Source organism: Lontra canadensis, unplaced genomic scaffold, assembly GCF_010015895.1.
Source record: "Lontra canadensis isolate GAN:19392208 unplaced genomic scaffold, GSC_riverotter_1.0 scaffold19, whole genome shotgun sequence".
Lineage (NCBI taxonomy): Eukaryota > Metazoa > Chordata > Mammalia > Carnivora > Mustelidae > Lontra > Lontra canadensis.
The window spans coordinates 3357125-3421424 of NW_022631013.1; the positions used below are offsets into that span (position 1 = coordinate 3357125).

Here is a 64300-nt window from a genome sequence, read left to right on the forward strand (position 1 = left end):
GGGGCGGCCCTGCCCGCGGCTGTCCCCACCGCCGTCCCCACCGCCGCAGCTCCCGCGCCTGGTGGCGCCACCACGCATGCGCCACATCCGTCCTGTCCCAACCGCGCCGCCAGCGCCGCGGGCCACTTCGCGGCCCGGCGCCAAGGCGCGGGCGACTTCGGGGCCCGGCGGGGCGGCCGGGGCCACCGCGGAGGAGGAGAAGGCGGGCGGCGGCTGCTGGCTTGGGGCCAGAGAGGGCCGGGAATTTGCCCGCTCTGAGGCGTGTCTTGTCTCCCGTGGTGGAGCTGCCCCCCTGGGCCTGCGATCTGCGGCCAGCTCACACACAGTGCCCCGGGGAGCGCTTTGCTGCTCAGCCCTCTGGCAGAGAGGGGGGGAAGAGCGTGTATCCTCCGCTGGGTTCTGCCGGGCGCTTCCGTGCAGGCCTGGGCACTGCAGGAACCAGCCGGCCTCGCCCTGCGATCCAGCGCAACACAGCTGGTTACCCTTCTGACAGGACAGTCTCAAAGCAAATAATAATGAAAAGATAGTAAGTTCTGAGACAGACATGCGGGCAAGTTGAAAAGCTGTTAACTGCTTCATTGAGAATCGTACGGTTTAAACCCCCCTCTAAGCTCAATAAAGCATTAGAATTAAGTGAGTACCTGCCATCAGGGCCGCAAGTGGGAACAGCCATCTCTCAAAACAACATCGGCGAGTCCCAGTTTGTGCATAACCAGTGTTCCACTCTGCAAACTTTGCAACTCTGTAGAAACTAGGTTATAATTAGTTGTTTTGCTCAAGCGGGTCCACAAACCTATGAACCTCAAAATGTGTTCAAGCATTCAAGAAACTGAATACTAAGTAGGCTCCAAAATTTCTGGTGACAGATGGATACAACTTACTGAATGAATCACATTCTTTATTTTTAAGGGATTCAGCGTATAAAATAACTGGAGTATTGCAAAGTAAATTAAGGAAAAGATGCTGATGCCAGGATCTCATGGGGTAGAATGGTGGTAACAAGAATATTTTTAACAAGGTCCCAGAAAAGAAGAGCGGAAAGGACAGAATAGGACAGGAAAGGGGGGGAAAACATATATATATATATGTATACATTGTACACATTTACATATATATAATTTACATGCATATGTAAATTATATATAATATATATAATATGCTATAACATATAAAATTTTATATATTTATATAATTATATATTATATAAATATTTATATATTATATAATATACAGTATATATATATATGTGTGTGTGTGTGTGTGTATGTGTGTGTATATATATATAAATAAAATATATCCAACCAAAAGCTATCAATAATGGCCATGGAAGTTATCTGTGCATAGCAATGAACATTCACCTTATGGTTAATGGAGATTCCACTAGTCTTTTGAATAGGAGGTAGAAACAACGGATGAAATTTCCAAGTTGAAAGAGGATTTGAAACAACAGAATTACTAAACTGATCACTGCCAAAATTATTGATTTGTATTCAAATGTATTTAAATATACTTATATTAACCATACTTTAAATATACCTAAATATACTTAAAATAATAATATGTCAAGAATTATATGCCATAAGATGAACATTACATTATTTCTAAATATAGCAGCACAAACTTAGTAAAACTGCTCCTATCCATTATTTTTGTCAGTAGTCTGCATATGAAAAGATTGCAAAAAATATAAACTCCAAAGGGACATTTGCACATTGTGTTTAGGAAACTCTAACCTTCACAAAGGTTAAGAAACTTAGAGTAAAAGAGTAGAAAAATGTAAATAAGTCATCTAGAGTACTTGATTTTGCTATTTCCCTATAACTACGACTACTTCTTTTTTCCCTTCTTTTTTAAAAAGGATTTTTCTTATATAGGTTTTTTGTTTCCCCTTCTGTACTTTCAATGCCTACTCTAATTACTGAACAACTTTAATTTTAAAAAAGTATTCTTCTCCTTCTTAGGTAAGAAAAAAGATGAACAGATGAGGTTATGATCACTGTGTTTCTTAATACAATGCTTTAAACCAACAATTTTGTAAATACCGTGGTAGAGAAAAGCTGGGTCAGCAAATTGGAGTGGCACTGCTTTTTGCCTTACAAGTTATGCATCTGTTTTAGTATTTCTCAAAACCAACTCTGATTGACAGCTGTTGATTAATTGCCTCCTTTCTCCCATCCTCCAAAATATTTTTCTTTTCATACATGGTTGCTCTTTTTCTTTTTTAATGCAGTTTTTTTTCTTTAAGATTTTATTTATTCATTTGACAGAGAGAGACCACAAGTAGGCAGAGAAGCAGGGAGAGAGAGAGAGAGAGGGAAGCAGGCTCCCTGCTGAGCAGAGAGCCCAATTCGGGGCTCGATCCCAGGACCCTGGGATCATGACCTGAGCCAAAGGCAGAGGCTTTAACCCACTGAGCCACCCAGGCGCCCCCATGGTTGCTTTTATACATTTCTACGTGCTTGCTTGAGAAAAAGGCCCTATGATATATACAGTTTATTTCCTGTATCCCTAGTTTTCTAAGATCTTTTATTGTCATACTGTACTCATTTGACTCTCATTTCTCCATTTTTAAATCGTGTTCCTTATAAAATGAGTCACATAGTAAGGTAATTTATGGCACATTTACATTGGACAAGTCATCCTATATCCAAAATCTCTCTGTTCCTTCTCTCCTTAGAACGTCCTATAAGATCGCACCACATGAATTTTGGTTAACAACTTTATCAAGTTCAATTATACAACAAAGTTGACCTCCTTAGTCGGGAAGTTATGGCTAATCTGGATGTGCTGCATGTTTCTCTACTTACCTTCCATTTTTACCCTGCTGGTCTGCACTCTCCTACCAAGAGTCACTGAGTATTTCTGCCTTGGAGTTTTGTTATAATGTACCTTCTACGGACTGAACTGTGTCCTCCCAAAATTCCTGTGCTGAAGCACTAATTACTAATGTGACAGTGTTTGGAATGAAACTTGAGGAGGTAATTTGGTTTAGAGGAGGTTATGAAGGTGAGGCTGTCCTGATGGGGTAAGTGTCCACAGAAGAAAAGACATCAGAAAACTTCATGTCTTCTCTCTCTCTCTCTCGTTCTCTCTTCCTGTCATATGAGTACACAGCCAGAAGGTAGCCATCTGCAAGCCAGGAAGAGATCCATCACCAGGGAACTGGATCAACCAGCACCTTGATCTTGGACTTCCTAGCCTCCAGAATTAAGGAAAATAAATTCCTGTTGTTTATACAGTAGGTTTTTTTGTTTTTCTCCTCACATATCTGGATTGTAAAGAATCCACCAAGACAGAGTTTATGCTCTACCATTTATACATGAGTTTATATGCATACCATTTGTCTTAGATCCCCTCAATTCCAAGTATTCCCCCCCCTTTTAAACATTGATAAAGTAATGCCTGTTCCAGTAATTTGATACTGAGGTCCTTCCCTGTGTTAGCATTTCTCGGGCAAGTGGATCTGCAAATAGGATCTGAGTCTGTAATTATATTTATAGAGAGAGAGACAGACAGACTGAGAGAAAAAGGGAGAATGGGAGAGAGAGAGAAAGTGTGAGTGAGTGATACAAATATTTCTTGAATGACTAGAATGTTGAACAAATGTGTGCCTTATTTTCTCATATAATCTGAAAGGAAGATTTTACCAAGTAAAACTGCTAACCATTTAATAGTCACTAAAGTTAACCTATATATCTATCAGGCTGAGCTAACAAACTCACAAAGAAAGCTTTGTAGCATGCTGGAATTATTCAGACTGAAACAACAAGAAGTCTGGCACTGCCTTGTTAATGACTTGTCTTAATAAATCGTGCATCTTGGGGTGCTTGGGTGGCTCAGGTGGTGGAGCAACCAACTCTTGGTTTCAGCTCAGATCATGATCTCAGGGTTGTGAGATCGAGCCCTCTGTTGGCTCCTCACTCAGCTCTGAGATTCTCTTCCTCGCCCTCTCCCTCTGCCCCTCCCTGTGCTCTTGCTCTCTGTCTCTCTCTCGAATAAATAAATCTTTTAAAAAATATATAAAAATATGCGGTGGTCTTTATACATAGATTTTAAAATATGTAATAAATAAGAGGCATGGGTTTTGAAGTAAGACCTACCTGGATTTGATAAATATTATACCTCTCCCACCCCAAATTATTGGCGTTGGACAACCTCCTAACAACACAGTCTCCTCAAAGCCACAGCTTCCTCATTTATACAATGAGAATAAAATAGTAGCTAACTCATAGGGTTCTTGTGCGGATCTCTGAATATCTTAAAAAGAGTCAGCCAGCAAGGAGTATTCATAACTGTTGATATTATCTTATAGTTGTTTTATTTTATGAGATAGCCATTTATAGAATGAGTTCTCCTGAATAGCCAGTGCTATTTAAAAATCCTCTTTTGGGTGATTTGCCAAAGGAGCCACCCTAAATATAATATGCAGCCCCTTTGCAGATATGATTCTTCTTTCTTGATAGTTCTCATTAAGTGTTTGGGTTTTAAAAATCCATATTTTGTAAGCCCCATGTGCTGAAGACTTTGGTTAATAACATTCTGAGCTTGGTATTTGCTAATATTCTCTCTAAAGCCCGAGTTGAACATGGTTTATTTTCTAGGAGCAGATTTATTAGGGCAATGAAGAGCATGTATTGATGCTTGGTAGCATGAATATCTCTTTATTGGAATAATTACTGCAGAGTTAGGAATTGGGGATATCGATTGCATTTATTTAGTCTTTTGATATGGACAAAAATATTAAAAGCCATCAAACACTAGCATTGCCCTTTGACAGAATCATTTAATTCTAGCTACAGGGAAAATTGTGACATAAACAAAAGCTGCATGACTTATCTATCTTAATTAGGATACTTTCTACAGTGGGGGAAACACCCTCCTTCCTTCAAATATTATAAAATATATATATTTTTAAAATATATATAAATATTTAAATATATATAAATATTTAAAATATATATAATATTTCAAAATATTATAAAAGTAATAGCCAGGTTAATAAAAGATGGCAAAAACATTTTAGGTTAACAGAAAGTAATGTAGATAAGAGCAAAAGGTATCAACACAGGATACTTGACCAAAATAAGAATCCAAAATACTTTTTTTTTTTTTTAATAGGTTCCACACCCAGTGTAGAGCCCAACGTGGGACTCAGACTTATGACCCTGAGATCAAGATCCGAGTTGAGATCAAGGGTCAGATGCTTAACTGACTGAGCCACCCTGGCACCCCCAACATAAGCTTTTTAAGGTGGAAAATGGCTGGGAACTGTCTTTGTCAATTCTAAAGTAGTGTCATTTCATGCTGTGTGTAGCTTAGTAGAAGCCCTTAAAGAGTCTGGACCCATGCTGTCCACTAGACACAGGTAGCTATTTAAGTTTAAATGACTTAAAATTAAATAAAATGTAAAAACCCCTCAGTTGTACACTAGTTACATTTCAAGTTCTCAGTGGTCATATGTACCTTAGTAGCTAGTATGACTAATGGAGCAGATATAAAGAACATTCTCAGGATCACAGAAAGGTCTATTGGGGCAATTAATATATCCCACTTCTTACTCTAATTACTGGTCTCAACCTTCAGAAAGCAATATAAACATTGATAACAGAAAAGAAAGCCAAGAGACCTCTTTGGGTATTTCCAGCATTTTCTATATGTTTGATGTCATGCCAATAAAAATAGTTTTCAATCTTGTACATACAGGGCCATCTTATTCTCAAGCATATGTAACCTAAGATAATGATTCTGTCTCAATCTAAGTTCTCCAGCTATGTACACATCATTGAAGGTAGTAATAGGAGTTTAGGAATAATTTTTAATTACAACTAAGTTATTCATGAGCTCTTTTCAGAAGGGTGCAAAAGATAAGCACTTTAGTTTTCTCCTATCACTGCCCTGCAAACCCATTCTGTCAGCTATTCCTTCCATCCCCTTAGATAATATTTCAAGAAGAACCATTAATTTGCAATGACTTCCAAGCATTAATGAGCAGTCCTCATTTTCAGGTATTAAAAGTCCACTGCAATATAACTTAGAACTTCCAATGCTCATCCAGTTCATAGCTCCTCATCTCCTCACAGAAGCATCTCTGCCCATGCCCCAGATCTGGGTTAACCAGTCTGCAATGGGAAAGGAGGGGGAAAACCATCCTTAGTTTCTTCCATGCTTCACCTACTCACCCTCTTCTAGCTGCTATTTCTAGCTCCTTCAGGGCAGGAATGGAGACAAGATGAAAGTGGAACTAGAGGAAAAGGAAGAAAAGTCATAGGTAGCTGGTGCTGCCATTTTCTGGCACTGGGTCTTCTGATGGCAGATGCCTGCATGCAAGCCTTTCCTCCTGTAGGGCCTCTTTATGGGTTCTTTGGCCATTCCACATTGATCCTCTGGCACAAATAATTCCCTTTTCTTCACTTCAACTTCAGGGACTCCCTATTCCTTGCTCTGGTGGTAACCCACAGATACTCCTTTTGAAGAAGTCCTTTGGAGAAGTCTAACACCAGTTATATTTCTTGCTTCCCATTAATCCAAACTCAGAAAGTGTCAGCCACTCCCCCTTGTCATTCTTCTCCACCATCAAAGTCATCCTCAGCTAGCCTTTAACCTTCAGAAATATTCAAGCAACAGTGTCCCACCAACACCAAGTCTCAAGGCGGTTTCATCACACTCCACCTTGTGGAAGCGGAAGAATATGAGTTTCTGAAGTTGAGAGTGCATTCTGCTTCAGGCTGAATGCCAGCTTCCATTCTGTGGATTACTCACACTATTTATCTGTGGTTCTTTTGAGGTACTTATACTTGGAATATGTAGAGAGCAAGGAATTTGGGAAAACACTGTCAGACTCTTCAAAGAAATTCATACTCCTCAGTCTCCTCTCTGAGGATGCTGTCCTCTTGCATGGTGGACAATGAACCAGTTTCGCAGCCTCAATCCCTTGACGAATAATCTGGATACAGTCTAGCCTCTTTTAGACAAAGAGGCGCCTATACTCTATGCTTTACTTTTGGCACTTAACGCTAAGATGAGGACATGTTCTACCACATTTCTAACAGAAAAAAAGTATTTGTCCTAGTGAAGGCTGCACATCTATTCAATCAAGTAGTATTTATTGAAAATTCTACAATGAACTAGTATTTAAAATACTTAAAATGTATAAAGTGTCTAGCACACTGTAGGAACTTGAACATATGTTGTCATTATAATTATAAACTCTAAAACCACAAACTCTCAGATTATGCTGGATTCCTTTATCCTTTCTTCTTCTCTATGTTTTCACTAAATATTTCATTCAGTCTAAGATCTTATTTTTTTTCTATGCTAGTGATTACCAAATTTATATCTTAGTCCAAAAACTGTACTCTGTTTTCCAGCTTCATAGGTCACTTCTCACCTGACATGTCTTGTTGACTATGTCAAAGGTATTTCAAACATTTTCGGAATAAAACTCTTAATATACTGCCGTCTCTTTTCACCTGTTTTTCTTCCATACTTCCCCATCTCAGTGATTAGTGCTACCATCCATCTGGTGGTTTAAGCCAGCTGTCTTCTCTGATTCCTCTTTCTTCCTTACCATTCCCACCCCTCATATTAGATCCATCTCAAGCTGTTCATTTCTTTCTCTAAAAATATCTTGATTTTCCTCAGCGTCTCCTCTGACATCAGATTAATTCAAAGTACGATCATCTATCATCTGGTCAATGACTCAGCTGCTTTATTGGTATCAATATTTATCCTCTCAGATCACTGTTGCACAGAGCTGCCAGTGTAACTCTTTGCAAAAATAAATAGGAACGTGTTGCTCTTCTACTTAACCCCCACTCCCAGTGGTTTCCTATTATACTTTGGGTAAAATCCCAAAATCCTCATCACGGCCTGCAAATTCCTGAATAATCTGTGGTTCCTACTTATTTCTTAAGACATCTATTTTTGAAAAAAAAAAAGACATCTATTTTTGTTGCCTCTATGTCTACTATACTCTAGCCATGCTGGGTTCCTTTAATTCTTAGAGCTTGTCAAATTGTTTCTTGCTTTGGAGATTTTGAACATTCATTTGCATTTAATTGGAACATACTCTTTCTCCACTTTGTGTGGCTTGCCTTAAAAAAAAAATCCTTTAGATCACGACTTAAATATTCTTTCCATCAAAGTTTTCCTAGATAACAATCAACTTTGCTGTTTATATCCCTATATGCCTATCTATATTTCTTCACTCTATTCATTTACTTCAGAAAGCTGAAAATTGGTTACAACTATATTTTACTTTTTAATCATCTGCTAATCTGTAAGTTCCATTTTAATGCTGTATTTTATTTATCTATTCCACTAATCTGTAAGATATAAAGAAACAGAGATCATATCTGATTTATTTATTCCTGTATACAATGTAAAATAACATATTTATCCCTTTATACAATCTAAGATAATAAAGCTAACATAGGTGCTCAATAAATATTTGTTGAATAATGAATGAATCCAGGGGTGAGAGTATTTTTTCAACTATTAATTTATAAAAATCCTTGATTATTAAAAATGAGGTTATCGCTGAATTAATTTTTGCTGATCTTGATTTTTCCATATGTTAGGAAAATAAAGACTTTGGAATTCAAATGTTGATAAACAATGGGTTAATTTAATCCTATCTGCAGGAAATATCCAAATTTAGAGAGAGATTACCAAGAAGAGATAATAATCCATAAATCAGTAGAATTTAGTTTAGAATAAAACAAGACTTGGGACACCTAGGTGGCTCAGTCAGCTGAATGAGTGGCTCTTGATTTCAGCTCAGGTCACTGATCTCACGGGTCAAGCTCTGTGCCAGACTCTGCAGTTAACACCAAGTCTACTTAAGATTCTATCCCTCTCCCTCTGCCCCTCCCCCTGCTCATGAATGTGCTCTCTAAAATAAATAAGTACATAAATAAAATCTTTAAAAAAACAAATAAGACTTGGAGAAATAGAGTTGAGTAAGCACTTTTAAAAACATTTGAGTTTAGGGAACTGATTCTACAGTGTTTTTCTAGTCCAAAAACAACTGTAGTCTTAAGACCAAGAAAACAAAAGAAAAAAAGAAACTCATAAGCAAACAAACATAACAACCTTGTGTGTGTGTGTGTGTGTGTGTGTGTGTATTAAAAGATTTTATTTTTTAAGTAATCTCTACCCTCAATGTGGGACTTGAAACTCAAAATCCCAAAATCAAGAATCGCATGCTCCACTGACTGAGCTCCCATCTTGTATAAATTTCTAAACATATCCTTTATAACTGGATTCTTCCCATGATGAAAATTGAGATAGCAGTTAAAAGGGAACTTTGGCCAACAAACAGTTGGTGATGAAGCAGCTACAGTATATTAAAAAAACAAACAAAAAACAAAACAAAACAAAACAAAAAAACAAAAAAACTACCGACTTAGAAATGGGCAAACAATGTGGCAAATGTAGCAGGTGGAGTTAATTACCTAATTGTCCCTGAGGACACTGGGCAGATGAAATAACCCAGTCACCACTTTACAGTTACATGGAAGCTGTATCAAAGGGTTCACCAGGAATTATTGACACCAAGAGAAAAGTATTTGCATGAGATTGTGTAGAAGTGAAGAGTAAGAAGTTATAAAGAGTGTGTTCCTCAGAAGAGAATAATGGCATGGAAAGAGGCTACCTAAAATGTGTGCATCTGAACTGGGACCACACAGGGAAGGAAGAAAAATAGAGGCTGGCACTATAACATTTTAGGTTGTAATTTCTCTTGAGGACATTATGGCTAGTGCGTAGATTCTGATTTCCTAGGATCCAGCCCAGAAGTTCACATGGGTGAAGTTCAATAGGCTATTTTAAGAGATGGATAGATGGCTGAATGAATAAAATGGATAAGCAAACGGTTGGCAAATATGTGGCACAAGGACTGCCACTCCCTCCCTCTCCAATACCTGCGCAAATATCACCAATCCTTTTCCCTACTCTTTCCTGCTAAGATTGGATTTGCACTCAGAATATAAAACTTTCTCAACACAATGCTCTAAGCTCCTCCTACTAATATGGGGGAGATCTAATTTTAATTTCTTTCACAAGCAATTGAGAAAGAAAAGAGTAGTGACTGGTCCTCACCTTTCAAGGGCAGCACTGTTTGCATATTTCCAAATTATGCGCTTGAGGGTTGTTACTAGGTATTTTTAGCTGTAGCTAGGTGAAAATGATAATAATACCTCTTTGTATGTGCTGGGAATTCCAACTAACTTGGGATAAATCATTGAATATATTCCCCCAGATCCATAACTTCAAAAACTATCTGAAGAGTCACATGAGACATCTGATTAAGTTTTAGGTCTCCTACTGTTTTCAAATAAATGAAATATCTAAATTCATATAGATGTACATGTGTGTGTGTGTGTGTATGTGTGTGTGTGTGTGAAATGCAAAGGCACTGATACATGCATTTTCCTTATGCAAGTGAAAATAATTATTTCCATATACTTTTATCTTTTCATGGCATGTGGTAGTAATAGAAAGACATTTATTTGTTCAAGGTCATTTGAGTTACTTATAACAAGCACAGGATAAATGGTTGGTCATTTGCTTCCCTTTAATTTACTTGCTACTGAGAGACACACCACAATTTGGCAAGCTCTGTGGTATGACATTAGTGATGATCCAATGAGTGGGATGAGATAGGAGCATCCTCACAGCCAGTCCTACTCTCAAAGCAAGTTCTGAAACCTTCCATTTGAAAGGCTAGAAATAACACTCTCCCCTTATTCCAGATATCAACAAACAACAAACAAAGCCAGATCTTTTCTAAAATCCTCTTAAATGTCTCCCATCAGGCCTGTCAGCTGAGCCTATTGTCGCTCAGAGACTTAGAGGCTTCAGGGGAGAGTCCAAAAGAAGGAACACTGTCTGCTTTAATAGCTCTGACTTGAAAAAAAAAATTTTTTTCTCAGCCACCTCACAAGCAAGAGGCATCTGTCTAGGGATGAGACAAAGGGGTGTCAGAACAGAGCTATCTATCAGAATATGACTTAAGGGAAAAGACTATTCATATTCAGAAAAATAAAGTAATTGAAGTCCATAGAAGGAACATCAGGGCAGACATTATATATGCTAACAGGGATAAGTGGGCTCAATGGGGAGTATCTGCAAGTGCGAATGTGCTTCTCATTCCATTCCCAGGGAATGTACTGTTGGATTGTTTGTTTGCTTATTTTTAAATTTAATTTATTTTGTGATAGCTCAGTAGTTATCATTTCACTCTGTTGGTTTTGTTTTGTTTTGTTTTCTATTTTTGTACATGGAGTTGCCCAAGAAGGTAGAAGGCATGTCCATGGCCTCTAGCAGGGCTGAGGACCCTGTAGCAACCACTTTGAGGCCTCCTGGGCTAGGCTGAGGCAGGGCCTGGGAACTGCCCACAAGCAGCGCTTGCTAGGCCACGTCAGAAAGCACTGGTCCCTGCTCACGCAGAATCTTGCACTTCCAAAAAACAGAACTCTAACTTCCTGCTCCAGGTACTGCTTTATATTTTAGGGAAATGGACAGTAGTTTTGCTGCTAAAATGGCTGGAGACTCCTCCTGGCTTAGACCCTTCTTGCCAGAGAAACTTTAGCTCCAATCCATGATGATGAACTGGGATTGACTATTTCCTTTAGAATCCATCTTGCAGAGGTTTGAGGGAACTGAGTTAAGTGAGATGATGGGAGTCCTGATAGATAAAGACATGATTAGAAAAATTACAGCCAAATTAAAATTCCCTGTTCTTGTTTCCCAAAAATGTGCCTCGGCTCATGTCTCATAGGAGCTGTCCTCGTTTTCCCATTTTTTTTTTTTTTAACATAATGAAATGTTTAATAGAATATTTAGAGTGTTAATCCTTATGATAGTTTCAGAAAATTCTTTATGTATGGCCTAATGGCAAATGATAAAAGCCAAATAAATATTTAATAATTTCCAATCAATTCCTCTGTTCAGGGTTCACCTATGCATAAACTTTTCAGAAGTTCATACATATTCAGAATAAGTGGAAAATTAGTTCTCCTTCTCTTTCTTTTAGCCTGTTTCACCATTTCTTAGTCCATTGCACAATTCCAATTCAAATCTATCTCTATCAAACTGAAACTTCTAGTTTAAGATTTTTTTATTTCTAAGTGAAAACTAAAAAAATCTAAGCTTACGTACACAAAAAAAGAAATATAATTTAAAGCAACTGAAGAGGCATTAAACATACAAGCATAGGTATGTTTCTTTTTAACAGAGAAAGAAAAAAAACTTATCTTCATACCAAAAAAATCTATTTGAGCTTTATTACTCTGTATTCAAAGAAAATTCTTACATGCATTGGGAGGCTTCTGATTTGCTCCCAGCGTAATCAGTATGACCTCTACTGGAACTTCTGCTGGTTTCAAATAAGACAATTGTGAAAATTCCAGCAGCTTCTGATAGCATTAATTTATGAAAATGTCACTCTCTGACCTTGGCAAGTTGCAGTTCAATTTTTCAATGAACATCTAGTTCTTAAAACTTCAAATTCCATGTTGTCACTGAAGGCCCATCGACTTGCCTTTTTGCCCTGTGTTCTGGATCTAACATATGACTGTATGTGTCAGGTTCAAGGAAGAGACATGGCAAAGAAGCCAAGTTTTTTTTCATCTAAATATATTCCTCTAGTCAATCCTTTAAAAAAAAAAAATCACTGCTTATTGAAAGAAAATAAGTAAGTCCAGTTGAAATCCAAGTTTTGTTTTGTTTTATTTTGTCCCATATCAGTTAAAATAAACTGATTTTGTCTTAAACAGAATTCACAGTCTTTAACATCAGGATGTTTACAGCAAATAATGGACACTGACATTTCAAATCTACTTGCAATATAGTTAGTTAACATAGTATTCAGTAGGATTCTGAACCGGTTGACTTTCTCTTATAACACTGTTGTTTGTGCTTCCTTTTGATTTTTGTTCCAGGTAGCAGTGCTAACTGGTCTTCCTGCCTGGTTATCTGAAAGTAGAAACTAACTAGGTGGGATGTACTTATAAATGAAACTATACAGAGTTTAATGAGTTCATGGTCATATCTCACTGGAGATCGAACTATATTTCTTTTTATATTTAGGTCTTATTTAATACCTCCAAACTGTTATTTAAATATAGTAGTAAGTCACACACATTATATAGTATGATCACTGTGAGAAATTCGTTTTATATAAAAATCTCAGATATATACAAAAATATGTATACAGATAGGAGTATATAACTGAAACAAAAGTTTCACAAAGTAACACTTAACTTACTGTATCCAATGCCTTGATATATGTGTGTGTTTGTGTTCAGAAGAAACATTTTTCTTTTATATTCCACTAATATGTTGCAACTTACAGCTTTAAAAACACTGCAATAGATAGCTAAGGAGTCATACTACATTATGTTACTAATGGCAAAAAATGGCTCTAAAATCTAAAGCATAAAATATGTTTTAATAGGAAATGTTATTTAAAATCATAATTTTTGCTGCTTGTTTTGGTCTCCTTTGATATAAGAATAGTTATTTTAATGAATACGTTTTGAGTGTAAAAATGTTAACTTCCACTGAGTTTTTTCCTTTAGATTAGTATTTCAATGGAAACCTTTCAGGAGATTTAAAAGGAAGGAGTTTGAAAATTTCTTGCATTATTTTCAGAAAGGTATGGTAACGTGGCCAGCACTTGAAGTAAGAAAGTAGGAATATGAAAAAAATGATATTTTATCAATTTCAAGGACTCTTTCGCAAATGACTTATAATTTGCATAGTGTTTTTGTTTCAATGTTGCCTGAAGTTATAGCACTTTAGTTGTTAATTTGATGTATATAGAAAAAGTTTTACACAGACCATATATAGAAATGTTAATGGTAGGAAAATTTTATTTGGAAGTATCTAAAGTAATCATTTTGTAGAAGAGGAAACTGAGGCCCAAGGAAGATTTAGTAATTGGATCATAAGCTGGATAGTAGAGAAATGGGCCTGTATTTCATATTTCCTCATCCACAGCATGTCATGTTTCTACTAACAACAGCAATTCCCATTCTTGGCTGATCTTAAAAATTATTTAGGACATTTATTAAAAATGAAAATTTCCAAACACTGTTCCAGAAAGTTGTGAGTCACTGAATCTGGAATGAGACTCTCAAGTTTGCATTTTAATTAGCATAGATAATTCTTACACTGAGGCGAGTTTGGGCATCATCACCTCTGATTATTTTAATGACTGAATTATTTGTTCTTGCTACAACACAGACCAGTTGTTGCTGAACGTAAAAATGACAGTTTCAGTTAAAGTGCAACAAACTGCCCACTATCTCATACATATGTGAAGAAACCTAAAAAACCTGCAATGTTTCGAATAAGCTGTTTTGCCCATTTAGAAATTAGTAAAGACGTACTAAGCATAGAGATTTGAATTTAGCGTAACAAAATATACTTCCCATATGTTAAAAAAAAACAAATATATATATACATATCTCCTAAGAGACCCTGCCTCATAGTCTAGCTTTCTATAATATATCTAACCTGGTCTCAAAGACTCTGAGGACAGTCCCTTTAACAGCCTTTTCTTAACATCCCTTGATCTCTTCTCTTTTGATAACTCCCACAACATCACCACTTGCTCTGTGGGTGCCCTAGGTCACACCTCGTACTCTGCAGTCATCCAGAGCTGTAATACATCTGAAAGCTTAAACGCTGTTCTTCCAATCTCTGACTGCAAATCTCCATCCTTCCAGATGCCATCTACTTTTGTCATACAGTTTAGTCACTGAGAACTCCAATTTCTAACTCCCATTTTGTTTTCTGCTTGTCATTCCCTGTACTATACTTGAGCTACACAGGTCTCTTTTCAGACTTTTGAACACTATAAGCTCTTTTCTCCATGTGGAACATTCTTCTGCTAGCTTTCATGACCTCTTCAGACTTGAGGTCCTAGCAATATGTTCACATCTGAGGCATTTTTTGTGACTATCTACTTGCAGAAATTGACCACTCCCCTACTATTTGTCTTCTTATCATCCTACTGCTACCTCTCACAGCTCTTTTAACATGTTAAAATGAATATTTTATATGCATATTTATTTACTTGGACTATAATAAGTTCTATAAGCATAAGTACCTTGATTTTTTACTATTATAATAGTTCCACTATCCAACATAATGTCTAGGTTTTAGCAGTCAATATGTTCACCTGGACATACATTTTTTTCTCACTAAAATTGCTTCTCCCATACTCTTCATCTTAACAAAAGGAACATTTAGAAAGAAGATAGGATATCTCAGAAACTACTTGGTAGAGTAAGTCAACATCTAATCTGTCTCAGATGAGGATTTCAAACAGTGAGAAGCACAGAGGAAAAAGACAGATGACCATGAACACCTTGTTCATCAACTAGGCAAAGCTAATGTTAAGATGTCTCAGGATGTTTAACCCCTGCAATTTATTTTGAAATCCTGTATTTATTTTAGTTGCTATCCCATTAGATGTTCAAATCATTTTCACCTATCCCAAACATATTGTGCAGTGACTCATCAGACATCTGTGACAAGTAAACATACACAGTGTATTTTTGGAGGAGCAAATATGGGTGTATGCATTTATAGTACAACCAAAATTAAACCTGATCTGGTGGGGGGGAGTGAATTGTTCAGCCCCGACCACCATTGTGTCATTTTCCTCTTTAGAACCGACATTTCCATGGTACAATTTTCAGATCACCTCTCACCTTTAAATGCCAGAATTAATGGAAAATTGTCCCTTTTTCTGTGTACTACTTTGCTAGAGAAGCCCTTCTGCAATGAATGTTGAACGCTGTTAAGCCCTATTTATGGCTTTAATAGCTCTGCATTAATGAAAAAATCAGATACCCTTTATGTACCCACCTCAGGGGTTCATCTAGATGATATTCTATTGATGTGAGAGAGAGTCAAATTGATTTCTGCCGAAGATGAGAAAGTAGTAAAAGGCTCAAACTGCATGTGGATAATGAAATGACTTGTTTTATCACAAATATTCACTGAACGTGTCTTCTGCTTATTTCTTCTAATGGCTTTCCCCTGCTTTTCATATAGCTCAAATTCTGATGTCTAAACTGTTATGTGTATCAACAGCAAGAGGAAATGAAGAGGATCTCATAACATTTCAGTGAGAAGAGAGTTAAACATAGAGCTGTCATTCCCGCATTTTGATTTGTGTGTTCAGGTTATTTGGATAATTGGAAAGCATGCTTTTTCAGATGAGGTAGACTTCCTGGAACAGTTAATCAGGGTCTTAATTGCTGCGTCTGTAAAAATGAGGTAAGATGTGGGAGGCTCAGAACTTTCTAGCAGAGAAGTGTATTTTTTTTCCCCCTCTCCCCTTTAAAGTATCAGGAATTTCCAAGCTATCAACATTTGCTGAATCTGGCCATGAACAGTTTTCAAAAATAGTCTATGTTTCATTTATTTTCAAAATACTTTCCATTTCAGTGGGTTTCCATGAGGTGAAAACATTTGCCATAATGGATGAATTTCATTAGGGAACTGCTTTCACAGTGTTCTAAATGAATAGAGTAAAATCATCGCAAAGATACAATCACAAGAAGTAAGCCTCTTTTAAGAAAAAAAATGTACCAAAATGTAAAGCTGAGCCATATTCTGCAAATTGGACAATATCCCAGGTATTTTGTTAAGAGTGACTGAGTGCTGCAGAGAAGTCAGAGACAGACAAATTGAATCCGGAGTAGAGTCAGCTGTACTAGACCCAGCGAGACTATGTCTAGTTGGAAAAACAGGACCACCCTGGTGTGGAAGCTTACAGTGAACCTGACACAAGCTAGGAGTCATGGTGTTGCCAAGGTCAACAGGTCTTGTCTGCGGCAAGACAGAGAATGGGAGAACCAGACACTAATGACTCCGATTCAAATATGAGATCACAAAATGAAGCCAAAGCCAACTCAAGCAAGAAGTAACAGGAAGGAGGGCAATGATAAGCCCCAGCCAGAGCCTGTGCAAAGAGACAGTATGTTTTCCTGATCATGAAGCCAAGGAGGAGATAAAAATTCAGGCAAGAAGGCATGCAGAGTTTTGATTCAAATGTAAGTAGTCCTCACAGTCAATGAATAAAATTAGTCATTCCCACCAGTTTACATGTACAGACTCTCAAGAATGTTGGATAGTCCAAATACATCTGGAAGAATGAATGAGAAAGATTTCTATGAACTGATGTGGAGTAATTTTCAGGATGTATTTTTTAAGTGCAAAAGAATACAGTACACAGCTTTTCATTAAAGAAAGAAAAGCAAATAAGAAAATATCAATATATTGCTCATTTGTACAAAACATAATTCAAGTAATAAAATTCAGAAACAAATAAAATGGGTTACCTGTAGGGGTGGTGCAAACAGAATGGCAAGAATGGTGAAGTTCTAAGAGAATTTCTCAGAAAAATTTATCTGAATTTACCTTAATGTATGTTTCTGTATCCCTAAATCATAGCAGTATTTCATAAAAAGTACCAACAAATAATTAAACTCCAACTGGATATGCGGGAAGGACTGAAGTGGAATATAAAAATAAATGAACCTAAGCCTATTACAAGTGACTAACAGCCTCACTGACGGGGTCAGAGAAAAATAGACTAAGTAACTTCATTAAAAAATATTTGGAGGGGTGGCACCTCAGTAGCTCAATCAGTTAAGTGTCCAACTCTTGATTTTGGCTCAGGTCATGATGTCAGAGTCTTGAGATCAAGCCCGACATTGAGGTCTGCTCTGAACAGAGTCTGCTTGAGTTTTTCTGTCTCCCTCTCACTCTGTCCCTCCTCCTACTCACACTTTCTCTCTCTCTCGCAAATAAATAAAATCTAAAATAAACAAACAAATATTTTGAAAGATACCATAAGGCAAAAGAAAAAAAAAAACAAAACAAAACACTGTACATAAATACTATGCTCCAGTTAGTAAGTCTGATTTTCACTGGGGTACGGATTAGTAATTCTTAAGCGGTTTTATGTAAACATCTCTTATAGAAATAGATTGTGGGTAATGAGACCCAGGTTTCTTGCAATCAAGGAAAGGAGCTACCAATAAAGAAAGGGAAAAGCTAGAATGAACACATACTATTGGACTGTAATTGGAAATATCAGTTGGAACTCATAGTTTTTGTTATAAATAATGTGAATAAATAAGAGGTAGATGTAGATGTGTAGATACATGGGTTACTATTCATACAAATAGTTTCTTGCTATAATCACTCAGAAGGCATAACAGCAATGACATCCCAATAGTACTGATAACACTATCTGCCTAGATCTTGGTTTCTATAATTCTCAAAAAGAACAAAAAGCACTTGAAAAAGTGGTTGACTCTAGGGCTGGGAAATCATTGAGAAAGTACAAGATGGGTCTGGAGTAGCTCTGAGTGCTGGAAAGTAAGGAAGTGTTAAAACACAATGGCTGGGGATCGGAGAAGCCAATTTGAAAAAGCTCTCAACAGCCAAAGCTGGGAACATTTGAGGAATACACTAAACAATAAGAAGTGGATATCAGCCCATCAAATAAAGTTCCATGAGTCTACATTAACATAAGTACATAACTGATGCATTAACAAATAAATGGGGTAAGAGCAACATCTCTTCCTTACATTAGAATTCCAATATGGGAGGAAAGATAGAAATTCGCTATTTGATAAGTATTTTTGTAGTATTACAGATAGGAGTCATCAATGAATACTGAAATTAGCAGGTAAATGTATGATGATAAACAAAATATTCACATAGTCTCAAAGTATGTCCGCACAAAATATTTATTACTTTCAAAAGGAAAAGTAGAAATTTTACAATGGAAAAGCCTGGCAAAAATCAATACTTAACCTCATCTGGAGTAAGAGAGATCATCAATTACTGAATGTTTTCCTCAACTCTGTAGCCATTTTATCCAAAAACTTTAATATAGAAATACCACTTTCCATTGGAGTGATTCTTCTCCCTCCTGACTTTTCAGGTACATTATTCCACAGAATGTATCCAGTGGAACTGAATAATGTTGTGGACTTGCTTGGAGTTTCAGTCTGATGACAATAAAACTGGTTTAATGTCTGCATTTATCGGGAGATTCTGGCATAGGAGCTGTTAGAGAGTTTTAACCAAGTGATCGTCTCCTTCTTTTAAGGAAAAAGACTGTGACAGAGATCATCTGATCAATTGAATGGACCCTGCCTATGAAGGTGACAGATGTTACACCTGTTTCTTAGAGCACTCACACCACAGCTTCAAGTCTAAGTGAGAAAACTTAACTCCCTACCTACATGGATTTGCTGTACATCTTCCAAGAAGTTCCTATCACCACAGCCATGAGCCAAACAGATACTGTGTCCCAGATGTAGTATCTACCTTCATTATACCCTTGGTAAAACCACTGGCTATAACATAGAAATGTACTTCCCCCAAATTATTCTATAGAATACTGGTTTCAAGGGATGCTAACTAGCATTCAATAAAGGGAGGCAGGGAGAGCTCTCATTTGGAAATATACTCAGATAAAAATTAAAATATCCAGGTATTTGACTGCCATTGTAAAAGCAAAGCCAAACCAAATTTAAATTGTTACCTCTAATACCGAATTCTTAATTCAGATACCTAAATTAAGATGTATTTCTTGAAGATTATATCTGATTGCATTAAACAAAGAATCAATTATGTTTAGGAAATACCAAGGTAAAAATTTACTTTTAACACATAATTTATCAAAGTCTTCATTGTCTTCAAATTGTATTATATATTTCCAAGAGGAAGGAAAGAGTGTTCAGCCTTTCACAATGTATTCTACTGTACCAACCACCTCCACTGGCCTTTTTTCCCAGAATCTCTTAAGGATTATGAAAAGAACCCAAATGTCTATCTATTGACTGATGAATGAATGAATAAGAGGTAGTACGCACGCACTCACGCACGCGCGCGCGCACACACACACACACACACACACACAGGAATATATACTCAACCATAAAAAAGAATAAAATCTTGCCATTTGCACTGATGTGGATGGAACTAGAGAGTATCAGGCTAAGTGAAATAAGTCAGAGAAAGACCAATACCATATTATTTCATTCATACGTGGAATTTATGAAACAAAACAGATGATCAGAGGGGAAAGAAAGAGAGCAGCAAACCAAGAAACAGGATCCTAACTACACACAAACTGAAGGTTAGCAGTGGGGAGAGGGATGGGGAGATGGGTTAGATAGGTGACAGGGATTAAGGAGCTCATGTGTTGTGATGAGCACTGGGTGTTATGTGAGTGTTGAGTCACTAAGTTATACATCTTAAATTAATATTACACCACATGGTAACTAACTAGAATTTAAATAAAAACTTAAAAAAAAACCCAGATACACAATTGATTAAAAATATCAGCATTCTCTGGAACACATTTTGTGAAACGGTATCTTCTACCACAATAATCACCAAGTAATCTTCAACTGTAATAAATAACCATAGAAAAATAAAGCTCTTATGCTTACAGTTACCCTGGGCAATTAAGGGTTACATTCAGATATCGATAAAGAATCATATGGCAAAATACTCAAATGGTTCAGATGATCATTTCCATAGAGAATAAAAAGATGGATGAGAATCCTTAGATGAGCAGAGACTGAAGCTGGGCTTGAGGTGTGAGGAGATTTTGCATGGGTAGAGAACAGAATCACACAAAATGCTCCACACACAGTAGGTGTTGATTAAGTGCTTGTTAATTAACCAACTAGCCTTAGCAGTATAGCTCTCAGAGGAAGCAGGGCCTGGCTCAAACTGGAGAGGAGGCTCTAGTAAGCTTCCCATCTGGCAGTGATGCAGGGGTGGTGCCTTTGCAGGAAAATCATTAGAGCCTATGCGCTGAGCACTTGCTCCCGCCACCTGCTGTGACACCACTGGGCTGTTATGCTTATCCTGGAATTCTTCCTTGAGAGATGAAAACTTGGCTGAAATGTTGAGGGCTTGAGGGGGCAGTATATCATCTCCATCTGTCTCAAAGAGTATATATGAATATCTCCCTCCCAAGGAAAAACTAGACCGTTAAGTTATGACTCTGTCATCACTCCTTACACTCGCTTTCCACTCAATCAAAAATACTGGCTAAGTAAGATCATTTAAGCAAGGCATCATGACAGATATTCTAATATGGCAGGTAGGAATACTTGTATCAATTTATCTGGAATGAAGAAGACTAATATATACTTTGTTAACGCCCCCGGAAGTGGATGATTCATACCTTGACCATCTCTGTATTCCACACCACACAGTGCACACAGTGTGTACACAGTAAATAGCTTCACCTTTAGTTCACTACGACATGGTTGAAGTAATATGTTCAGAACACGATAGCAACAAGTATACCCAATCATAATTGATTAAGTGGTTTGAAATAAAGTTTGGAAATTCTAGCACCATGACATATCAAATAAACACCAATGCGGACCTCTACTTCTGCAAACATTTACAGCAACAATAAAAACACAAATACTAGAAAACATCAGTAGAAAGATAATGATAAATTGAAGTGTAAAGTGTTTAAAGTGATTTTTATTTTGCAGGAGGAATTTAGAGACAAAGTAGTTTTAGACTCTATTAACTAATATATGTGGTAAAAATATAAAATAGAATTCACATACTCTATTGTTACACATTCCACAATTGTGAAGGAAGAAAAATTGTGTAATGTATACTCAAGTCAATTCCTTTAAAAAGATCAAATGAAGGAAAGAAAATCAAATATAATGAACACTAAATAGAAAACATCTTAAAAGAAGGTAGTGGATATTGGCCAGCATCTATCAGTAATCACAATATAGAGAAGTGGGTTACTTTGCCTGTTAGACAAAGATGCTGAAATGGGTTAGAAAAGATAATCCAGCTTACTTTTAAAACACATAATACATCTAAATGTTGACACAGAAAGGTGGAAAACAAAGGGATCATGTCGACATACATGCATATATACATACACTCACACACTGCAGAAAAATACTTAACCAAAGAATGCTATGGGGGTGCCTGGGTGGCTTAGTGGGTTAAGCCTCTGCCTTTGGCTCAGGTCATGATCCCAGGTTCCTGGGATGGAGCCCCACATGGGGCTCTCTGCTCAGCAGGGAGCCTGCTTCCCCCTCTGTCTCTGCCTGCTACTCTGCCTACTTGTTATCTCCTCTCTCTCTGTCAAATAAAATCATAAAAAAAAAAAAACTCTTAAAAAAAAAAGAATGCTATGGTAGCATTTTTATTATACAAAATACACATAAAAGAAAAACATGATCATTGATTTTAAGAGGGTTGTTACTTAATGATAAAGTAAAAAATTCACTAAGACATCATAACAATCCTGATTCTGTTTGCACCTGCCAGCAAGGCTTTTACAAGGTACATAGGAAAAAAGTATCAAAAACCAAGTTGATAAATTCCTAAATTTACAAAGGAATTTTAATATTTCCATTTGAGGACTGACAGGTCAAGCACTAAATGTGTTTCTTAGAAACCCACACTGTTGCTATTACTGTGGTCAAAAATGAAATCTGAGCTAGATACTGAAGGCAACAGACAGAGAAGAGAGAGGAATTCTGTACAGCAGACTCTTTACGGTTTAAAGATATCAAGGTCTAATGCCTAACACATAATCATGTCATGTAACTGATATTTAGAGTAGCTTTCTTTTTCTTAAAGAATCCTACCTTTCTGATAAGATATGAAAATACACTACATTAAAATTCAATATTGCCACACGTTGCCACCATACTTATGAAAAATTCTGATTTGATTCACAAGTGACTTGGAATTTCTTTGAAGATACTTTGATATACACATTATGCCAGATTTTATAATAGTCTTTTATTTTTAGATATAATAACATGAAAAGATAAAAATCTCCAGGTATTAGGTAGTCTTTACAAAAACATGAATTTAAAAAAGCACCCAAATTGTCTCCTTTAATCTTGAATTATAAATTCAGCTATCTATATACAGATACAAATTCCTAAATATTATACCTGATTACATTAAAGAAAAGATGGGTAATCTACAGATGATTTCCTTTGATCTTTTCTAAAACTGCATGTATTTACCGAACTCTAATTTTTGATGTACCTGGTTTGTCAATCAAAATATTATTGAATATTTGTGAATATGTTATTTTGGATATGCCCTTTCACAAAGATTAGATCTTCAGTAACCGATAAACAGATCTCTTGGAATACAAAGGACTTTTCTTTAAAAGTTAGAACTGAAAAAAAAAAAATTAGAACTGAGTGATATAAATTACTTATTTGTACATGGTCAAGATACTTCTATGAGAATGGGGACCTCATTTGTCTGTTCAGCACTGTATCCCATCATTTGGGGTACAAGTGAGGTAATTAATACTTCAATGTATAAGTGAATGAACAAACAAACAAACAAAAAACAAATAGCAAGTTGCTCCAGGAAAAGCTTTATATTAAAAAATAAATAGTTCATTTAAATTGAAAGGTACCGGAGATTTTCAAGGGTCCCTTGATTAGGTCCCTGATCATCTCTGGCAGACATGAACTATGAAGAAAAATCAGGACAACTTTTCAGAATCTCCTGTGTTCCTCTATCCCCAGAACAAGTGTGATTTCTAGAAGAACCAAATATAGTCAGGATCTTTAAAAGCTAGAAAGAAACTGTTCATACTATGTACGCCTGGACAGAGAGTCATGTGTATGTTTTAATTCTGTCATCCTCCAAAGTATTTGTTTAGGATGACATAACAATGGATTCTTTCTGGATGCTACAAGCATAGGGACAAGGGGACTTTATCTGCAGTGTTCATTCTTTGACTCCAGTGTTTGAAGTGTTCTTGGAAACTGTCTGGAATCTGCGCACAACCCCCAAGCCTCTCCCTCTTGCATTACTTTCTTGTTCAAAGCCTGATCTGTCAACACCAAATCAAGTTCTTGTATTCCTTATGTTTAATGATTTCAGCTTAGCCTTCACTAAGATCTTTCAACCTATTATCTGTACCTGGAGCCCACACAAAAGCCCAATGAGCTGTGGTGAAAGGAATGAAGGAAGGAAGGAAGGAAGGGGAAAAAGGGAGAAAGGAAGGAAAAAAGGAAAGAAGGAATGACATTAAAATTGTATTTCTTTGGGTTAAGCACCACGTTATCCAAGAAATTTTTGTTTAAAGACCAGTAACACAAGATATCTTGAAGATGAAAAAAAAAATCATTATGTCTTTCTTTATCTGAAACAACTGACCAATTATATAGTTTTCCTTGAAGGAAGAAAGGGACTGACATGGGAATAGATTACTAGCCATTCAGGAAGTAAGGGGCCCTAGAAAATAAATGAAAAGGGTACAGAAAGAGAGATAACAGGACTCCACAACCTAACTTGGCTTATTTCATGTTTTTCCAGGAGTTTGTAGATGTGCAGAATTTGAATGCTCCTGAAGCCTTTAGAAGAGTCTAGCATATCTTGTAAGCTCCAATTCTATTCCAAGCAAAATTTACTGACTTAAAAAGTACAATACTTAGTTTTATTTGGAACAGTGGAAGACAGACCTTTAACAGTTCTATTTGTGATAATAATCTGGAAAAGAAAAATAATATTTTGGCATATTTGTATATTTCTATCGAGTCTTACTAAGGGCTATGAGTCAAATAATATAAAAACTCTTATTTTCATCTATTTTTCTGTCTCCTGAACATATAAAACTCCATTTCACTAAAGACAACTAATTCATCTTTACTGCATAAAATGTGACTTTTCATAACTGCAAAAAAAAAGTATACACATCATTTAAAACTAAAATGAGAAAATCTTTATATGAGCAATAAATATAATAAACATGTTTAAATGTAAATGTAAAACACGAACCTCAGACAATGAGCCTACATAAACACTGCGATATTTAGACATTTGTCAGGCTGCTTTTTTCTGTTTTGACAGCCAACTGAATGTTATATATAGAGAACTCTCTTTGGAAGATAGACTTCCTTGCCTCATTTCCTTTACTCTGAATGCAACTGTATGACATTTCAATGTGTGGGAAGTATCTATGGTACAGAAAGTTGGAAAACATTCAGGCAGGAGGTACCAAAACAGTCAAATACTTGCAAAACCAATATGCTCGTCAGTAATGATTCATTCTCTATTTAAAACACATGTTCGAAGCCCAGGATAACCCAACTTTCACAGTTAACAAAACCCCTTTGCTTTTGACCTTCTCACAGACAAGATTAAAAAGAAGGAATAGAGATTCTACATTTTAACAGGGTTTAGTTCTGGAAGCTGCTTTTGTTCTAGTGCTCAGCGTGAGACAAAAATTAACTGCAATCATCGTATCTTTCCATCTTCTATAGTCTTTGTGTGTGTGTTTTAAATTCCTGCTTTATACTATAAGAAAAGAAACCAGCAATGCCACTTCCTACATAAAAGCAATGATTCCCCAAATCTTGGCTTTTATTTAATACTCTCAGCATGGGTTCCATTACATATAGTTGGAAATTATCTTTGAGATCCTTGGATATGGCAAATGTGTGTGAATTTTAAATTAGTGAAAACAAAATAAAAATATTGTTGATGACTCATCATTTATGGCAAAACCTTGACAATTTTTGCCTTTTGTATTTTTTCAGAGACCAGAACTGTAAATAAGTGTATCTTCTCCCACATTCTGCTCATGTACTGCTTTCAAAGAGAGCCTGTTTGAATTATTCTAACCTGAGAGAGAATGTTTAAAATACCTTCTTTCACTTTTCATAATGTCTAGTGACTTAATTGCTAGAGTGAATGTTTTTGAAGACTGTAGAGTAAGGATTCAGAAGAAAGAAGAAACAAAGCAAACCGGCAAACTTGAGGATTATCAGGACTCTGGCAATATTCATTTCTTTAGCCTATCACAGAAAACATTCTAATATCCTGGACAGCTATTAGAACTCTCCGGGGTGCCTGGGTGGTTCAGTTGCTTAAGCATCTGCCTTCGCTTCAGGTCATGATCTCAAGAGTCCTAGGATCAAGCCCCGCATCAGGCTCTCTTCTCAGTGGGGACCCTGCTTCTCCCTCCCCCTCCGTCTACTGCTCTGCCTACTTGTGCTCTCTCTCTCTGGCAAATAAATAAAATTTTAAAAAGAAGAAGAAGAAGAACTCTCATTGAGAGCATGAAGAAAATGAAAATCATAATGAAATCTGGACCCTGATCTAGTTTTGGAACTTTATTGAATTTGCAAACATAATAGACACTGCAAATGTCACACTGAAAATTTCTTTCAGATCTGACCAAGTAAAGTAAACGCATTAAGGTGTGTGGGTGGAGTGGGAAGTCTGGATGGCTCAGTCCCTTAAGTGTCTGCCTTAAGCTCAGGTCATGGTCCCAGGGTGATGAGATGGAGCCCTGCTTTGGGCTCTTGCTTGGTGGGGAGCCAGCTTCTCCCTCTGCCTGCTGCTCCCCCTGCTTGTGCTTTTTCTCCCTCTCCGACAAATCAATACATAAAATATTAAAAAGAAAATAAATTAAAGAAATGTGTGTGGGATGAAAAGACCATAATTTTAAAAATGTAATCCTTCCATCTTAAGAAAAATAACAGTATGTTCACAGTAAGTTTCTTTCAAAGTGTTCAAGGACTGAGAAAATGAAAACCTATAGCCCCCAGTATTCTAATTGGATTGAGGTCCTTATATAGCACTACGCCATCTTTCATGACCTATACATTTTTTAATCACTATAAACAAGAATGAGTAAAATTAGTTTTTAAAAGGTTTGGGAGTGCAAGTGGTCTCCTAGATTATCGCACTTCCTTTCTATGTCATAGCTTTTCATAATGCACTTCATAAATGCACTTCAAATTTATTTCATTTAGATACTTGTTTAAAAAACTGTAACCAACCTATGAACACACATAAAATATAAAGTGCTGTAATGAGTATATACGAAAAAGACAATCAAAAGGAAACCTAGCCAACAGACTTAAACAGATACTTTACAAAAGAGGATATCCCACAGCGGTAAATGATGGACCTGGTCATGATGGAAATGCCAATGACAGTATTTTGGTATTCCTAATAATAAATCCTCCAGAATTCCTATAATGACAAAGACATTACCAAGATTCACCCAAGATATGCGAGCTAGTTAAACAGCTTGGGAAAGTGTTTGGTAGTAGTTTCTAAAGTGGAACGACAATACTTTGTGGTCCAGAAGTTATCACTGTCAACGAATAATGATCAAAACTTTATTCTACACCCAGAGACATATGCAGTAATATGCAGAGCAGCACCATTAGTCATAGACTCAACTGGAAACTGCCAAAATGCCTAGCAATCACAGAATGAGTGTATAAATCGTAGCTATGCATGCAATGAAAAGTTACATGGCAAACAAAAGGAAGAAACCACACCATCAATGGGTATAAGTGAATCTCAAAAAAAATATGAAATGGAGCTAAAGGAATCAGACACAGGAATGCATATTATATAGACCTATTTCTAGAAAGTTCAAAAACAGATAAACCTGATCTGTGATTTTAGAAGTCAAGAAGTGTGGTTAACCCTGTCAGGGATAGTGATGGGAAAAGGTGCAAGCAATCTTTTGGGGTGCCTGGATTTGATCTGGTTTTTATCTGAGAACTAATAATAAGAGTGTGTACACATGAAAATTCATCAAGATATGCACTTGTGATTGGGGGGTGAAGTTATCTTCAATAAAAATTTTACATTAAGAAGCAATTATGATAAGTGCCCAGAGGAGGCTTCATGCCAGGGAGGGATGTAAGAATGTGTTTAAATTGAATTATGAATTTGAAAAATTTATAAAAGTAAGATCTTTTGGCTTAATTATTCTCTCTTTCAATGGACTTCTCACTCTATTCCCATGCCACTGGAGTGGTTGAGGGCATTTTGAGGATCCAGATATAAGAAAGTTGAGTTGGATACATTGTCTGTTGTCAAATAGAAAGGAATGACATAGTTTGCAGTCAATTTTATGTACAGTTACAGGATTAGTTGCTGTCCTTGTATAGGAATGACTTCCAGGAATTCTCTGAGGGCCCACTGGTAATGTGAGATCATGTATCATGACCAGAAATCCTGGGTACCAGGGTGACTCAGTTGGTTAAGCAACTGCCTTTGGTTCAGTTCGTGATATGGGAGTCCCAGGATCAAGTCCCACATCAGGCTCCAGCTCCAAGGGGAGTCTGCTTCTTCCTCTGACCTTCTCCACTCTCATGATCTCTCTCAACCTCTCTCTCTCTCTCTCTCAAATAAATAAATTAAAAAAAAAAAAAAAAAAAAAGGCCAGAGATCCTATGAGAAAAGAAAGGGTCTGTGGCACTCAGAGTGGGAACTATGAGGCTAGTGGAGGAGAAACACAGTTTGAAGGCACAGATCAGAAACTATTCTATGGAAAAATTTTCCAATGTATACCTATCTAAGATTCTAAGTGAAAGATTTATTAACTTTTGGCGTCTCATCAAAGTGAGAGTTCTCTCATGTCAGAAATTTCTAAGGCAGAATACTTAATTATGAAAGCAGCATAATTTTTATAGGAATCAGACAAAGTAAAATTTATCAGTATTCCTGTTTTTGGAGGGCACAAACTTAGAGCAGCACTAAGAACAGTGACCATGTCTCTGTGCAATGCACCCTGTTTTATGAAATTGGACTATCAATAATTCAAACAGATTGTGGTCCATCATGTTAGGGAATAACTGGATAATCTCTATTTTCTCTATAGAAAGCGCTATTAGGAAACTGTCATTGAGGAGACAAAGAGAATGCAACCAAAAAAGACTGTAGGGAAAAAAAGTAGTTCACCAATAAAAACACGTTTGTTATTTTCTGGATTTTGTGATCATTTGGTATTTGAGCTTTTTAATTTGTAATTTTGTATTTATTCTCTCATTATAATACAATATATGTACTGATTTTTGTATTTGCAGTTTTGAATTTTTTTCTTAAGGAGGAGGGTAGCCCTTCCCTGTATAATCTTCTGACACCATGAAACCCAAATCCGCGTCAGTAGGTTCCACTGTCCTGGCTTCTTTATCTCATCAAAATCTTTCCCTAATTCAATAAAATTGACCTCTCCAAAGAAACTCTTTCATTTAATTCCACTGTCCTTCCTCTTTATACAGGACAAAACTGAGGTTTGGAATAGACCCACGCTAACAGCTAGAAATGTCCAGACTGTGCGTGGCTATTCTAAACTCCACTCTGAGTGGTGCCTTGTGCACCAATGAGAAGGAAACTTTGCAGCCAAGTGGTGGTCCCACTGGCGAGGCTCTATGTAGATCACGCCCTTTCTGCATGGATATCGACACATCTTTCCTATGCACCGATAACTTGAAGTTTGTTTTCATCATTTATTTCCCCATTCTCCTGCTACCTGCCTGCAGTAACGAGTTTAGAAGACTTTCATTCAACACATACAGTCAAAGTGGCTTTGCAGGGAGGTGCTGCCTGAAAAGCTACAGTAGAAGGGAAAAGCAGCAGGAGGTGAAGCGCTCCAGGTCTCCCCAGCCTGGGCAGGGTGCTCAGCTGACAGAAGTTAGAGACCACTGCCTCGCAGGTCATGGTCACTGCAGAGTGAGATCTCTGTCTATTCTAGTTCCCAGTCAAACCCTCCTTTCTGTCTGAGGTTCCAGCAGGTGTTAAGACAGGGACTAGAGTCCATACCCTCTCCCCTAAGGCTACTCTGAAGAGAAGATCACAGAACCATCTCTTCAGAAATTCTAAATGGGAATCCTCACTGCTTTTATTAAAAGCATCTAGGCAGTGGTAGGCTAGACCATACACACACAAATAAACCAGGAATTCTTTCAAACTATATGCCTTAAATCCAACCACAAATTTACTTTTCAACCACTGTCAGTCTCTAAATTCTGTGTGCTTCGCTATAGCAAAATTATTTAATCCTGCTTAAAGTTAAGTTCTATGGACTTTAATTATTATAACAATCTGGTGACTGAATTAAGTTACAAATGAGTACTTGCTTGTGGAAAACAAGGAAGATCAAGACCTGATGAAAATGTACTGTTTTGGGGATCCCTACCAATGCAGAGAAATAATTTAACTTTCACAGCTAAAAAATGTGACAGAATTGGTTTTTGAACAAAAATTTTATGATATCTAGTGAAGTATGGTTTTCCTTCTGTTTCTCTGATCTAATAAACCCAGAAGACAAAAATACAAGATGATTTGAAAAGTTATCTCTTTCTCAGAAATAGTGAAACCCAAACAAATCCCCTCCCATGAGAGAATAACTACTAATATTCCAAAAATCCTGAGAAGCCTAATTACATCTCATTTAGTGAATGAGCACAAGGCATGACCCTAGGTGTTTCATGTACATTACCATATTTACTCTGAACAACAGTCCTTCTAGGTAATACTAAATCTGATAATAGCTACTCATTTATTTTATGCTCACTATGTTCCAAGCACTATGGTAAGGATTTAAATACACTGACATTAATTCTCACCAATGAAACTAAGTACATATGATTTTCACCTGTACTTTGCAGCTGAGAAAAATGAGGCTCAAAGATTATGTAACTTACTCAAGATCACATGATAATGAACAAAAGAGGCAAGAGAAAAAAATCTAGCTGGATTTTTTCTAATGTCTGTAAGTCAACCACTATGTTATACTAACTCTGCTATTAGAATTTATCACTTGACAAATGAAGAAATTCAGGACATGTAACTTCAGAAACATTCCCAAGATTATGGAGATCATTAATAGAGAAATAGGGTTTTTCTGAAACCAGGTTCTGAGTGTTTCTCCTACTGCTCCTAATTTTAGTTTTGCTAGTAAGTATATGTAGAATGTCAGGCCACTCACTTCCTTCCCTGAAACTTGATTTTCACCAGAGGTTACAGAAGTTACTCTCTCATCTGTTTTATCTGTTTTCCATACATGGCACTGAACATGAACTTAGCAAACTACACAATGTCATACAGGAGTATGTTCTTATTGTTCTTGTTAAAATAATCTCCTATTCCATGTTACCAGGTGTGATTTAGGATCATGGAAGAGAACCCCATAACATGGTTGTAGTCTGTGTCAACTTGGCATTTATATGTTCTGAAGTTTCCCTGATGGGATCGAGAATAGTTTGTCCAGGCAATTATCAAGAGCCAGAGATAGGCCACAAATTCATTCTCTACTTGCAAACAATAAAGTTATTAGAGAGCTGAGTTCTCCTTTCCTTCTTCCTTCTCTTCTTTCCTCCCTCTCTCCCTCCCTCCCTCACCCTCCGTTCCTTCCTTCCTACCTTTCTTTTTTGAAACCTGAATTCTTTTTTTTTTTTAATTTAATTTTATTTTTTCAGTGTTCCAAGAGAAACCTGAATTCTTCATGAGGACTTCCCCAAGAGATGGCTGGAGTAGAGGCAGGGTGGGGCAGTCAGAGGAGGCTCCTTTCTATTTGACTGATAAGATGTCATGGATTTCCTGCAACTCTCCCTTATGTATGTCTGTTGTGCTGGGTGACAGATGCAAGTGACTCCACATGCCTCATCCCTGATGGCAGCTTCTTTTCGTACCTCAGCTCTGGGGTGGCAACAGTTTCTACTCTCCTTTCATGAACCTTAAATTCTAGTTTGTCCTTTTCGGACCACAGCTCTTGCCCCTTGAGGATTTTCCTTGCTGAGCTTTCACCCCTTATGGGTAATACTGTCTTCTCTTTATTGACCTTCAGCTACTTTATCTTAATTTCCAAACAGACGTGACAGTACTTAGAACCATTCATACAATGTATATGCCTACTGCCCACCTTACTAAAGGTAGTGTTTGCAGGTCTTTTAGTTTCTTGTGTTTTTTTTGTTGTTGTTGGGCAGTGGCAGCAACACAAATTATTTAAACTAGCATATGAGGGGCGCCTGGGTGGCTCAGTCAGTTAAGCGTCTGCTTTTGGCTCAGGTTAAAATCTCAGGGTCCTGGGATGGAGCCCCATATAGGGTGGGGGGAAGTCCTTGCTCAGCAGGAAGCCTGCTTCTCCCTCTCCCTCCACTGCCCCCCTACTTGTGTGCTGTCAAATAAATAAATAACATCTTAAAAAAATAAGTTATGAGATTGCCTTGCTTTTGTAGCTATTTGCTCCAACTCATTCCAATCCCACCATCCCTTTCTCTTCCTGTTATGCCACTTACTTCAACGCCTCATCTCTGTTCCCAAAACAACAGCTCCAGAATATTTCACTCCACAGCCCAGCTCCCTGTTGCTCCAGCCTGAAATGTAGCCACAGATCTATTTTTGCCTTTTCAAGCCCCAGACACTGATTAATGTGTTCTGTTCAACAATGTGCCCTCTCCCGGGGACGGCACACCTCTTCCTCCCATGGGCGTGGGAGCACCAGCAACAGCCGGTCTCATTTTGTTTCCTCTGCTTCACACAGATGAATGAGTGGGATTATTATTTGATAACTTAAATATTTTTAACTCTTGGACTTGTTATTTGATTATGTGTCATTTGGGGGAAGTGGTCAGGTGTGTGACGCCCACACAGCATGGCGGACTCTGATACAGTCACTTCATTTTCCAGACAATCCTGAGTTGTACATGATGTTTTCCTAGACATGATCTCATCTTATCTCACAACAACCCTCTGACTTTGATAGGACAGGTAGTGTATCAGTCAGGATCAAGTCAGGGGACAGAAAACAGGAGAGAATTCAATGGGAAGATTCAACTAGGTATTAAGCTGTTAACTACTAGAAAGTGAAACAGAGAACTCAAGGTTTTGCGGACATAGCTACTTTACAAAGCCCTCTGGGCTAAGGGAACAAAGAGAATAGGGGTGACAATTCAGGAGCCTAGAGGAGACATGTGGAGGTGAAATTCTGTCTTTGAGGAGGCTGCGGGATCCAGACTAGGAAGAGGGACTCAGATCTCAGAGGTGGCAGCTGGTGGTGACTGTACTTGTGTCTGGAGCAGGGAGAGGCAGCATGAAGTTGGTTCTGCAAATGCTGGGGAAATGCCAAGCAGGATTCAAAGTCTGTTTCTGGAAGGAACTGCCGCTGTCAGGGTGAAAAAGCCTTGCGGGCATGAATGACTCAGGAACTGCTGGCTGACTGGAAGCCCACCGGAAGTGGGGGCGGAGCGGGTGCCTCCTCTCCCTCCAGGCTCATAGTCTCCCTCTAGTGCTCTCTATTGTCAGAACCTAATAGTTAACAAACACTGCAAAGAGGCCCCTGAAGTGCAGATCGCAGCACAGTATACACAAGGTGGGTTTGGAGGTTAAGGCCAAGAACTTAGTAATTGTAACACAGAATTTCCCTTGCCCAATTTTGAATTAATAAAAAAAAAGGGGGGGAGTTAAGGCTGAAAGAATGTAACCAAACCAACCCTGTTGCTAAGATAACAAAACTGGAAAGAGGTAAGGCTGGGATTTACATTCTATATCTTGATTGTGTATGTCATACTTTTTTCATTATGCCACATTTCCTGAGGCCCAAATGATTGAACTAACTCTCCTAGAAACACATAATATTTTTCTCTCTCTCTTTTTCTTTAAAGATTTGATTTATTTATTTGACAGTGACAGAGAGAGAGAGATGAAAAGAGAGTACAAGCAGGGGGAGCAGGAGGCAGAGGGAGAGGTAGAAGCAGGCTTCTCACTGAGCAGACAGCCTGACACGGGGCTCAACCCCAGGACCCGGGATCATGACCTGAGCTGGAGGCAGATGCTTAACCCACTGAGCCACCCAGGAACCCCTGAATCACATACTATTTCACCAGCAAAGACTTTGAAAAACATCACCCAATTTATCACCTATTCTCTATATCGCCCTGACTCAAAAATGTCTCATACAGATGGGGAGAAATCAAGTTTGGGGAAAGAGAGAAGGCTAGGTTGGGAATAGCAGAGGATCTCAAAGCTTGTTTTCAGCCAAAGACAGCTAAGCTGTTGGGACAACAATAAAACTGAGAGAACCAAACACCTCCTTCATTTACGATCTCCTTCATACAATAGCCAATTATTGCATGCCTACTTCATTCCAGACACTATTGTAGATGATGATGGCTCAGATTTAGATAAAAATCCCTGCTTTCCTGAGGTTAACATTCTAGTGAGGGAGCCAGACAAGAAGTAGCATAAATAGCACACACAGTCTGCTGGAGAATATAGAAATATAAAGCAAGGAAGCGGTTGCATCTCCCTTTATGGTTGTCGGGAAAAATCCTCGTGGAGAAGGTGAGGTTGGTGTAGAGGCCTGAAGAGATATTTGGGGGAACGTATTCTAGGTCATTGGAGCAACCTTTACAGAGGCCCTGTTGCAGAAGAGGAAAAATGAGGAAGTTACTATGGCAGGAACAGCATGAACAAGCAATAGGAAATGGGGTTAGAGAAATAACGGAGGCAACATGCTACAGTATTGTTCTGCAGTATCTGCTCCCCCTCCACGAGATCGCATGGGGCAATGTGACTTGTCTGGTTGTTCAAATCGAGCACATGTGATACATGTCCTTTTAGGCAGAAGCTTTAGGAGACAGCACATGGTTCGACAATTTTTTTTTTTCCCACTTTTTCCGGACAACAAGCTCTTTCAGCTTGGTTCTCAGCAAAGGGGTGATGTGGAATTGAACGTCAGCCTACCTGAAATGCACATGTAAAGTAAGAAATCAACCTTTGCTGTTACAAGCCACCAAGATATTCAGTTCATTATAATACCACAGTGAGGACTATTTTGGATGATAAACACTCCTCTTTTAGTTATGTAAGACTAGTACATAGGTCTAGTTTTTCCCCCAAAGAATAGCACTAAAGGGGTAAAAGGAATATGTGACTTGGGACTTGGTGGGTCTCTAGAGCTGCCATGCTTCTGAGAGAACACTACTCGGATGGACAACAAAACTTTCAGTCAAAAAGGGAAAGACTCAAGTCACATCACTGCTTACTCTTCCACACAAACTACCACTTAAAGAAAATGAGAATTCCATTTGGAAGTCATTCTATCTTTAAAAAATTGGACGCTGCATACTTAATAGAAGTGAGCATGAAGTAGTACTTTATCTTTCCGCTGGGAGAATCAAAAAATACAAGGGGGAAGAAAGGGAAGAGGAGAAGGAACATATCCCTCTCCTTTATGCTGCTTCCACCACTCTCTCAGCTTTTACCTCAGAGGCAGCCATCTGTTCACTCAGCCTCCCAACCTCACCCACACATCTTTACAAGAATGATGGTCACTCTGTTTTCTAGTTGTTCCATTCTGGCTACAAACACATTAATTCTTTGTCATCTTTTTTTAGTAGGCTCCATACCTAGCATGGAACTCAATGCAGTGCTTGAACTCACGACCCTGAGATCAAGACCTAGATCAAGATTTGGATGGACACTTGGCCGACTGACCCACACAGGTGCTCCCAGATTAATTCTTCTGATGAGTAAATGAAAAGAAAGGAAAGTCAGATCCAATTAATGACTTTATGAGATACCAAATATAATGATGTATTAAGAATTAGTTACATAATCAAGTAAGAGAATATACTGAAAAAAAATACCATTAGTTTTATATGCCTCTATGAATATCATGAAACCTTCTGAGGCTGTTTTAATAGCATTTCTTTTAATTACATACTATGACTTTAAGAATTAGGAACCTGAACTTCGTTCAGTTTGGTAGCCCCCATACCTAACATAGTAGGTAGGCACTGAGAAAAAGAGCTAAAATTTAAAACAAAAATAAAACCAACTGGATTCCTCAAGAAACTGATCATTTATTTGAAAATCTATCAAAATTTAATTTGGTTCTCATAACTCTCCCTTTTATTGTTCCATCTAGCACAGAAATTAGCAGTGACATGTCAGAGATATCTAGAAATTTGCATGTATATACCTATGTATTATAATGTGTGCTGTATTTGTATGTAAAGATATATTCATAATATATTTAAGTATTTTGATATTTTATTTCCTATTGTATTTGATCAAGGCATCAGTTAACTAAAAAAAAAAAAAAAATACATTTTTTTTTCCCTTGCAATGCAGGGAAAGCTTATTGTAAAAGTAAATTGATTGCCTGAGTAGACATCTCAATTTCGGTATCCTTTGATTCTCCTGTCATTTAACGCTGAAAGACAATATTCTCCTAAGTCTGTAAACTTTATTTTTATTTACTGAATTTCTGAAAGATGCAGCTGGGGAGGGGTTTAAAGGGAAAAATAATGTGTCTAGAATGTTGTTATTAATATATACAGGAGCTGTCATGTAAAGAATGACTAAAATGTTGTTAATGTGACTTTAGCACAATACACATAGCCTCTAAATGGTGACATAAATTGCATCTGGTGTTCATATTGCTGCCTGATGCTATTGCCTAAGACAATATAAATTTTACACTTGAAGTAAGTTGGCTACAGTCTTCAATAAAATCCCGCTCTCTCACGCTGCACCTCCTACAGCAAAACTAATTAGGACATTATACTAGTGACAGCTAGAATCCTCACGATGTTGTGTAATCTTCTGGGATTCAGTACTAGTTTGCCCCATTAGCTTTTTCTTACTCAAAAAGAAAATCCTGGATTTGTTACTTTGACACGTCTACAAATGAAACATGAACAGCATTACATATATGAATGCACATCTTTTCCATAGTTTTGGCTTCACAGATCCTTACTGAACAGTGAAATGAACAGATAGTGAAAACCATAGGAGGGGACGTGGAAATTCAACTCTATTAATGACATAATTTATTCCTTCTTAATAGCTTTGATAGGGAAAGCATTTGGAAGGTCACCGGCCTTGAAGATGTGAGGGATACATATGAATATTTTTCACAGTGTCCCTGTATTATCACAATGAATTATTATAGCTTACTTTAAGCCTCAATCAGCAAATAGTTGGTTTGCAAAAAGATAAAATAAATTTTTAAAAAGTACTTTCACTACTACTGAATCATTAGTATTATCAAGTCAAGTAGTTCATTTGTTTTCTTTGAGTTTTTGTTGTGTTGTTATCATTTCCCTTTTTCTTCACCACTGTCTCCTAACAAGGAGAAATGCAATTGCATTTTTCCCTTCAGTAAAACCTAACTTAAGACTTCACTAGCTATAGTGATATATAGTGCAGGAATTATGTAGTCAAGATCCATTGTTCTAAGAAAAAATGGCTTTGGAGAAAAGAATAAAAAGGACATAGAAATTTGAAGTCATGAATTAAGTTTCATAAAACTGTACTGGAATAAAGACGATATACCAGTGAGGAAGGGATTACTCAAATGTTTTGGCATACATTCCGTTCAAATTTCTGGAAGAAAAAAAATGACACAGCACTGTCTTACAGACGATTTTTAATCATTTGGGAAAAAAGCTAAAGATCTTGACCAAACTCTGAAAATAACTTTTCACCTACCTCCTCCTACTTAGCAAATATGTCTGTCACCAACAATTACATTTTTTATAATTGTTCACTTGTCCAAACATATATATCCTTCATCTCCACCTTTTCAAGCTGCCTTATTTTTAGATTATGAATAATGTTACCAATTCTCACACTTTGTTGTTTATATATGTATTAGTAGACAACAGGAATCAGTAGAAAGAATGTGGATTTGGAATCCAGATTTTTAACTGGGGTTGGATTCCTCAGTTGGTCCTCACTGGAGGACCTTGGACAAGCTAAATATCTTCTCTGACTCATTAGTGAAGTGGGAACAATAATATCCACTCCTGGTGTGAGTTAAAGCTTAGAAAGTCTCTGGCCTTCTATAGGTACTTAAATATTATTCCCCTTTGTTTTCCCTTTCATTTATTTAAAAAAAAAAAAAATTAGGGGCTTTCTCCAGGACTCTTCTGGAATTATTTTCTTCTCTATCTATATAAGTCTCTAGATTGCCTCCTTTTGCTTTAATTTCAAAAGTTTTATACTTTTTAATATGATTTTAATATATGATTTTTTTCCCTCTATGATAACATAACCTACATTATTGGGGCCTCTTTGAGAATTTTTTTAAAAAAGAAAAAAAAGCAAAACCTAAATTTAAGTGAGTCTCAATTTTTTTTAAATATTTGAGTATATCGTGGTTGAAACATACCACCTAAGACTTAAAAGTTATATATAATAAAACCTGATACAACATTTGCAGTTTATAATTTAGCATTAGTAGTTTTATTGAAATTGCCATGCAATTCTAGCTACTTTTAAACTATTCAATATTCATTTAAAAGAAGGGAAAAAAAAAAAAGGAAGGAAATCACAAGAGCTCAGTACAATTTTTTTTTAATTCTATCGATTAACATAGTTTAAAATAGTTTATTCACCACCTTTTGGTAAATAACTGCATTTCTTTTAAAAAGTTCAAAATAGCATTAGATTTTTGGATGGATTATAATTTGTTTTTGAGGATTTACTAAGAGCTATTTTCATTAGATTACAACTAAATTTGTGTACCTACAACTTCCTGTTAAAGGTTTTACCATCTTTTCTAGAAATGGGTCTGCATTAATCTTAATCTTCTAGCCCTACTATTATCCCATTGATACATTTTATATTAATTATGTATCCCTCTCCTTTAGATCCCCCAGGAATTGGTTTCTAAGCCCAGTAGCCCCAGTGTATGAAATATATCTATATATCATGCTCATGTTACTTTCCTGGTCCATTTTGAAATTGCCTTTTTTGATAATGGTTTGAGTCTCTGCACACAAATTTCCCTCTTTTGAGCACTGACGATTTTTGTTCAATGGAACCATTGACCTAGAACCCGGTCGGTCACTGAGTTGTCTATTCTTAGACCTACATGTTATCACTCATTCTTCTTAAATGTGTAAATTTCTCGTAATTACACAGTAATAAGTGTGAAGCAACAGTAAATTGATTGAATTCAACATGTTGAGTGAATTATATATAACTAGAAACTACTAACATTTATCAAGTGTTGTGTATTAAGTACTATACGTATCACTTAAATTCTACTTTTTAAATGAGTGGTAACAAAATACTTTATACATTTCCTTATGTATGGAAATACTTCACAAAATGCTAAGACCATACAAAATGATGGATCATCACATTTAGTGTTTGATAAGTAGTTATTGCTTTGCACAGTAGTGCAAAACTGTATAAATGAGAGAGGAAACTGAAAAGATACAAAGAAATTTTAAGCAATGGGAAAACTTATCATTTTCTTCTTGGTGTTAAAAATATTTTGAAACAAACACTTTTAAAAATGTATAGGGCAATGAAAAAAATAATAGCAAAAATATTATTTCCTTAGTCAACTAACACTTAAAACACTAGAAACATTGATAATTAAAGTGTTTGTCACAAAACCATGAATAGTTATTTGAACAGTGCTTGCCTTCTTCTCATATAATTTATTATATGGAAGGAGAATCTTTTCTATGCCTTGGAAAATTGCCATACTCCTTTCTAAATTTGGATCAGTTTCCAACATTTTATCCTTCACATTTTCAATATTGCAAAAATCTCCAAGATTTTCTTTAATGTGAGTTTCAGCTGGTGTCACTTTCGCTTGGACATCTTAATGCTTTCCATTGCTACCACCTTCCTCATTTGTGTCAAAAAAAGGTCACCTTGACTAAGTTCTCTGGCTGCACACCTAGAATCCCATGAATGGCAGCTATTTCTAGTATAATTCCATTTACATTCAATTCAGATTTCATATTCATAGTTACCATTTTGTTTCTATGCTGCTCTTTCATGTGTCTGGTCAATCTCCCACTTCAATTATCCATTTTTATAAAATATCACATGAGTTTATCACTGTGAAACAAAGAGGCAACACAACTACACATTTTTCTGTCTGTGCATGAACTGAACAACTGAAGTGGCGTGACCAATCACCATGAGAGCTTCAAAGAAGTGATGTGACTTTTAACTAATCATGGTGCCCATCTGTTAGGCAGTGATTTGTGGATGGAATAGCTAGCAGCAATGTATTTTATGTAATTAATCACAGTTAATATACCATGGGAACTAAGATTTGGGCCATGTTCTCTGGAGAACTGTATTATTTAACTAAACCATAGTAACTGAAATGTGCCCATATTGAAACTATGAAATCTAAAAAATACATGACTTTTTCAAAGTTTGTACCATTTTGCTCTTCATGATTATCACAGCTAAAGTCTGTATATTTGCCCAATAAATATATGTATAATAAGACTGGGAAATTGAAAGCAATGCTGCATGTAATCATGTGTAAATTATTTAGTAGAAATGCATATAGCACCTATAACTTATGTAAGCATTAATACTAAATCTTCAGCAAAGGAATGTCTTATTCCAGCAGGCCTATGATCTACTGAGCAGTCTCTGGAACTCTGCAATCACTTTGAGGGGAGTAATTTACCACCAGAAAATTCTCTGGGACTTAATCCCTTTCTGACATAATTCCCTCTAAGCCCATGGATCTGCATCCTTTTTCTGAGACAGTAGTTATTAAGAAATATTCATTGAGACAACCCCCCCTTTTTAATGTATCTTGTCTGTGTTGGACACCATATATTCATTATTTTATACATTAATAATGCTACAAGGTAGGCATTAAGTAGTAACTGTAATTTACAGATAAGAAAATAAAAACCTAGAAAGATCCAGTAACTTTTCCAAAGTTACAGATGCAGATTTCTGGCCTCCAAATCTGGGAAGCCTTCTCTAAGAGGAGTACTACTCTTCCCTGTTTGGGTAAATCTTGCAAGGACTGCATACCGATAAACCAATAGATAGATCCTACCCGGAAGAAGGATGGGATTAAAACCAATTCTCATTTGTGAATCAAGAAGCAAGGTAAGTATTTACCCTACAGCATATGGAAGTCTAAAAGGCAATTTTCTGCTTCCAGATTCTTTCTGTTGATCAGTGGTATAAACTAACCTAAACATGACCATACTCTCTCTTTCTCACCCTCTTTAAACTGTACTGAATATAATTGAGGTATTAAACTGTTTTCAGTCTTTATATCCCAGACACTCTATGGAAATGAGCGGAGTTTTATACAAATACAAAGCTTTCTATTTACTGTAGCTTATTTATTTTCTTTCTGTGTTTAAGACCATTGCTCATCTTTCTGTAACTGATCAACCTGTTTATTAAAAAAAAGGATCTAAGTGAAAATTGTGAAACTATCCTGAAATGTAATATATCTTGAAAAAGGAATATCAAAAGAATATAACTCATAATTCTACCACATGACATTGCCTTCCAATTTCCAGTGAAATATAAAATTTACTTTTAATTTTGAAATATAACAGATTGTATCTTTTTAATTACTGCAATAAATGTGGAAGTCAGGAACTGCATTTCAATTTTTTACTAAATGTCTCCAAAACTAATTAAAAGGAGTGAGGCTTTTATGTGGGTAAGACTTGAAGAGGGTGGATGAGACACCTGAGAATTGCCTTGCTGTCTTTTGAAGATGTTGGAGCTATAAAGTTGAGGAATGGTGCTTTAGCATTTGATAGATGCTGTTTTAAAGCAAAATGAAACATAAATAGTAATTATTATTTTCTCCTATAATTCTTTTACGGTTGGTGTCCCTGATACATACACTTCTTCAACTTCTTGCACGTCACCCATAAGCTCATCTGCAATTATCTCCTTTCTTATCACTTCCATTCCTGTCTGTCAGGATGTCATTCCTCTTGTCTATATTTAATCTTTCAACCTGTGTCCTGAATTTTATCCTCTAAATTTCCTCTTGGCCCTTGTTCCATCAACTGTCTCTCCAGGTTTCTGCATCTTTAACATGTCTCCCTCCTTTCTCTTGGTCTTCAATATATACATTAGATCAAATCTTTGTTACATAAGTATGACCATAGGAAATCCCTAACTTACTTTCCTTTTTCTTCCTCAGCCAAGATGACTGAAAGAATTGTTTACCACAGAAATCTTTTTACTTAGTCAAACCACACTTATCTTGAAACTGGATTCTGTTCCTGTTACCCCACTGAAATTGCTCTAGAAAAACCCAGTAACTTCCAAAATGGTAAATACTAAGAGCATATTTCAAATCCTATTTTTCTGGACCTCTGAAAGGGTCTTTGAAAAGGCTCACCTTCATTACTACGATGCATCTTCCTGGTTTTTTCCTTTCCTAAAATTGTCATTCCTTTCAATCTCCTTCCTATTTTTCCCCCTGACTTTTGGGTGCTGGTGTCCTTGACTGTCTCCTGTTCTCACGTTACACAAACGTCTAAGGGATCTTGTCCTCACTTATTCCTTCATCTAACATGGGTATTCCCACTTATACTCTGTCCAGACCTCTCCTGTAAGCTCCAAACTGTAATCTTAAAATGGCTCTTGTGCATTATCATCTCAATGCCCCTCTTCCCTTCAAAGCTGTTCTTCTTCTTGTTTTCCTTATTTTAGTTAATGGTACCAGTATCTATCCTGTTCCCCGAGTTAGTACTGTCAAATTTGCAATGACTACCCACGGCCCTTATTATTTTGGGTCAGTAGCAATGATGACATTGGCCTTTATCTTCTTTCTCCCCTAAATCAACTTCCCACTGCCATTGCAATGATTTTTTTAAAAACACGTATTTTTGTGTTCAAAATTCATCAATGGCTCTTAATTACATTCAGGATAATTTGTGATTTCCTCAACTAATTAGACCACGTTCTTTTTGTATCCTGCCTGCCTTCCAGCTTCTTCTCTTTCTGTGGAGCTAACACTTAAAATATACCTTACAGCATTATCTCAAACTTAAGATGAGAAAATAAAGGCCAGCATCACTGGGTAGAAACTCATCTAAAGTTACACAGTTGGGAGATGTTCTTCCTATCCTTCCGTGAGGATACACACACTCTGCACCAGCCATGCTAACTACTGGCAAGTCTTCAGAGATGCAGTGATCTCACGTACTTCTCTCATTTGAACAAAGCCTTCCTCCTGCCTGAACAGTCTTCCTCACACATTCACCTCACTGCCTTTAAGAAATAGCTGCAGTGTGGACCCTCCTCTGAATCATTCCCTAATGTCCCAGTGATGATATAACACACCTCCCTTCTGTTTCTTCCTACTTCCATAACATTTAAACATCCCCTGGTTTTACCACTTCTTCTGTCTTTACTATGACCCTCAGTTTACGTCTCATGCTAAACTCTGCTTTAGCACTGTGTGGGCCTCACCTCTGTATCTCCCACACTGTACAGAATGTCTGGAATTCGGTAGGGCTTCAGTTCTATTTTTTAATACATTGAAAGGCAGAGAAAATCACTGATTCTTCTTATTTGTAAAATGAGAATTTGGGTGTACACCATCACTCAGATCCATTCTGTGACACTGTGATTATGACTTCTGTGTATTTGTGTAAAGTTCTGTATGTATTCTTGGAAGGTGCAACTATTCTAGGGCCTGAAATACGGTGCACTTGGGTTAAATTTCATTTCTTTAGGACACATAGGTATTGATTAATTTTATTGCTGCATTATATATGCTTGGGTATGCATAACTGGGAGTTTAGACGTGTTCACTGACAGACAAGGCAGACAGAGGTAAAATATGTATGAAAGAGAATTTCAACTGTTTGGTATGTACATTAGGCTGTCAATCTGACACACAAATAACTGGTGGGATCAGTCAGGTAAGTGAAACTATAGGCCATTTTGGTGGGGGGAAGAAAAAAAACAGAACTTGAAGAACATTTCAAATTAGTAATTTCACTAAAATGAACTCATTCTATGCTAGGTTATTATTTGACGAAATTAATCAAATTTGTGCCCTTAAACTCATGGAGATATATATATTTATATATATATATATATATATATATATAGATATACATATATATATATATATACATATATGTATATATATATATATAGTAGTTGAGAACATTAAAAGATACACAAAATATTTATTTTTGAAGGAAGGGATCTAGAGATAAATAATCATGCATTTTTCCTTTTGGGGTGTCATATTCAGATACTCCAGATCTTAAGAGAGGCAGAGATCTTAAAAAAAAAAAAAAAAAAAAAAAAAAAATCAGTTTGGAAATAACAACTATTTACTTGAATTGAGTTCCCTCGTTATTATCATATGTATCATATTTCAACATAAATAAGTTTTCAAAACCAAACTTGATAGGCATGCTGTTTATAGATTTTGCCTAATCTGGGTAATAGGTTCTTGATTCTGATAGAAAAGAGATATCTATTTCCAGAGTATAAATATATAACAATAAGATATTAACTCAAAAGCGTACAAAGTTTGAATTCATAATATGTAATTAGAAAAATATTTACTTGTTGATTATGTAGGCATTTTCCTTTATATAAACAGGATTTATATAAAATTATATAAAATTATGCATTTATAATAAGGAAAATGAGACCAAAAATAAGTAAGTAAGAACAAACATAGGAGCAAGGATATGTTGAAAATGCAAAATTTAGGAAATGAGGCCCAGCATACTTTCTCAAGGAAGACAAAAAATTAATTATAAATTGTCTAGGAGCAGCAGAAGAAAATAAAATCGATTATATAAGACATAATATCTAAAACCTCTGATTTTCCTAGAAATTTGCTATATGATAAAAAATATTTTCAACAACATACTTAGAATAAACACAATGTTGAATGTTATGGAACCGCTTTTAATATGTTTTTCAATTTAGTCAGATATTTTTATGCTAAAATCAAAATCACTTCAGTATGGATATGAATTCAATGTGGTCTCTGTATGTAATATCTTTCAGTGTTTATCTTCACACAAGGATACATTTTAGAGCAGAGACCATTAAACAAAATGAATAGAATGCAGTCCAAGTCAGGCAAATAAGGAGAACTGGGGTAAGACAAGTAGAACTGGAAGATCTGTGAGAGCACATCCAAACTAAAGTGATTTAAGTGCTATTAAGAAAGAACAAGTTGTGTAGACCCACTAAAGCAGGTTCAGAAATAAAGACCAGTTTTTCCCAATAGTTTGCAAACTTTGCTTTGGAAAATGAAGAAGAATGGGTAGGTCACATATGCTTCAAAAATGCTGCATAAATAAAGCCTACCTCAACTAAACTTTGAAACTTACTGAAAATTAATTGGGTCAAAGTTGTACTTTCTGGAAGCTATTTGAAACCTATTTGAAACCTATCTGAAAGCTATTTGAAAGCTATTGAATGTTACCAGTAAAACAGAGCACTATGAATTATCAAATAGATTAACTGGGGTAGAGTGATATTTATGTGCAAAATAATGGAGAGGGAAAAGTCAGCACAGACCCGAATAGTAGAGCTATCTGATAGAAGTGTTGAAATTCCCCCTTAGAATCTGGTTTTGGACCTTTTAGACATAATTAAATGGACACCTTAAAAAGAAAAAAAGTAATAATGTAGTTATGTTAGAAAGTCAGAGAAGGAATCCTTGATTGACCAGAAATGTGAGGATTCTCAAAAAAGAGAGAAAATAGATAGATTTATATAAGGGAAAACATTTTTTAGTGAAAACTTAGAATATCAACCATAAAGGAAAAGCCTAGACAGAAGTTTCAAGGTTGCCTGAGTTCAAGTACAGCTCCTCTTCCTTCTCACTGTATGGCTTTGAACAAGTTACAGTACTTTTCTATGTCTCATTAATTTTCACTTGCAAAATTATTATAAAAATAGGAGCTACTATCAGGGTTGCTATGAGGACTAAATATATATATATGTGTGTGTGTGTGTGTGTGTGTGTGTGTGTGTGTGTGTATAAAATAATATATAAGTAATTCTAAGTAATATATATATATTACTCAGAAGAGTGTCAGTTATAATAGGGCTTATAACACAGTTACATGTGTCTATTAGTGTCCAGCTAACAACATGAACCTCAGAATAACTGTTCTGCTTTGCCCAAAAAATGAAAAAGCAAGGACAAATCTGGCAGACAAGGGGTTTCAAGGAAGAATATAGGGACATATTTCAAATTCTTCCCTTAATTTTTAAAGAATGGTCTTTACCTATAATCAACCAAAATTATAGTCACAGATGCTATATTTTCAATAATTAACTCCACACCATGTCCATCCCTTTCCCATGGAATCATCAAAAGAACCAAGGAGCAGCATTCGGTTACTCTGTCTCCCAGCCAGTAGCAATTACTTGTGAAGCTTTGACTGGAAAGCATATTTTCTCCTTTCTTATACCATTTCAGCCACATTAAATGGAGAAATTTATTATGTAATTCAGATTGCTACATTCGGTTCTTCACAGATTTCTTCCTTAAAATTCCTAAGGATTCCCTTATTTATAATCATGTCATACCAAAGTTAGAATTAGACTTAATTGTATCCTTACCCTAAAAAAGGCAGAACTTAAAGATCTGTATGAGGTACTTGATTCTATATGAGCAAAAGATTCTGCCATTATTGGTCAGATTAACGGATCAGAGTCCATTACGGTTCAGAGTGATTGATGCTCATCTTACTCATGTTTGCACAGTACCACCTGAAACTTGAAGCCAAGAATAAATTGAGTCCATACTATAAGGACTAAGAGAAAAAGCAGTCTAAATACGTGTATCCTACCAACACTTTGATCTAATAAAGTCAACAGACTTTCATTTACTTATTAAGATTGGAGGACTACGTGATAGTTATGTCCAGGTTTTCACAATGCAAAATCCAAATCCTACTCTTTCCGGAATCCCAGCCATCTGCAAATGTGAACTTACATTCTTTTTTTCTTCAGAATATCCTTGGATTCAAGTATTTGGTATTTGTTCATTGTTACTTAGTAAAATTAGCAGTGCACATGTATTTTCATATCCCAATGATTCAGTGATTTTTTTTTCCTTCCACAAATCCTTAATTAGAATCTCAAGGACTCCCAGTTTCTTTATAATTCCACCATGATCTAATGACTTTTTATTAAGATCTGCAGGATCTTTTTGCTAAGGACATTCATTAAGATCCCCAAAAGGATAAAAATGTACTAAAGAGAAAGCTGCAATTTGGTCAGCACATCGTTGGTTATTCATTCATTCATTCATTCACTCATTCATGATTTTTCTCATAGAGGCAAATAACTTATCTTGGATTGACAATAAGCCATCCAGGTCTATGCTTGGCTAACTATTAAAGGGCAATTCAAGAGATTAGGTAGGTCTTACTTACTATTGTAGATATTGAGTTCCCTTCTTTTTTGAAATTGCTCCTTCTCTTTATGACCTGACTGTAGGGCCTGGTTAGCCAGAGGGAGCCATTTCATTGTAAACTTGGATTGACTCCACCCCTCCCAGAGGAACTTACTTGCAAAGCCCAGATACAAGGGCAGGCCAGGCTGGGTGGAGATATCCAATTAGTAGGGCACGCATATATTTACTATGGTAAATTGAAATTCAATTGGCCACCCATATTGCCGACCTAGCATGACTGTGCAGTTTTACCTGTGTATTGCAATCTCATTGGCCACCTGTGTATAAGCCAGGCTCAACCACCTCTATAAAAGTTAGTCTGTGAGGCTGGGAAGGGTCGTCATCGTCATCGTCGGGGTTGTTGTTGTCGTCCTCGCCGCCTCTTGAAAGAGAGAGAGCCCTGAGCAGTCAGTTTGATTCTTGATGCTTGGCCTGAAATAAAGCTTCGCTTGACCTTCACTTTGTATCAGTTTCGTTCCTTTGATTATGGACGCTAACACTGACCCAAGAAACCCTCAGTGACAGAACCTCTTGCTTAGGGAACACAAACATAAACAAAGACTTTACAAATTGAAGTTATCTCCTAAACTGTCTCCTAACTAGGTCTGTCTATCTACCTCTTTCTTCATAAATATTCTAGTCAGACCCATGTGTTTAAACTACTACAGGGAAACCATGAAATCTGTGGAGACTTCTGCTGAAGGTCTTGAGGTCTTTTTTGATCCTTAGAGTATATCAAAGCTATAAAATCTTCATTATTTACTAGAAATATACAGTATTTCTTCATGAGCTGGCTTATATACTATGAGGTATTATTATTATTTCTTTCTCTTTCTCATATGACTATACATTAGTATGACACTTTGCACCTTGTCATGTCTTTCCTTACCAAAAGACAGACAGACAGATGTGGCTATTTAGCATCTGTCTAAAGACTGACAATGTTTTATGATGAGGTATTAGAAACTGCTTTAGATAATTCAGACTTGGATTTATTTGTTGGTGGGTCATCAGAAATGAGAAATTAATAAGCGGCTATGCCATGAAAGATCTTGGTTCACCCTTGTTGTGAGGGGTTGGGAAGGCAAATTGGCACAACTAATTGCCCTTATGAGAACCCGCTAACTAGGCAGAGATAGGATAGTTAAAACTTATAAAACAGTAGGATACTTTGGAAAAAGCAAGGCTTCTTAACCTCAGTAGGAACTCCTGAACAAGAAGGTGGGGAAATTCTAGATGCCTTAATGCAGCTAAAGGAAGTAACTATTATGTAGGCAGACATGCACAAAAATCAACTACTGATCTAGAAACTAAGGGAGGTAGAAATGCCCTGGGTAATCATTATGTCAAAATAGTACTTACACAAATTTTTGCCACTGTAATCTTGTCATGCCTCTGCAAAGGATTTATAAGAGTCATTATTTAAGTCAAAATTTACCCTAATATCAGGGGGGAAAAATGTTAGGAAAGACCTGGCTGGGGTGCCTGGGTAGCTCAGTTCGTTAACCATCTGCCTTTGGCTCAGGTCATGATCCCAGGATCCTGGGATGGAGCCCCAGGTTGGGCTCCCTGCTCAGTGGGGAGTCTGCTGCACCCTCTCTCCATGCGCTTCCCCCACTTGTGCTCTCTATACTCTCTCTCAAATAAATAAACAAAATCTTAAGAAAAAAAAAAAAAAACGGAAAGACCTGCATATAAATTAAATGAAGATACTCTCAGGCTTCTCAGAAGGGTACCAAGTAATGCTAAAAGACCTCAAGTGGAACCATGCTAAAATCCAAAAGAGATCACCCCAAACCACAAGAACACATTACTTTTTGTGTATTTCTCCCCTGGGAAAAAATAAATAACTAAATAAAGCCCTGACAAAACTTTAAAGGAAAGGCATGGATGCAGCAGAATCCCCAGGCCTACTTGAGTAACTCTAAATGGACTTTATATAATTATCTCCTGCAATGGAGTATGAGAATGTTCTGGTTGATGCGCATTCCTGTTCAGTGCCCCGTTGTAGAGCTATACCTCTGAAGTGGCTGAAAAAGTACTTAATTTCATGTTTTCTACTTGGGAAATCCCAATCTATCTTTCTATTAATAGAGATGCTCATTTTCTTAGAAATGTCGTTAAAGAGATCTACAAGGTATTAGAGCTTGCTCAAAAACTCTGCTGTGCATACAATCTGATCTTTAGGCAAAGAAGAAAGGATAACTTATATTTTCAAATTATTTAGCCCAAACTTTAAGACATAAACTTCCTCACCCCAAGTTCCTTTCTTTTTACTTTAAAACAATAAGAAAATCTCTTTTGGAGTTTCCTCAATTCTGCTTTTATAAGTCAGTAATAAGTAGACTCATGTATCTAGGAATATCACCCATAATCCTAGACTCTGCCCTTTTCCAAGCAACTCTGGCCAAACAAAGTAGGGGATCCATGGCATACAGATAGTATTTTCATCAAAAGTTACAGGACATTCCTCAACCTTCTCCTAAAGAATTTTTATATGATCTGAAACTTGGACGCTCAGTGTACTTGAAGAGCTATCAGAGAAAAACTGTTGAAAAGGACCTTGTCTGGTACTATGAACAACTAACAAACAAGTAAAAGGCCAAGGGGTTGATACAAGCCTATAGCTGTGGAACGGCTCATGACTCACTTGTCTTTGGCCTCACCTGTCTTGATCATCATGTGGGGGAGGAAAACTTTTCCCTTCTTCTTTCTAGGTTCATTGGCTAGTCTAATAATTAAATTGATGTAAGACAGATTAACAGGAGAAAAACAAAATTAACTTCATACATACAGAAGCCCATACAAATATGAGATTCAGAGAAGTGACCAAAGCAGGCAGTTTACAACTTTTAGATAAACCAATAAATCCATGAAGAATTATCAAAACAAAGAAGTTAGGCCTTAGGGTAGTAAAATGGAGAGTAAATGACATGGTTTGTTTATATAGTCTTCTTGGCCCTTAATTCTCTGTCTGTGGTGATAAGGATGCCTTCTGTGTTCCTGGTACAGGGAGGATATCTAACACATGAGAGATTTATGTTTTGTTTTTAGGAGGACAGCAAAGGGTCAGAGAGTCCTTCTTACTCTGGCTGTATCTTAAGTAACTTTAATTCAAAATAATGAATATGCCAAAGTGGCACATTTTGGGAAGACATATTTTGTTCCCCTTTATTCACCCTAAGAAATCGATCATTCCAAAGAGTCATACTACTACTGATGCTCTACCTCTACAAACTTGTGAGAGCAGCCTATAAACTGAATCATAATGTAAAACAAAGTAAGACATGTGCATTCACTTCCTCTTATAAATGAAACACCATTTTAGAATTACTTATGTAGTGCTCTGCCATGTGGCAGTCAGACAAAAGAGCTCATTTTCTCATATCATAAGTGGCTTCTTTATCTGAAAAGGGATCTTTTCTCAGAGATAAATAATAAAATCCATAGTCTATATCTGGAGCATATATTAAATAATTCTGGAAGTTACATTTGTTGGAAAACAAACTACAGAACTTTTACAGTGGGTATTTTAACTGTTTCACATGTTGATAAAAATCTTTTAAATATTACTAGAACAAGATAAAAAGAAGAGAAAAAAAAAGGAATAGGAAAGGAAGAAAAAAGGAAAAATCAGAGAAAAACACAATTTTCTATCTTTTCATTAAGAAACTTAGATGGAGATGAGTCCAGATGGATATACGAGAACTAAGAAGCATAGGAGATAAAATTCCTTGCACACCCACATTTCAGAGGTACAGAGCTAATATCCACAGGTGAACTTTATGTATGTGGGTGTACATAAAGTTCACCTGTGGATATTAGCTCTGTACCCCAAGATTTTATTTTAATAGGTTTTTTGGGGGGAGACACAGAATTTAAAATTTAAAGTAGCTCTTCTGATAACACTGCAGTATGAAGACCTAGCTTTGAGAAATACTTCCTTTTATCAATTTACCATGAGAAAAAATTCAGATAAATCGGGATTCTTTCTGTTTGTCCCATTCTGTTCTTCTCTGTTCTTTGTAGTATTGGTACAAAGATGTTCGCTTTTCATATTTTTAATCAAGGTAATTTTAGTTTTTGTTACTAATCTTCTTGGAACTATTCTCCCTAAATATTATGTTTGAGTTGACAAAGGTAAATGTCCCTATATTATTTATTAAGAAAAATAGCTGCAAAAAGATGCATGTCTCTGTATCTCTCTCTCTATAAATCTGAGCCTTCTATGTTTATATTTTCTCTGGTGGATCTATGGGATTTATGTTCTTTTGTGCATTATAGTAATAGAAGGACTGTTCTAAAAATTATTCACCAGAATAAGTCACTTCCTGTCTTGAAATACCAAACACTTTCCTATATAACTTAATAAACATCCCTGAAAACATCAGGTAATGGCCATTACCCACTTTGGGTTGAATATTGTACAAGTTATATTTATTTCTAGTAACCTGCATGTTGCATGAGGGTAAGGAACCTCAGCACTTGTTTTCGTCTACTTGGAGACATTGTTTTGTTTTTATTACTCTCAGAGGAAGTGTAGAGCCAATGCAGAGTGAAGGAATGGATTATATTGACTCTTCTTTGGAAGAACAGACAATATTAGATTCTTTACGTTCCCTTTGTACTGCTCTATCACCTGTTTAAAATATATTTTTTTCTAGTTCTCTTTAACATAAGGAAATAAATAACAATAGTGACCATTTACACTGTTAAAAATAATTATTTTTACTTTTTCATTCTCCTCCACAGGCCTACCACTTTCAACTTACATTACACCATTTGGCAAGTAGATAAAGTACAAGAGAATGACCCAATTGACTGTTAACTACTACAGAATAAAAATGAAGTTCCTGCTATGATACGTGTGCTGGGGATAGATTTCAGCCTTGCAGATCAACAATAAAGAGACCTGATTCCCCTAGGAATTTTGTTCAGGGAGTTCCAAGTATTTTTTTGTTATTCTGTTTAGCATAAGTTATGAACCATTTTTGCAGGATTGCCTGAGCCTACTTTTATCAAAAATGACTACTAGCAGGTAGAATTAAAGTAGGAACACCATGAGTAGAACTGTTGTCTGGGGTGTATACACACACACCATGATCCAAATACAGCTGGGAGCCATGAGTCCACTGAAGTTAAGATCCTTCCCTGCTCCTGCACAACCAGAGATGAGGAAGTATGGGTTCTATATTCCTTGATGATTACATTTCAAGAGAAGTTTCCCAGGTCCTTGAGAAAGGTATTCCAGTTTGTAAAACTGGTGAGAAGCTTTAAAAAAATCGCATCTCAAAGGGGCAAAGAAAGAATTCATCATTACAAACCTTCAAAAGGAAATCTTCTAAGAAAATAGAGATCAGGGTGAGTCTGGAAGAAGCCTTTTTGGTCAAACTGATAGATACATTATGGTCATCTTGGCAAGCTGGTAGCAGTTTTCTAAGTTTCTGGTATAGGAAATGATAAAAATTTTAGACGCAGAAGCAATGAATGATCAAATCCAATAGCAGATTCAAGATCTCTGTTAGAAGTCCCCTCAAGAGACATAATCTCAGGAGTTTGATTATTCATAATTTAGTAAGACCCAATAAGATCCTAGTATTAGGAATATGGAATTACTCAACTTATTTTTTAGAAGCAAGGGAAATGTTAGCAGTTGATGGGTTGATACTTGGGCTGTCTTTGCTAAAAGAAACTTCCAGACACTTTACTGGGGCCAGCTGTTTAAAATGTCCACATTCAGGGGTGCCTGGGTGACTCAGTGGGTTAAAGCCTCTGCCTTTGGCTCAGGTCATGATCCCAGGGTCCTGGGATCGAGCCCCACATCAGGCTTTCTGCTCAGTTAGGAGCCTGCTTCTTCCTCTCTCTCTCACTACCTGCTTCTCTGCCTACTTGTGATTTCTCTCTCTGTCAAATAAATAAATAAATAATAAAATAAAATAAAATGTCTATATCAAGTGTCTTATACAATGAAAACAAAGTTCTGAAGGGTGACCTGGAGACACAATAAGATTTGTAATGATCGAGGAAAAAATCTTGTTATTTTCTATACATGCTGCTTACTATTTCAGAAAATTGTATGAATCACATTTAGGAGTATTTCTAAGAACTGAAGCATAGAATTCTTTTGTAAAGGAATTAAAAAAAAATGTAATCCAAACATTTTTCCATATTGTTTTAAAAGAAAAACCATTAACTGTGGTGAGTATCTGTCAAATGTAGATGATGTGTGAATGATTTTCTGGTTCTATTTCATACTACCTGTCCCTCTTTGCAAATGTTTCACTCCTAGCAGAGGTCTGTCTTCTTTTTTTTTTTTTTTTTCTTTTGGTGGCTGGAGTTCAGTGAGTCAGCTCATTAGAAATGCTGCTGAGATAAATGCACAAAGTAAGATGGTTAGGAAGGGTTGGTTGCACCAGAGCAGAGCAGAGAAGTGAGGGAAATATATTCTTCCACATGAGTAGAGTCTTTTGTAATCTTTTGCTATAGTAATTGCTATTTTGGAAGGGCTAAGTTCTACATACTTGAATTGAGCCTTAAACATTTTTGAATCTGTTAGTGAAACTGCAATTCTTCCTATCCAGAATTAAACTATTTGACTTAGGGGAAAATTTGTGATCTTAAAATATAACACTTTAAGTTTCTTTAGTAACTTTCTGGAGTCATCCTGTCTGTTACCCTAAATTCACACAAGATTGCACTTATCCTCTTGAGCAGTATGTATATACTTCCCCAAGGTCTCCAGTAGCCTTACTTTTAGCTGAATAGAAAGATTTCAAATCAAATACAGAATTGCCATTTATTTATTATATATGTTGGGGCAAGTCACTTAACCTCACTTAGCTTCAGTTTTCTTAAATGTAAAAAGGGTAAGTATTCCATAATTGTGCCTGTAAGGAAATAGTATATGTGAAAGTGCCCTGAAACTTGTAAAACACAATTCAAGTATATATATATATATATATATATATATTTTTTTTTTTTTAAAGTTATTTATTTACTTACTATAAAGTTGCTTTCTTCACGGTTGCATATGTTGCCAGTAAGCCTTGAGGCAATGTCAGGGAAACCTCTTGCTCAACTATAGACTCCAAAAGTTAAAATGAGAAATAGAGAAGATTACCTAACTCTTGATCTAACTGAAACTCATTGTTCTTATTTGTTATTGCACTTTCTTGAGCATTAACGAAGATATTTTATAGTGACTAGAACATTCCAACCGCCCATCCAGAAAAACCCTGCTAGCAACAGAATGCCTAGGAGACCCCATTCCATCCCCTTCTCTGCCCATGATCATGGGATCAACACCTACCAAACCCCCACCCATCATCTCTCATTCCCTGCCTGCTCTATAGCACATACCCCCCTGAACCTCTTCTGTAAAACTCTAGGTGTCCATCTGATGGTGGAGAAGGTGGTTCTTACATCTTGAGCCTGATACCTAACCACCCTCTCCCACCCCACATGGGAAATAAATTTTTCCCCACCTGTTTTCCAAACCTTCCTCTCTGAAGTTATTGGCCTCTCTTGCACCAGTTTCTCTGAGCTTATTCAGCAATGGCATTGGCAAACCCAGCTAGTGGCTGAGCTTTCTATTTGTCCAGCCCCCTCAGAATTGCCCCAGAAGGAGGAGGCAGTGCCAGGGCTCACCAGTTCCTTTCCTGAGTTAATGCATGTGATAGATTGATTGTTAATAGCAGGATGAGATTCTTTTTTTTAACCGTCTCAATTCCTTCAGAGGTTTGAAGACTTTTTGGAAGACTATTCTAATGCCAGCTTCTCCCTTGGGAGATGGAAATATCTAGAATTGGGACATGAATATTCTAGGCCCTTGAATCACTTCCCTCTTATTTACTTGATTTGTGTTAAATATTCAAAGTATTTCTGTTATTTCCTGAATTTTCCCCCTCTTGGGAACTGCTATCTTGGAGCTAACAAGTACTTTGTTATTATCTTTCTATCCACTACTGGATCTTTGTACAACTGTGTCTGTCTGTGTGTATGTATCACATGCACACATGTGCACAGAAGGGAGGGGACAATTACTACAGAGATAGTGTATTAAAAGTGGAGGGAGGGAGAAGTGAGGGAGAAATAGAGAATTAAAATGATTATCAGGAAATTCAACACTTTCAATAAACTTACAAGGTCTCATGAATAAAATAGGACTACTTTTGAAATAACACACGATATTTTTCAAAAGGCTAATAATGAGAAACCGATCTTCTCTCCTCTCATGATAAACAGTTGGATGGTGTAAGAGTGCAAAAGGAAGGCTCATTTTCTTGACTTCTAGTTACTTAACTGCCTCACTTATCCCTTTTTGATCTTTAAGCTATGTCCTTCTTTGACAGTATATTAGTAAAGAAAGATTGACCTGAAATCATAACTTTTTAATCTAGAGAGTGGAGACTATTTGATGCCAGATTTCATGTTGTAGATCAAGGTGAATACAAACTCTGGTTTACCTCGTACAGTTGAGGTTCGGACCTGTCATCCTGGTGTAATTATTGTTAGACCCTTGTTCACTCTCAAACATGTCCTGGTTCGGATGTTAAATTATGGTCATCCTATAGGCATGGAAAAGAAAACAGAGAAAGTCAAGGGACTTACTCAAATGTGAATAATTATTTCCCTCTGCCTTTAGGGCAAGAACTCAGACCAACTGACACTTTCCCTGGTCACTATACCCTATGACTTTGCCACTTTATCTCCTAGTCATTGCAATTCATGAATGATTTTTAAATATAGATGGAAAGTCCAAATCTCGACAACAAAAAAGTAGTCAAATTCTCCTACAATATCAACCACCTCCTACCTAAAGAAACTGAAATGTTTTCAAATTACCTCCCTCTACACTGCTATGTATCATTTTATACATGAGATTTTTAGGATAATATGCTGACAACATCAAAAACAATTTTTTTTTAATATACATGAATAAAATTCAGCTGCTGGGGACCAAGGGCAACATAACTTCTTACACTCTAAGCAAATGAACATCACTCGGCTCTCTCAGTTACCCAGAAATAAGCCAGCTGCAAAATATTTGCTGCCTGCTATTTAGCCCTTGGGAGGAGAGGAAGATCATGCTGGCTAATGGATAATTACATGCTAATGAAAAGAATGCATGTCTTGCACCTTCTAGTTTGAAGGGCTTGAACTTGAAGATTGCCTTCTGTCAAGGAACCCTTTGGACATGGGGCCCAAGTGTGAATAAAGCCCTATTGTTTCTATACGTATTTGCTATGCATCAGGCATTGGGCAATCTGTCATGCATCTGCTCTGCTCAGGTTTTTGCCTAATGATGTGGGAGGATCACAAAGTCTAATCTGACACAATGACTATGTAAATGTCATATGGGTCCCTTGTACGTTTGCCTGAGGGCTCCTTGATGGGGGCACATTTCAAAAACGATAAAGGTTATAGCACCCTGTGAAGGATTTATGCCAAGCAGTCTACTGGCCATGATTTAGTTTTGTAGCAGACATTTCATTTTAAATTTAGGAATTAATCATTTAGCATAGCTAGTTTTATTGGGTACCATAGAATATACAAGAGCGAATAAGGGATGAGATTTCTGTACACCATTGATTTTGTTAAATGAAAATAATAAATTCTTATATATTTTCTCTCTTTGATGTAATTCTGGTAAAAGAGATATTAAATAGACATTAATCAAAACTTTCTTTTGCTAAAGAAAGGCCCAAGAGGCTTATAATCAAATAACATTGCCAGTTAATCATTCATATAATCCAACATTGCAAAATTCTAATTCTAGAAATCAAATATAAAATGCTGAAATTAAATACCTAAATAATTTATGATACTCTAATTCAAATGAGGTCCTATACATACAAGCATACACAGTAACTGTTATCCCAAACCAATGTGTAAAGACATTTTTGATAGGGCAAAAGCTATTTTCACCTAATAAGCATGAATTAAACACCAAAAGAAACCTTCAAGATATCATCATCTGTTAACATTTTTCTTTTATTCTCTCAGCCTGAAATTCATACCCCTGGCACATTAGAATTAGGGCTACTTTTAAATGCCCGTACCTGAACCGCACCTCCTTACTTTTGGGGCAGGTAGTGATTTCTGTAGCTAAGGAGAGCATCATCAGGGTCCATATTTAGAAGATGGCAAGGTGTAAGCCAATATAAAGGAAAGTAAAGCTCAAACTCTGTTAAGAAGCATGCTTACCCCAACCTTAGGAATGTAATGATTAGACTTAAGGTCTCTCCAGACATCACATAAGTTATTTAAAGAGAATTCATAAAGAGTCAGCAGTATTGGAAATTGTTGAAAGATGCCAGAATTTGTATATCTGGGAACAGTATGAAGTTATCCTAGGAATAGCAGTTTGATTTCTGTAAACAATACTATACTGTTCAAGTCCTCCTTAAAAAAGTGACTAACCACTCTGTCTGGTACTGAGAGATTTCCTGAAAAGTGGGATTTTCAGTGCAAAAATCCGAGAACTGTGCAATCCAAGATGAACCGGGCACATTATTTCCTCCTTGCAACTACAGGAAAAGGGAAGGGGATGTTGCCAAATGCCACCATAAAGTGCAAGTATATTCAGATCCTCCCAACAAAACAATAACTCAAAGCAAATGATCAGCTCTGTGGTAGCTTTGATTTACAACCCAGTGGGTTCCTGCTGTTTCAGATATTCTCTCCCTACATTCTCCCACCTGCTTCCTCCAGCAAAGTGCCCTTTGATTCTGTTTTTTGTTTGTTGCCCACATTTCTAATAACACTGGAGTTGTTTCTGTGAGCAGACTTTGAAATAGGTTCCGATATATTTTATCATCTGTCCTCATTTATCTTTGTCTAGTTTTATTCACATTGTTCTCTTCCATTTCATACTTGGCATTTTTTTTTTACAAGTTGATTCATTTTCCGTTTTGAGTTTTCTGTTGGTTTTTCAAAAATGGATGTCTTTCTTCAATATGAAATATTTCAGATTACCAAAATAAAACACTAAAGCATCCATTTACCCACCATCAAGGCTAAGTATGAACACTCAAATGAAGTTGAACCCCCTTACCTCATTTGCTTACTCTCCCTACTCTCCAGAGCAAATGATTAAATTAAATTTGATGTTTACCTTTCCCAAATAATTTTTATTTACTTATTTACTTATTACTGCAGAGGCCTATATCCATAAAGAGTAGATTATTTTATTTGGAATACTTTTAACATTAATATAAAGTCATCTACATGCATTGTAGGGGAGGAAAAGAAATTTTCCCTCTAACCTTCTAGGTTCTTGGATGAGACCTCCACTGTATTAAGACAGAGTAACAAGAGAAAAACTAATAGAATGTATAATATATATACCTCCTGTATACATGGGAGGTACCCAGGCAAAAGAACTCTCCACACTGGCCAATGTCTTCACCTTAAATACCATCTTCAGCCAAAGACAAAAATAAAATATTAGGGTGGAGGGGAGGCCAATTCTGGCAGGTTACCAGGAAAAGCACAGTAAACAAGGGTAAGGTTGTTATGCAGGTTTAAGTCATTGCTTTCTTTCTTGATAAGAGTTTCCAGAGATGTAGAGTTATCCTCTTCCTGGTACAGAGATGGAAGACACCATTATACATAAGATACCCCTTATAAATGTAAACTTCTTTTGCAAAGGAGTATTTTCTCCCATCCAAGTACTAACCAGGCCAGACCCTGCTTAGCTTGAGAGATCAGACCAGATGGGGCCTGAGTTTTCAAAGTTTCTCCTGTGCCTGCAGGTTCTTAAAAAAAATAATCAGTCCCAAATAATCAATATGCCAAAAAGACGTATTTTCAGGGTTCCAAATATTTCTCCCCTGCAGTATCATCCCGCAAATGGGCCAATATTGCGTAGGCAAGAGTCAGCTGTACTGAATACATAAAATTCTAGCCTAATCATTCACCCCTCTAATGGTATCTCCTTTTAAATATATACTATAATGTATCATTCTATTGATAGACATTTTGATTGTTTTTCAGCTTTTCACTGTTTAAAATAATGTTCCAGGAGACTTTGTGGCTCAATCATAAAGTGTCTGCCTTTGGCTCAGGTCTTGATCCCAAGGTCCTGGTGGTGTGGGAAACAGAGGCAGAAGAAAATCATTAAAATTCCTTACCTGCTGACAAGCCCTTGAAACAGGGAGAGTCGCTCTCCTCTAGGGACTCAATTGCCCTCACCTTGAGGTTTTGCTAAGGGCAAAGGACAATCCTAGCCTGGCCTAACCCCTAACCCCAACCAGGATCCTGTAAGTCTACTTTAACAATTCCTTTGGGAAACTTTATCTCTAAACCTCCAAGATCGTGTTGACAATCATTCCCAAGCATATGACTCACTGATATACATCTAAAGGGTCTCACGAGAAGATTTTTATTACTTGTAATAAATAACCTTTCTCCCAAACAATAGCTAGCCCTTCAACGTCCTAGTAACCTTGCTGCCAAAATTCCTTAGAGACTTACGCTATCCCTAACCCCCTCCCAACTTATAAGTATGTAATAGACCACTCCTCACATCCCTAGAGCAGCATCTCTTCCTGCCCACAGGTCCTGTCCCCGTGCTTTAATAAACCACCTTTTTGCACCAAAGATGTCTTAAGAATTCTTTTGTAGGCGTTGGCTCCAGACCTCGCCCTACTGAACCTCACCTAGATTCCAGAACTTCATCACTGGGATCAAGCCCCACATACGGCTCCTTGCTTGGGAGGAATCCTGCTTCTCCCTCTCCCATTTCCCCCTGCTTATGTTCTCTCTTTCTCTCTCTTTCTCTCTCTCTCTCTCTCTCTTCCTGTCAATTAAAAAAATAAATAAAATCTTAAAAAATAAGATAAAATAATGTTCCTATGTACTATATATGTCCATGTGCTCATATATATAAGGATCTGGCTAAAATACCTAGGAAGAGTCACTTGATCATGAGGGATATGCACCAAATACTGTGTGAAATACTGTGAAGACTAAGAGAAATAGTAATTCACACAATCTTCAGTATGATATGAGAGTCCCCATTGATGTAGAAAATGTTGGGGTTCAGAGCCTGCGGTCAAGAAAGAATTCCTGAAACATCTTGATTGTAAAGAGGGGGTTTTATTAAAGCATGGAGACGGGACCTGTGAGCAGAAAGGGCTACCCCAGGATTGTGAGGGGCAACTGATTATATACTATGGAATTGGGAGAGGTAAAGACAAAGGAAGTTTCCAAAAGGATTTTCATATGATAAAAAAGACTCACAGGATACCTGAGGCCTGGCTATTATCAGGCTAAGGTTGTTTTTCCCTCTAGCAAGGCACTAACAATAAGAGGGTTGGGAGTTTCCTAGAGGAATGTTATACTGGGTCTGCCTCAAGTACTTGTCAATGGGCTGCAGGTTATAAATACTGAGTTAATACAAATTTAATTTGTAATAATTACTTCCATACACATAAATTATATGGTACAGTATAATAAGTGATAATAGCACATATTACAAAATAGGCTGACATCTTAACAAAAAAACACTCTAACACATGGCTATTATACTGGAGGAAAACAGTATTGTGAAGTAGTTATAATTGCAATTTGCTTAGAAAATGAATTGTAATGCATTAATGCCTCTGAATAATTTGCAAGTAAATGAACCCCCCAAAAATTACATAAATGACCAGCCACAGGTATGTATGTTACTTGGGGCTGGGAGACATGGTGGTAAAGGGGAGAGGAATTGGAATAGAGACTTGCATTACTAACTGCTTATATGTATGCTAAGACATCTTATAACATTTAACCAGCCGAGGCCTAATATGCAATTACTTTGCATTTATTATTTTGCTGACTTGTTTGCTAATAAAATGTTATTGCCCAATGACAATTTTGAATTAACTACATAATGATGCTCTTGAAGATTAGCTAGATTAAATGATAGAATCCAATGCCTGAAGAATTATCTCAGAGATCATCTAGTCACTCTTAAGGCTCCCAGTAGCAAAATTCCTTTTAAATCATTGTATAGAGATGCCCATTCATTTTCGTCTGTGGCAAATGCTCTCTACCCAGACGCAAACCCCATCTTCCTCACTCACAGAATCTTGATTTTGGTCAGGGTTGCAAAGATGCCTACTTGAATTTTCACCATCTCAGCCACCTGTGTAGGCCATCTGACTTGGTTTAATAAAAAAAAAAAAAAAAAATAGGCAAGCAAAAGTCTCATAGAGGTTTCTAGGAAAGCATTCTCTTTCCTGAAAAAAAAAGGGGGGGCAAAAGGTCTCCTTTTTTCCATCTTGAATACTGATATAATGGAAGAAACTACAGCAGCCATCTTGTTGCCTTGAGGGAAAGGTCATGAGAATTGCACAGATATTGATTCTCACTAAAGAGAACTGCCAGCCCCCACATCACTAGAGTCAGAAACCTGATAGTTATTACAGAAATCCCTCTCCTCAGAGTGCACGTTAATTTGGAAGCTCACAATGTACTCAGCATATTTTCTGCATTAGGTTTTTGGGGTTTTTTTTTTTTAAGATTTTATTTATTTTTTTTATTTGAGAAAGAAAGAGAGAGGGAGAGCATAAGCAAGGGAAAGGGACAGAGGGAGAAGCAGACTTCCCACTGAGCAGGGAGCCCAATCCAGGACTCGATCGCAGAACCCTGGGATCATGACCTGAGCCAAAGTCAGATGCTTAACTGATGAGCTACCCAGTTACCCCTGCATTAGATCATTTAATCCTCTTAAACTGATGAGGAAGCATGGAGGTGTTAAATATCTAAGTTGTTAAAAAAACAAAATTCAACTAAGTTAATTTTAAAGATCTTGTTGGCTTTATTTAATGATTTGTGAAGCATCTTGTCTAGCAGTACATGAGAAGAGCACCACAAAGCTATACAAAAATCAAAGAACTTACAAGCAGAAAGACATGGGACAAGGAAGTTATATTAGCATGAGTGGATTGGTTGTGGCAAGATCACTTTCCTTCTCTGGATGGAAGGGATCTATCAGGCCAATTACCTTACTGTGTTGGTCAGTTAGTCCCTGATTGACTGGTTTAAGATCCCATTTCTGGGAGAGGCCAAAAGGGTAATAAAGTTTAAGTCTTGGTTTGGTAATGGGGGCTTTCGCATACGTGACTCCCCTTATGACCCACTGTCTTATTTTTAAGTGTTAATACAGCCCTTTGGTAACAGAGCTGGGATTTGAATACACATAACCTGGTAACAGAATCTACATTCCATGATTCCTTACCCACGTCTAATAGCTTGTCACGTCCTGACGGCACGGTCTGTAGAGTTGTCATGTCAGCCTGCTTTCTCCCTTCCTACTGGCATTGCCAAGTCCTCTCCAACCCTAGTAGGATCCTAACATACCACTTCTTCCATACTACCTTCACAACGCAAAGATTATTTTCCTAAAATGCAAATTGAATCCTAGTTCTCTCTTTCTAAGGCCTTCAATGATTCATAATTAACCAGGCATTCTTACTTAGTAAATGAAACAAATCCTGTATGAGACCAGCCTGCCTGCCAAATACTAGGCCAGAGCTCTAACAACGGACTACTTTTATAATCACCTAGGATTTCGTTGTTGCTGTTTACTGGTTTTTAACTACATGCTTTCAAAAAATTTGGTAACAGCCATCCCTTTAGATAGGATATTACTTATATAAAATGGAATCATCTGACACCGAACCAAGAAATAGAACCACAATGGCAAGATCCTGGGCACAGCATGGTATTATTTGGCCTAAGTGGTACTTTTAAAAAGAAATTAGGATCTGAAGGTCTCGAAACAGTGATTCTGTTTTGCTTTGTGGCAACTGTTGGCTAGAACTTAATAGCAGCTGCCCACCCAACAATTCACCTCAGCATTAACCAGCAATGTCCTTCTGTTTCTATATTTGGCCTATTCTGCTCATTACACCGTGGGCTGGAACTGTAGAGACTTGAGTTCGGGACCCTGGGTCATTGATATTCTAACCTTGTTATTGTAGTAGCTGCAATCTTTGCAGCAGGAGAAGCACTGCCATTTTTCCTTAGTGGCTATATTTTTATCACTGTGGGGACATACAGATGCCCCACACGCCTGTAACTGACAATCCAGACACCAGGAGGTCCAGTGTATCCAATATGGCAGAAAGAAACTGAGTTCAGAGAGACCATTCACAAGCTGTACAAATTAAAGTACTAATAACATTGTGTCACATGACTATGACAAGGATGAAACCAGAGAATAGCATGAAAGCTTCTAGCAGTCTTCCTGCCATCTATTAGGTACTAATTGGATTGAGGTACCTTACGGTGAGATAGGTGTAGAAAAAAGGTACAGAACTCCTTTGAGGATCTAACTGAAACCATGAACCCTCAACCTAAGGAAAATGAAACGTTTATTTATATATACAGATTATGGCACAAGATGCAGGAAATAGAAGGTAGGAGGTCTTCGTGCATATGAATGTATTGTAACCACGGAGTATTTCATTGTTGCAAGAGAAATTAACTTATGCCGCAAACAAAAGTAAGGGCGGGTTTGTACATTGTTTACTGGAGTGTTTTCAAATACATTAGGAAAAATTATTAAACAAAATAGGTTCGTTTCCAGGCATAGAAGCTTGCTAAATACACCCACGGCTCTGCAAACACAGTTCTGTGATTAATCTCATCAATATTTTTCTCAAGAACCATATTGCTGTGCTTTCACTGTTTTATTTTTTTAGGAAGCCAGAGTTTCTTCCAGATAGGCTTGGGAAACAAATCCTCAATAGAAAGAATTTGCATATACAGAGTCTGCATGTAAATATAAATGCCATGATATCATTAATAAGTATCATGTGACAAACTATTTAAGTAGTAAACAAAATTGCCTTTTCTGGGGCGCCTGGATGGCTCAGTGGGTTAAGCCTCTGCCTTCGGCTCAGGTCATGATCCCAGGCTCCTGGGATCGAGCCCCGCATCCGGCTCTCTGCTCAGTGGGGAGCCTGCTTCCCCGCCTCCTCTTTCTACCTGCCTCTCTGCCTACTTGTGCTCTCTCTGTCAAGTAAGTAAAATCTTTAAAAAAAAAAAAATTGACTTTTCTTCAGGTCTTAAAGTGTCCTAAGACAAATATCTGCGAGTTCATGCACTCAGAGAGATGCCAAAATCCATCGACAAGTCATAACTAAACTCCAGTTTCCTCAGGGTTTCACAACACTTCACAACACTTCACTTCACACAAGTTGAGTGTGTTCAGCTCACACCCGTGTCTCTCTATTCAACCAAAAGGACTCA

General features: G+C 36.9%; 1 protein-coding gene and 1 long non-coding RNA gene across 2 annotated transcripts in view; one reads left to right on the forward strand and one right to left on the reverse strand.

Moving 5' to 3' along the window:
• TUSC1 (tumor suppressor candidate 1) overlaps nucleotides 1–102 on the reverse strand; it is a 1088-nt gene extending 986 nt beyond the window's left edge. The window contains exon 1 of the mRNA XM_032860316.1: nucleotides 1–102. This exon is cut by the window's left edge and continues 986 nt beyond it. Coding sequence (XP_032716207.1) covers nucleotides 1–87 — 87 coding nt within the window. The 5' untranslated portion in view covers nucleotides 88–102.
• Nucleotides 103–40600: 40498 nt separating this feature from the next.
• Nucleotides 40601–51945, forward strand: LOC116869513. Its single transcript, XR_004383052.1, has 3 exons — nucleotides 40601–40731; nucleotides 41798–41929; nucleotides 51806–51945. It is a non-coding gene; the product is annotated as an uncharacterized LOC116869513 (long non-coding RNA).
• The last annotated feature ends 12355 nt before the right edge of the window (nucleotides 51946–64300 follow it).